This window comes from Artemia sp. Qi Xiang Cuo, chromosome 16 (genome assembly GCF_049724085.1).
Source record: "Artemia sp. Qi Xiang Cuo chromosome 16, ASM4972408v1, whole genome shotgun sequence".
Classification (NCBI taxonomy): domain Eukaryota; kingdom Metazoa; phylum Arthropoda; class Branchiopoda; order Anostraca; family Artemiidae; genus Artemia; species Artemia sp. Qi Xiang Cuo.
The window spans coordinates 37,107,979-37,180,067 of NC_142809.1; the positions used below are offsets into that span (position 1 = coordinate 37,107,979).

The 72,089-nt window shown below is 36.9% G+C and overlaps 1 protein-coding gene and 1 pseudogene across 1 annotated transcript; one reads left to right on the plus strand and one right to left on the minus strand.

Annotated features, from left to right (window-relative positions):
- Window positions 1-7,826: 7,826 nt before the first annotated feature.
- On the minus strand, window positions 7,827-9,656 carry LOC148942866 (uncharacterized; annotated as a pseudogene).
- Window positions 9,657-14,022: 4,366 nt separating this feature from the next.
- On the plus strand, window positions 14,023-42,808 carry LOC148942867 (uncharacterized). Its single transcript, XM_089102381.1, has 3 exons — window positions 14,023-14,208; window positions 23,080-23,268; window positions 42,587-42,808. Exons 1-3 carry the CDS (start codon window positions 14,023-14,025, stop codon window positions 42,758-42,760), a joined length of 549 nt encoding a protein of 182 aa, XP_088958507.1. The 3' UTR covers window positions 42,761-42,808.
- Window positions 42,809-72,089: the final 29,281 nt, after the last annotated feature.

Here is a 72,089-nt window from a genome sequence, read left to right on the forward strand (position 1 = left end):
TTTGGCTCACCGTCATTGAATAAGTAAACAAAATTTGCATAAAAATTTTACTTTTCTTTTGCTAAAGGGCTGTCTCTAAATTTGGTTCTGACGTAATTTACAAATTAACTTGCGTAACGAACTTCTATATTCGTGTATTTTTCTTCTGGCAAAAAATACGTTGCAGATATAGTTGCAGATTTTTGCAGATATGAGCTTGAAACCTATGTAATAGGGTTTTCTGATATGCTGAATCTGACGGTGTGATTTTCGGTGTGATTTCACTTGTAGGGGATGTCCCCCCCCCCCGTTAAAAAATCAAATAAATTTTCTCAGGCTCGTAGCCTTTGATGAGGAATACCAAACTTAATAAAATTTATATATTTAGAATCAGCATTATAAGCCCATTCTTTTGATACATTTATTGACATCAAAATTCCGTTTTTAAAAGTTTCGATTACAATTGAGCCGTATCGCTTGTTTTTTTATTATATATATGTGATTACGTCTATGAGGGGGTTCTCCCCTTAGTCAATACCACGCTCTTTACGTTAAAAGTTAAAAAAAAATTTAATTCACAAACCCCTGAATAACAAAGACCGTTTAATTTGAATAGATAGCTCTTGTGAAAGCACTAAAAAAAAAACTGTAGCGTAAAGAGTGAAGTAATGACTTGCGGACGCCCCCCCTCATATACGTAATAATTTCTGTTCGTTTTAATGTCTAATGTTCCTTCTTACTTTCAGTCGATTTTTTTTTTTTAATTTAACTTCAGATCGTTTTTAAATAATGCTTGGAAATCCGTCCCCCCCCCTTCATAGAAATGTCCCTTACCCCAAAGAAACATCCTCCACGGAAAGATTCTCCCGAGTAACCCCCTCCTCCAGCCCTCCCCCCACCAGAAAATAATCCTTCCTGAAAATGTCTGTATACTTCCCAATAACCAATACAAAATGTAAACGAGGGGCAAAGTTCATAACTTGCAGCCCTTCCCCTGAGAACTGTGGAGGATTAAGTCATCCTAAAAGACTTATTTATTAGATTTTCGACTGCTGATCAAAATGGCTATCTCAAAATTTTAATTGGGTAACTGAGAAAAAATGAGCGTGGGAGGGGGCCTAGTTGCCCTCCATTTTTTTCGGTCACTTATAAAGGGCACTAGAACTTTTAATTTCCGTTCCAATGAGCCTTCCTATGATATTCTAGGACCACTGGGTCAATACGATTACCCCTGGAAAAAAAACAACAAATAAACACGCATCCGTGATCTTTCTTCTGGCAAAAAATGGAAAATTCCACATTTTTATAGATAGGATCTTGAAACCTCTACAGTAGGGTTCTCTGATACGCTGAATATGATGGTGTGATTTTCATTAAGGTTCTATAACTCTTAGGGGTCTTTCCCCCTTTTTTCGAAAATCAGCCAAATTTTCTCAGGCGCGTAACTTTTCATGAGTAAGATTAAACTTGATGAAACTTATATATTTGAAATCAGCATTAAAATCTGATTCTTTTGATGCATCTATTTGTATCAAAATTCCGTTTTTTAGAGTTTCGGTTACTATTGAGCCCGGTTGCTCCTTGCTTACATTTTATTACCACAAACCGTTTTGTATTCGTCTATTGAAACATGGTATCCTTCCGTTATAGTCGTTTACGGGTATTAAGTTGAAACACAAGAGTGAAATGTGCTTCCCCCTGTTGTACAAATTTATAGCCCAAATTATACATTTCTCGTGCATTTTGACATGTGACAATCTTTTGTTTCAACTTAATACTTATGCAACAGAAATTCTATAGCAAGCGATCTTTAGTAGCAGTAGAGATATAACGGAAAATGCCCAAAAAATGAAACTTTTGGATAACTCGAAAAATCGTGTATGGGTATTAATAATTAGACGCCGCAGATTGGTTGTAAAACAAAAGCAAGGGAAGAACTACTATTGGGCTTCGGGCCAAGATCATTAGGGAGCAATACAGCGTTTCCTCGAAAACATCAAATGAGCCCTCTTACGATATTCTAGGACTACTGGATCGATACGATCACCCCTGGAAAAAAAACAAATAAACACGCATCCATGATCTTTCTTCTGACAAAAAATACAAAATTCCACATTTTTGCAGATAGGAGCTTGAAACCTCTATAGTAAGGTTCTCTGATACCCTGAATATCATGGTGTGATTTTCATTAGAGTGTTACGACTTATAGGGGTTGTTTCCCCCTTTTTTATAAAATAAGTCAAATTTTATCAGACGCGTAACTTATGATATATATTTGAAATCAGTATAAAAATATGATTCTTCTGATGCATCTATTGGTATAAAAACTCAGCTTTTTAGAGTTTCGGTTACTATTGAGCTAGGTTACTCCTTACTTACAGTTTGTTACCACGAACTGTCTGACAATGGGTAAAGTTTATAACTTCCAGCCTTTCCCCCGGGAACTGTGTGGGATTAAGTCATCCTAAAAGACATATTTATTAGATTTTTGACTATGCTAAACAAAATTGCTATCTCAAAATTTTGATTGGGTGACTTTGAGAAAAAATGAGCGTGGGAGGGGGCCCAGTTGCCCTCCAATTTTTGGTCACTTAAAAAGGGCACTAGAAATTTTAATTTCCGAGCCCCATTGCTAATTTCTGCTAATACTTGATTGGAACGATAACCCATGGGGAAATAAAAAAAAAAAAAAAAAAAAAAAATAAACACTCATCCGCGACCTTTCTTCTGACAAAAATACAAAATTCTGCATTTTTGCAGATAGTAGCTTGAAACTTCTGCATTAGTGTTTTCTGATACGCTGAATCCGATGGTGTTATTTTCATTAAAGTTCTATGACTTTTTGGGGGTTTTCCATTTTTTTTTCGAAAATAAGACAAATTTCCTCAGGCGCGTAACTTTTGATGAATATAACTAAACTTAATAAAACTTATATATTTGAAATCAACATAAAAATTTGATTCTATTGATGTATCTATGGGCATCAAAATTCCAGTTTTTAGAGTTTTGGTTACTATTGAGCCGGGTTGATCCTTACTTACAGTTTGTTACCATGAAGTGTTTGATATCAAAAGAATCGGCTTATTATGCTGATTACAAATATAAAGTTTTATTAAGTTTTGTGTTACCTACCAAAGGTTACAAGCCTGAGAAAAATTGCCTGATTTTCGAAAAGGAGGGAAAATACCCCCTAAAAGCCAAAGAACCCTATTGAAAATCACATCACCAGATTCAGCGTATTAGAGGATCCTACTGTAAAGATTTCAAGCAGGGTGCTACCACTTCGAATAACCGTCATAAGCATCAAAAGTCATAACATCCAAAAGCAAAATCCGTCAGAACCACCAACCGTCACAACATCCAAAAAAATTTATAAGTTTATATAAGAGCAATAAGTATATAATAGTTTAGAAACAAATTTCGGCTATATATTTGCACATCCGGGGGTGGGGGTAAAGCATAGCATATATTAAATACTTAACCTAACCTAGGTATCTTTTCCCCCTTAAACCCCCAAAAAGTTTGTTTTTAATTTTTGGATGTTGTGACGGTTGGTGGTTCTGACGGAGTATTTTGTCGATGTTATGATGGATTTTGTGGATGTTATGGCGTTGGATGTCCTGACGGTTGGATGTTATTACGCCTTCCCGTTTCAAACTCCTATCTGAAAAAATGTGGAATTTCGTATTTTTTTTGCCAGAAGAATGATCACTGATGCCTGTTGTTTTTTTTTTCAGGGGTGATCTTATCGACCCAGTGATTCTAGAATGTCGGGAGAGAGGTCACTCGAACAGAAATTAAAAGTTCTAGTGCCCTTTTTAAGTTACCAAGAAGATTGGAGAGCAACTAGACCCCTCCCACGCCCCTTTTCTTCTAAAACCGGTGATTCAATATTTGAGAGCGCCATTTTGTTCAGCATAGTTGAAAGGCCCAATAAATATCCTTTGCAGTTAACATAACCCCCGCAGCCCCTGGGGAAAGGTCTTTAAGTTAAAAATTTTGCCCATTGTTTACGTATAGTATTTGTTACTGGGAAGTATGCATACATTTTTAGGATGGGGGAGGGGAGAATTTTCTGCTGGGATGACTTTCCAAGGGTAGAATTTTCCATGTGGAAGGAAGTTCGGGGGGGGGGGGGGTGAACTTTAAAGGGGAAGTTTTATTATGGGGGACTCTCCCGTAATTAATGTACGAAATTATTTTTATAAGTCTTGTTTTAGCTTTACCGACACAATTTTACCCACGGAGATGTTGAGGGTAATTGTCCTGGTTAAATTTTCACCGGGATTTAACTGTCTATAGGATATTTTCGTGGGGAGGGGATTTTTCCGTTTAGATTTAGCCAGATTTTCTGGCATTATTTAAAAAATGATCAGAAATTAAGTAAAAAAATAAATGCTCATTTATTTATCTGTTTATGCATGTATTTATTTTTAAATTTTTTCCCCACAACGGCTCCATGCTTTTATTTTAAAATTGGCGCCCTGTGATATTTTGCCTGAAAAAAAAACCCATCTACTTTGGTCACAATTTTTAGAAATGTTTTAAGATACATAATTTCAAAAAATAATTAATATTAGTAAAGTCATATATATTAAAATATTTAAAAAGCACAATTACGTCATTTCCGCACCAGGGGCTGTTCTTTCATTTTTACTATCTATGGCTCATGTAAAAATACACAAAAACATGGATAAGTATAAAATATCAAATGTAATGATTCTATTTACAAAAGATATTTCCAGCAGTTTGATAATATCTCAAGGACATAAACATAAATTAACTATTGCTCAAAATGAACAAACTAGAGCATCAAATGAGACAAGATCAAGAGGACGACCTTAAAAAACGTAAATCCGCAATCGGTGAAAATGAACATTCTAGACCATCAAATGTGACATGACTAATCCAAGCAGCTAAGGCAAAGGGTATTGAAAAAAATATCTGATGATAAAGAAAATGAATAAAAAAAATATGTCGTTAGAATACTGGCGAAAAAGACAATTATGAGTCGAAAACGAAATCAAACAGTTCGTGGTAACGAACTGTAAGTAAGGAGCGACCCGGCTCAATAGTAACCGAAACTCTAAAAAACGGGATTTTGATACCAATAGATGCATCAAAAGAATAAGATTTTAATTCTGATTTCAAATATATAAGTTTCATTAAGTTTAAGTTTACCCATCAAAAGTAAAGGGCCTGAAAAACTTTGGTTTATTTTCGAAACAAGGGAGACAAACCCCTTAACAGCTATAAAATCTTAATTAAAGTTCGATCAGCAGATTGAGCGTATCAAAGACCCCTATTTTAGAGGTTTCAAGCTCCTATCTACAAAAATGAGGAATTTTCCATTTTTGCCAGAAGAAAGATCACGAATGTGTGTTTATTTGTTTGTTTTGTTTTTTGTTTTTTTTTTCCCAGGGGTCATTGTATCAATCCAGTGGTCCTACAATGTCGCGGGGGGGTTCATTGGAGCGAAAACTAAAAGTTTTAGGGCGCTTTTTAAGGGACCAAAAAAATGGAGGGCAACTAGGCCCCCTCCCACGTTCATTTTTTTCCAAAGTTACCCGATCAAAATTTTAAGATAGCTATTTTGTTCAGCATGGTCGAAAATATGATAAAAATGTCTTTTAGGATGACTTGATCCCCCAAAGTCCCCGGGGGGAGGGCTGGAAGTTATGAACTTTACTCAATGTTAACATATAGTATTGGTTATTGGGAAGTATTTAGACTTTTTCAGAGGAGATTTTTTGTGGTAGGTGGGGGACGGTGTGGGACGGGGGCTATATGGAAGGATCTTTCCATGAAGGAAGTTTTCATGGGGGAAGGGACATTGCTATGAAGGGGGCGCCGGATTTCCCAGCATTATTAAAGAAAAAGATCAGGAATTAAATAAAAAAAAACAAGTTTTTCAACTGATCAACTGATTGTGATTAAGAGGTCATTTTTAAAGAACTGGAAAACAAATTCGAACTATAGTTTAAAGAGCAGGGTATTGACTAGGGGGCGAACCCCCTAATATACGTGTTAAAAATTTATGAATATAGAAGTTCGTTACGTAAGTTAATTCTAAGTTACGTATATATATTACTAATAAAAACGTTCGTAAATAAAATTAAACAAGTTTCGAGAAAGCCATTTAACCAAATATAATATGCAAATTTTGTTTTAATTATTCATGTACGGTGAGCCAAAATCAAAACCTGCATTAATTCAAAAACGTTCAAAAATTAAATAAAAAAAACAAGTTTTTTAACTGAAAGTAAGGAACGACGTTAAAACTTAAAACGAACAGAAATTATTCTGTATATGAAGGGGCTGTCCCCTCCTCAACGCCTCGCTCTTTACGCTAAAGTTTGACTTTCTCACAACTCTATTTTTTTAAACAATAAAAAAACTTTAGCGTAAAGAGCGAGGCGTTGAGGAGGGGACAGCCCCCTTCATATACAGAATAATTTCTGTTCGTTTTAAGTTTTAACGTCGTTCCTTACTTTCAGTTAAAAAAACTTTTTTTTTTTATTTAATTTAATAAAAATGAAATAAGTGTTATTTTTAAACGGCAAGCGAAATTAACCACTACTCAAAAACGAAACTGAAATATAAAGAAATGCGTGGTTAAAAGATAAGCAGCAGTGGAAATTGCAACGAGTCAAAAACGAAAGTGATGCGGTCACTTTAAAAAAATTGTAAAGTAAAGATGAACGAAATTGAAGGACAATGACATATGAGATTAAAAGATAAGCGGCAGCGAGACTTACAGCAAGGGGAAAAAAAGAAGTACAAAAAATGCGGTTACAAGACACACTACAATGGAAATCAGGACGAATCAAAAATTAAAGTGAAGAACAAAGAAATATGTGGCTAAAAGATAAGTAACAGTGGAGATATTGGAAGAAATATTGCGAGACACAAAAAACTATGCCAAAGGTTACATGAAAATGTCCAGGATAATGTAAATCAGCCTGCTGCTTCACTGGAGCAACAGCCTTGGATACGAGACAAGTGACAATGAAAATCGATATATATAAAAGCCTGTCTATCACATCACAAATAAAAAATTGTTAAACACATGCAAAAAGTCAAGGATGATGTAAATCAACCTCCTGCTTCACTGTAGCAACAGCATCGGATATGAGACAAGTGACGATGAAAATGGTGGAAAGAAAAAGATGGAATATCGAGTGGCTTTCCACTCTCTGAAATCATATACACCAGGCAGTGCTTACCAAGCGTGGTGGGAGTGTGCAAAGAACGGCGGACCTGTGAGAGCTATACCAAGAGTGTTGGAACTATGCCAAGCACGGTGGATATGGGACAAGCCTGGTAAAAGGACGCGACTTTGATCATCACAGCAAGCTGGGAATGTACATTACACACTTACTAATTAAAATTAAAGAGCTGTAATAATCAAATCACTGTCACATCACATCAAAAATACATGTACATCAAAATGCATCACATAAAATACATCAAACACAAAGATTCATTTATTCCAAATCAAACCAAAATATTTCTTCAAAACCGCTGTTTTCATGCGCTGAATGACTGGTGGATTCTTCGTTGTCTCCCGATCCCTTCTGTGTATTTTTCTTGTTGTCCACGTCAACTAGACTTGACCTTCTTTTCTTCCCTCTTTTGGTTTCTTGAGACGAGCTTGGCTCTCTGATGTTCATATCCTCTGAAACCATAGGCTCTCTGATTCCATATTCCTTACCAACCGCGATTCTTAAATTTCAGGTAGTAAGGATTCATTCCAGAAAGCTACAAGCTTTGAAAATACTTTCGCCCAGTATTCTTTTGACAGGTGAACTGTAATTGTTTCCAGTCATCAATGGAGTTAAAAACTATTAAGGGGCACCTAATTCCATATAGTATCTCGAGTTGGCCTTGTATCTGGGAAAAATACCAACGATTTTTTTTTAACTGAAGACCTCCTCTGGATAATTCAATAAAACATCCTTTGAATAGATTTTTGGACTGAGCAGCATAATAAATGGTTTTGAATTCTGGTATATTATGCACGGTTTTTATCTCTAAAGGTGTGCCATCAGAGAGCAATCCATCTACAGATGCACCAAGATATTGATGCTGTGGATGCACACTAAGTCCTATTTCATCTCCCTTTATGACATTTAAGTTGAATTTCTTTTCATACGCTTCTAGAGCAACTACTTCGAAATCCAAACCCTTTTTCATAAGGGCAGAGCAGAATCTAGGTCCCAAATTTCGAATTTGCTTAACAATTGGGGCAACTCTAATGCTATTTTTTCTAGTTGCAATTCTATGAAAATAACTGCTCGTTATTCTCCTAGATTTCTCTTCAACCCAGTTCTCATTTTTTGATTGCCCCTTGGTATTATAAAACAAACGGCTAATACTGGCCCTATCCAATTTTAAATGCTGCTTAGTATATTTTTGTCTGGCTGAGCTTATTTCATCAGAAGTCATATCTGGCTTATTGCAGTTTGGTCCATAGTCCCGATCGCCAAAGTTGTTATTTCTGTTTTTTAACTTAGCAAAATGTTTTCCTCCAAGAGAACTATAATAACTGGTCAAATTACGTTTAGATCTTAAGCGATGTTCTGCTGTTTTTTGCAATACTTTTTCGTCAAGCAAGAAGGACTGGACCTAAAAATATTTTTCCAAGCTAATTGATGCCATTTTGGACCTGAATTATAAGCAAGGCTGGCTCCATTTACTCTTGCATGGTATGAACCTCCCTTAGACCGGCTTATTTGCTTTCCCCCGATGAACTTTGCAACAACTGGCATGTAGCTTTCAGCTAAGTTTGTAGTTGCGTCATTTCGGAGCTGCTCTGATTTTCTACACACAACCTCAACCCCTGTCATAACATCCTCAAACACGTGCATGGGCAGAGTATTCCACCGACTTTCTATTTTGTCATTATTGTCATTATTGAATTTAGGGCAACCGGAATCGCATTTTGTGTGGTTTCCAAAAACATGGTACGAACCTCTTTTTAACAGGTTCTTCAATTCTTCCGCTGTTCCATTATTGTCGGAATTTATTTTGATCGAACCCCTTAAATTTTTGGTCAATTGCTGGATAATTCCTCTGGGAAGAAATTTGGTCTACAAACCTTTCTTATTTTTGCACAAGTTATATAGATGCGTTGTATAGTTCTTTGTGACGTGATTGGCACATTCATCTTTCCGTATGTTTGAACCGTAAGAGACACACTGTTTTAGCTTATAAAAAACACTTGAATCACTGTCACCAATAAGCTCTAAAAACTGTAATCCATGCATCTTTTCACTGGAACGAAAGCCTTCAACTAGAATGTCTGTTTCCATGCTCTTCGAATTTCCGTTATAGTTCAGAAAGCAGAAATGGTCTTCAGGACTTACTTTAGAGTTTGCAGAAGAAAAACATATATAACAATATTTATTTTTTATGCCAACATATAACAGTTTTTTCGTAAATGCATTTATGATAACCGCAACACAACCTTTGGCTGAATAATCATGCCCTTTGCTACGCTTATTCTACCCTCCATCACATATCACTTTTGTCAAGTATGAGTCCTCTTTATACCTATCTTCATGAATGGCTAATTGTAAGGCCTCTCGTCCATTTTCTCGCAAAATTTCCGACAAACTATTCATCCAAGCACTACCCAGCTGTCTTTCAATACGGGAATAAACTATTTGCGACATTGGTATAAAAAAAAGCCGAAGTAAAGCTTATTGCATATCATTATATACCAGAACTCCAGTGTCAAGGCCCTGGGATGTCTTCTTCATAGCTTCACAAGTCTGATAGCTGGAAACCAGGCGCTAGAAAGGCCCCCTACTCCCCCTCCTCGCCCAAGAAACAAAGCTAAAAAACTTTCAAGCAAGTTTGCTTCCTCTATTGGATATCCTGGAGGCAAGTAGTTAATCTTCCTCCAAATCATAAAACATCCTTTCACCTGAAACAGAAATTTTTATTGTGTGTGTAGAGCTGGTCAGATTTTTCTGCATCCTCCTCCATAAAATTACATTGTACGTGCCTGGGAAGCCTAATGTAAATTTGTCTCCTAACCATTGTACATATAAAAAAAAAAGTTTTTTTCCATAAATTTTAGATTGAACGGGATTTAAACCCAGAACCCATCGGAAGCAATTTTAAAAGCTTCTGGACTGGATGGAATGAACATTAGTATATGTAATATTTACTTACCGGTATTTTAAATTCAGCCACCTTCTGTTTACATTTTTCTTCCTCATGGCTCAAAGTAGTGTTGGGCGATATTCAGTATCGATATTGATATATCGATATATCGGAGCAAATATCGATATCGAATATCGAAACGAAAATATCGATATCGAAAACGATATTTGAACATATTTGACTGTTTTTGGAATTTTATGCTACTGGTAAACGTCCTGCAGAAAAGATCCAACATAGAAATTTGTTTGGGAAGGCGAGAAGAAGAACAATGATGTATTTAATCCATTGACTCATACATGCTGATACACAGCATACTTACCTGTATTCATAAGTTGGTATAGCCTGTTCTCAAACTCAAAATACGTTTAGTCAGGAGGACTTCCAAATGTTGCTGAGAACCTCCAAAAGGCCTTGGCTGTATTAATGCCGTCTAAGCTGATAGGCCTTGCTCATATAAAAGAGAGTTGGCTTTCTATGCTGAATCCAAATATATAGGATTCATTCAGTTTAGTGTTCCCATCAAAAGATACGAGCCTGAGAAAATTTGGGTGATTTTTGGGAAAGGGGAGAAACCCCCCAAAAAGTCAAAGAATCTTAAAGAAAAACGTACCATCAGATTCAGCAAATCATAGAACCCTACTCGTAAAGATTTTAAACTCCGTCAGCGTAAATGTAGAATATTGTATTTTTTTTCAGAATAAAAATCACGGATGCATGTTTATTTATTCCTCTTTCTTTCGCCAGCGTGATTGCATCAATTCAAAGGCCCAAGAATGTTGGGAAAGTGCTCGTTCGAAACAAAATAACAGTTCTAGTTCCCTTTTAAAGTGACCCGAGATATTGGAGAGCCAATAGCCCCTCTCCCACGCCCCTTTTCCCTGAAAACACCCGATCCCAATTTTGAGATATTCATTTTGTTCACCATAGTTGAAAGATCGAAAAAATGTTCCTCCAGAGATAACCTGACTCCCCGCAACCTGAGGAAAGGGCTTTAAGTTATGAATTTGCCTATTGTTTACGTATAGTATTTTTTATTTGTAAGTAAACAGGCCTTTTTAGGGGAGGGGGAATTTTCTGTGGGGGGATTTTCCACAGGTAGAATTTCCAATGGGCAGCGAAGTTTCCGGGGCTAAACTAACAAGGGGAAATTTTACACCGGAGAACTTGTCATAACGCCTATACGAAATTCATCATAATGTTTCTCTGCCGATTCAATTTTTGATGTAGAGATGTTCCGAGGAAATTGTCATGATCCCCCCATGATGCCCGGGGGAAGGGCTATAAGTTATGAATTTTGTCTGTTGTTTACATTTAGTTTCTGTTATTTGTAAGTAAACAGCCGTTTTTAGGGAGGGAAATTTTGCGCAAGGGGATTTTCCGCGGGAAGAAATTTTCATGGGCAGGGACGTTTTCGAAGATGAACTTATAAGGAGAATATTACAGGGGAGGATTTGCCAGAACTCTTATATCAAATTTATTTTACTTTCTGTTTGCCGATTCAATTGAACATCTAGAGATGTTTTGGGGATATCATCCGGGGTAAATTTTCAGAGAGGTTAAAATTGCCTGGGATATTTTTTTGTGGGAGGGAGGGAGTTCCCACGGGGGAAATTTTCCATGGGAAAGTTTTCAGTTCTTCGTGGCGGAATTTTTCGCAGGAGATATTCTCCATGTGGAAATTTTTCGCGGGAGAAATTTTTCATCAGAGGATTTTCCGTGGAAGAAACTCTCCTTTCGGAGGATGGGATTTCAATGAAAAATTTCCTGTTGAAGGAGTTTTCCGGCATGATTTGAAAAAGATCAAAAATTAAATGAAAGGCAAGTCTTTTTTTCAAATGAAAATAGGCGTAAAAGAAATTTCTAGGTAAAATTGCCCACAATAAAATATCTGAATGGAATTTTCAGCAGGGACGGATTTGTAGTGATGATTTCCCGGTATTAAATGAAAACAGCCAAAAATTAAATAGAAATTTTTTTTTTCAACGGAAACTAGGGAGACATATTGAAACTTGAAACAAAAAGAAATCCTACCGTATGCGAGGGAGTTACCGCCTCCTTTAAAGAGTTCCAATTATTTAAAACAACTCCTGAAACACAAGGGCTATTTAATTAGAGTAAGAAGCTTGTTTTAAAAATACAAGAAAAAACATATATGAAGGGCATCCCTCTCATATACGAAATAATATCTGTTCTTTTTAAGTTTTAATGGTGAACCTTACTTTCAGTTGAAAAAACCTGTTTCCTTTTTTTTTATTTAATCACTGAAAGGTAGAACAAATGCTCAGGGAAAAAACATTGACATGTTGCTGAGTTTGAATAGCCAGAAGTAGTCAGTAGGTCATCTTTCTTTACCCTGAGCCCGAGTAATTTCAAGTCTAGATTTCTATGATATTCACTCTTGTAATCGAAGTTTGTTTTTATTGCTTGATTTTCTATTATTCAAAGTTTAAAAAAATTGTGCAAAATGCACTTTTATTATAATTGTTGGTACTTTTCTATCAGCCAGGAAACATTCGAGAATTTGGTTCTACAGGTACGGGGTAGAAACAACCACTATGCTTGTGAAATAGATAGGATATAATAATAATAATATAATAATATATATTGAATCTATAATATGCGTACCATTCAGAATCAGGGATAGCAGATGCGGATAAAGACTCATCGCTTTTAGAGGACAGAAAACGCCAAAGGAGAGAAGGATTAATTTTGGCCCGTGTAGATTCGATATCAATCATATTTTTTCATATGTAAAAAAAATTATCATAAAAAATCATCAATCATATATATAATTTGGGCTGTATATTTGCACACTAGGGGGATGGTGGGGTGGGGGTTAAGTATAGCGGGGCTGCACGCAATAAGTAACCTAACCTAAATAAACCAAAATGCCAACTAAATATTTATTAAAACATAGCTACAATGTAGTTTTCCACTGAATCGAAGGTAATTGTCTCCGTATACAAACAGCACTCAACCGGTTATTGTATGATTTTATAGATTCAGATTCTCGAGTGTGTAGTGGCTAACAGGTAAGTACCCAATTTTTTTTTAACTTTGCAAAGCCAAGAGTTAATCTGAATAAAACTGATCAGAAATATCGAAATCGATATATCGATTATCGAATATCGAAAGTAAAAATATCGATATTTCGATATATCGTTTGATCAAGTTATCGCCCAACACTAGCTCAAAGGTCTTTTTGACAGTTTCTATCCCAAAGTCATAATGATATACAGAACAGAGTCCAATCAAAATTGCGGGCTTTCTTCCTATTGGCTGACGAAATAACGCTACCAAGCGGGAAACAGTGGGAAAATAAAGTAAAAATCGAGCAATTTTTTTATTTGTATTTTTTTGCTTTTGTATTTAATTTAAATTGTGATAGACATCAGACACTTGCTGTAATAGTTGTAGATTATAGAATTTGCATACTGTCCAAAATTCTAGCCTTTGGAGCAGATTTCATGCCTTGTATCAAAAAATACCGAAAACTAAAAATAATTTTTTACACCAAAAAAAAATAAAAATTAATAATTCTGTAAACAACATTTTTTTTTAAATACCAGTAGATTCAACTGAAAAAATATCTACTTTCATTTCTCATCTACTAAATTTTTATTCAACAAACTAAAATAACTTGTTTTCTTTTTTTCGACAAAAGTAAACAAATATATAGAAAAAGTGAAACCAACATTATTTTACTTTTTAACTCGGGAGTCGTCAAAAAAAAATCAGCGCAAAATCACTTATATCGCAGCAGTTATTCCAGATTTCCTAGCATAGGGAAAATAGCATTAGCCACTAATAAAGACGATTAGCCTTAAGGTTTTGGCAGAAGTCCAATTCGCTTTTCGCTCCAGTTTAGTCATGCCTTTTTTCTTTTACTGCAGATCTGATCTCATACCTTACTACTGGTTGTTGCTGGGAAAGAAATTTGGACTCACATTGAAGGATCTGTATCATGTACCTCTTCGCTTTTTAAATTTATTTATGAACCCGGAGTCACAATTATGCACCCACATCGACACGGCCAAAGTGAGGTTCTCATGTAGAGTAAGTTTTCAATCGTTAATTTCATTCTTTCTGTACAAGTATATACTTGAGGCTGGGACTGTGCCCTTCTCTAATATCGACATTTTTGTGGTTAATATTCAAGTTTGTTCTTTTTTCACATGCCTTGTCTATTCTTTTTTGCTCCCGAAATTCTTGTATACGAGCCTGATCGTTACATTTGTTATTTTGGAATTGTTTTTTGTGCTTATCTGATAAGTAAGTTCTCGATTTTTTTTTTACTTCATTCGATGATAAACATAACACGCTATGCATCTTTTAACGCTAATTCGAACTACAAAAATTGATAGGCTTGTAAATACCCCCCCCCCCCTTTATGGGGCAAGATATAGCCCTAGGCTGTATAGAGCTTTTCTTTTTTTCAAAATAGACCTTATTTGGCATTGTTGTTCAAAATTGTCTATAGGTCAAATAGATAAACCTCTCACTATAAAAATTGAAAGGCTTGTAAATAGCCCCCCCCCTTTATGGGGCAAGATATAGCCCTAGGCTGTATAGAGCATTACTTTTTTTCAAAATAAACCTTATTTGGCACTGTTGTTCAAAATTGTCAATAGGTCAAATAGATAAACCTCTGGGGACGGCAAGCTCCCCTCCCCCTCACAGTGCATGCTGGTTGTCAAAAAGGCGCATCAGTAAAATCTAAGGGACATCTGCTGGCATTAAGTCGAAACTTTCAGGGTATATTCAGGCGATGTTCAGGCGAAGGCGACTTTGGTTTCTGTAGGAAGCAAATTACTTAGTATGATGGTACTTTTTAGACTTAGAGATTCTGTAAATGAAGTTTTAACAGAAGAACAATGTGTTTTAGGAAGGGGAGAGGACGCGTCGACCAAATTTTCACCCTTAGATTAATATTTGAGAAGTGCCTGTGTCATCAGACCCCTTTAGTTCTCAGATTTATTGATTACGATTCAGTATTTCAGCAGATAGAAGAGCTTTGATGAAGGTCCTATCCTTGTATGGTATACCAGATAAATACATTAAAGTGACCAGTAAATTGATGTTAGTTGCTGGTTTTGTGTTGAATCTGGAGTTAAGCGGGGTTACGTTCTATCCCCATTTATAGGGATCACTTTGATGGACTTTATCCTAAGCAACACGGCCAAGGCTATGAGAGAGCATGGGATCAAATGGACAAGTAAAACATTCCTAGACTGTGATTGGTCTGATAATCTGAGTGTCCTAGATGAAGATGTTAGCAAAATCAAATAATATTTTGGAGGTTTTGAAAGTTCAGGGCGCCAGAATAGGTTTGAAAATTAATGTTAAGAAGGCTAAGTCGCTTAGACAGGATATAAGTGAAGACGAAGAAATGATGGTTGGGAAGATCAATCAAGTGGATAGCTTCACCTACTTAGGTAGTATTATTTCGTAAAGATGGTGGATGCAGTTGGGATGTTGAAAATAGAATAGCCAAGGCCCACGGTGTTTTTTCACAATTGAAAAATGTTTGGACCGCTAGGAAGATAAGTCAGTGAACTAAGATTATAATATTGGAAGTTGAAGTGATAATAGTGGTCAAGTATGGTTCTGAAACGTGGGTGCTCCGAACGACGGAGGACGATTTGTTTGATGTTTTCCAGAGGAATGGTCTACGGATTCTTTTGGGTACCCGTCTGACCGACTTCATTTCAAATAAACATACGAAGATGTAGTTTTATTCTGCTTTCTATGTCAATAATGCGAGAAAGGTTGAGATGACTGAGACATGTTCTGCGGATAGAGGTAACAGATTACCAAAGATAGTCCTTTTCGGCCAACCATCAAGGGCCAAACGAAAAGCGTGCGAAAAATGGTCTTGAATGGGGTTGCGAGGAGGTATAAAGGAATCATTTAAGGAAAATTTACGCTTCTTGGGATGGAGTAAAGGGGATGTTTTAAAATGATTGGAATAGAGAAGCGTTCATAGCTGTGTTGGCATCAGTCGGTTTGGTGTTGCAGTGAGATGTTAGTAGTAGTAGATTGGACATTTGGACGGCAACCAGCCGCCTCTATCTCCTTGTCATTTTTGGATTACCCCTAAATACGTACCTAAATTTAGATATATCCTTATTTTCAGAATAATCCAAAGGTCAATTAAATCTACCTCTGGGGATCACATGCCCCCTCCCTCCCCCTACGGCTCTCGGAGCGAGCGTTGTAAATTACGCAATTTGCCCATTTGTATACATCTAGGATTTAATTTTGGGAGGGGGGGGGGAATTTTATCTTCTTTAGGGTCGAAGCTTAGGGTTTTAAGGCGAAACTGTGGGTAATGTTGAGGGTAATGTCAAATTAAATCAAAAGACACTATGTGCATCCAGGTTATCAAAAGAGTGTATCTAGACATTTTAGAAACGGCTAAGGGTATTAACTTCAAACTTTCAGAGGTGCTAGTAATAATGCGACTGAAACTGGAACTGCGCCTTTGATTACGACTACTTGCAACTGCTACTAAGACTACGACAAATTTTAAAACTGCTAGTGTGACTACTTTCAACAGCTAGTACTAGCGAGTGCGACTACAACTATTGGTAACTATGATTACGATTAGTTAAAACAGCAAATATGACGACTTACGACTGCGACTTTAAATGCATGTGACTGCGACTACTTCCAACTGTGTCTGCGACTACGACTACTTCAAGACTTTTAAACGCGACTACTTGCGACTATCACTAATTTTGACTGCGATGGGGACTAATTAATACTGTGACTTCTAGTGACTGTGACTGCAACTACTTGCGATTGTGACTTACTGCTACTGCAAATAATAATAATATTGAATTAAATCAAAAAGGATGTATATATAGTAACCCAAAAACAGCTAAGAGCATGAAGTTGAAACTTTCAGAGAATCGGACACCATATGCATCCAGGTTGTCAAAATGGCATGTCGGCAAATATTTCAGGAGCATTTAAGCGGAATAAGTTGCAACTGTTTGAGAATGTTGAGGTGATAATGAAATTAATCAAAAGACATTATATGCATCCCAATTGGCAAAGGGGCTTATCTGCAATATCTAATGAACGGCTAATGGTACTTAGTTGAAATTGTCAAGACATGACATGAAACTTTCAGAATGACAACTTTGCCACACCACACTCAGCAAACGCTCACTTGAAAGTCAAATACAAGAGTTATAAGAGTCAGAAATAAAGACATCTAAGTGATGTGTCTGTTATATATTTATTCTTTCCTTCTATTTTTATTCTTATATAATCTTTGAACATTCCCCCCCCCCAGGAGAATTGTCTCGGGTGTATAATCTGTAAATTACAGTTGAATCAAAATCTTAGTTCAAGAACCGTTCCAAACCTTGATTTTAAATTGAATAAAGCTTATGCATAAATTTATATCTATTGAAATTAGTGGTAACGCTGAAATCACCCAATGCAATTTAGGAATTTAAATTAGAATCCGACATTTTAATTCTTAAGCCAAAAAATCTAAAAACTCGAGAAATATTCGTTGTATTAACCCCTAATAAAACTTGGGCAATCAAAAACGAACAGAAATTAATTTTAATAAATCTCTTAAAAAGAAGTTTTTGAAAGAAACGGACGCAGCAATATTAAAAATTAAGATGAGCAGAAATACTTCAAACTTAAAACGACCAGGAATCATTGTCAAAGAATAATTGAAATCCAAAACGAACAGCATAAATAGGTGCAGATGTAGATGTATAATTGAATCTTAAAACGAGTAAAATTTAAAATTAATACTTTGGCCAAGCTTAAAACAAGCAGGAATTACTAAGTCTTTAAGTTTTAATTATTACAGAACTTTATTTCTGCACGTGTTTAGTTTTAAAACGGCTCTTTAATTTTCTTTGAAAAATTATTTTTTCGGAAAGTTTTTTAAATTAACAAGAAATAACCACAAATGTAATGGAAAACAACAAAAAACAACAAAATTGTGCATATAGCCTAGGTCCATATCTGTCTCCCGTGGGGAGTGGTGAGTATTTGCGAGAGAATCAATTAGAATCAAGGAGGCACACTTGTGCCTCTATAAAGAAGCGACCCACCACAATGTTAAGCGATTTCCGGTCCTAGCGGTCGCAGAGAGACAGCGGTAATCGTATTTTGTAGCCCAAGCTCCAACTAAGAAACGTGCAAAATTTTAGCCCCCTCCGACTTTATCTTCATGGGTAAAAGGGGGCCGGAAGTTTCGACCCTCCGACCACAGCCCCCCCCCCTTTAACGTTGTCCGATTGGGTTGAAATTTAGAGGTTAAGCTTTCCTAGGGCCCGGGAGATTATCTTCGAAATTTCAGCTCAATCCGATCACTCCTTCCCTGTTTTCCAAAAACCAAATATAGCCACTTAAAGTTCAAAATTTTTTTTTTTTTTGTTATCCACGCCTACAGGCCACAGTTGGCAACTGATCCGGGTGAATGAGGACTAATTCGAAGCAGAATTCGACCATTTAGGGCCTTTTGATTTTTTCAGACCGAAAAAATTATCCCCCGAATTTAAATTTACAAAAAACCTCGTTTTCCTATAAGAGCCCATGTTAATTTTTCCCACCACAGCCCCCCTTTAACGTTGTCTGATCGGGCTGAAATTTAGAGGATAAGCTTTCCTGTGGCCTGGGAGCTTATCCTCGAAATCTCAGCTCAATCTGATAACTCCTTCCCTGTTTTCAAAAAACAAATACCAAGTTTTGTGGGGATTTACTTGCGTCAAAAATAGATTCCAGTTACTAAAAAACGATTACAATTGTGTCTCTTTAGTACAGCGGTCGATACTCCTGACTGTCAGGCGGAGGACCTGGGTTCGATTCCCCGTCAGAGAAAATTTTTTATATACTGAATTTAAAGTTTAAAAAGAAACTCAGTTTCTTTTCTAAATTATTTGAAAAAAAAATTACGTTTTCTAAAGAGTTAAAGAGGCTGAGTTACAAGGTCGACCCTTAAAACACCCTGTCGAGAAAGAAAAGAATAATACACAATCATCTAACAGTTAGTCAAGCAATAATAAGTAATAAACTTTACAACACTGATAATAAATGATGTGAAAAAAACTACGTTTACGAAACATTTAAAGATGGCTGAGTCAAACTTTTGAACCTTAAACCATACAGGGATTACGAGGCACAGTTGGGGGGCTGCCGCCCCCCAAACCCCTCGCTTTCGCACACTTTAAATAAAAAAAAAAATTTTTAACTGAAATTAAGGAGCGACATTGAATCTTAAAACAAACAGAAATTATTCCGTATATGAAATGGGCTGTGCCCTCCTCAACGCCTCGCTCTTTACGCTAAAGTTTGACTTTCTCACAACTCTTTTTTTTAAACATTAAAAAAAATTACTTTATCTGAAATCTGTAATCAAAAAATTCGTGGTAACGAACTGTAAGTAAGGAGCGACCCGGCTAAATAGTAACCCAAACTCTAAAAAACGGAATTTTGATAGCAATTGCTACATCAAAAGAATCGAATTTTTATGCTAATTTCAATTATAGAAGTTTCATCAAGCTTAGTCATACCCACTTAAAGTTACGAGCTTGAGAAAAATTGTCTGATTTTTGAAAATAGGGGAAAACACTCCTAAGGTTCATATTTTTTCCAGGGGTGACCGTATCAACCCAGTGGTTTTAGAATACTGAGAGAGGGCTCATTATAACGGAAAATTAAAATTTCTAGTGCCCTTTTTAAGTGGCCGAAAAATTGGAGGGCAATTAAACCCCCTCCCACGCTCATTTTTTTCCCAAAGTCACCTGATAAAAATTTTGAGATAGCCATTTTGTTCAGCATAGTCGAAAAATCTAATAACTATGTCTTTGAGGATGACTTAATCCCCCACAGTCCCGGGAGGAAGAGCTGTAAGTTATGAACCTTGCCCATTGTTTACATATAGCATTGAGTATTGGTAAGTATAGATACGTGTTCAAGGGATTTTTTTTCTGGTGGGGTTGGCGGGAGGGGGGGGAGGGGTTAACGGGGGAGAATCTTTCCCTAGAGGAATTTTTTCATGGGGGAAAAGAATTTTCATGAAGGGGGCGCCACATTTCCCAGCATTATTTAAAAATCGATCAGAAATTAAATATAAAAAAAACAAGTTTTTTCAACTGAAAGTAAGGAACAGGATTAAAACTTAAAAAGAACAGAAATTATTGCGTATATGAGAGGGTTCGCCCCCTCGTCAATAGATCCCTCTATTCAATATATGCTATGCTTTACCCCTCCTTCTCCCAATGTGCAAATATATAGCCCAAGTTTGTTTCCAAACTACTAGTTTGTTTTCATTTCATTAGCATTAAGCAAACTTTACTTCTTTCGTGCGTAAGATATAATACATAAGTACCTAATATATTTATTGCAGGAATTTTAATATCTACATTCGTACAAATTGGGTTAGATAATATCCTATCTTAGATTAATCTGGAGTAGGGAAGAAAATTGGCAAGGGTAATAGGCTGACAAAATTGTGTAGGTACTCTGATCTTGTTAGAAAAAAAAAAATTAGAATAGCCTAATTGAATAATTATTAACAATCTAATTAAATGAATATTAAATATAAAATCACTAAGAAATAATAATTAATAGCCTAATTAAATAAATTTTAACAGTCCAATTAAATGACGAATAGATGATAATAATATATCTTTAGTAATTAAAATTATGCTTAATGAGTCAGGATTTGCCTCTGTTGAAGATACTTTTGTTTTGTTTACTGTACATTCCTGATAGGCGAACACCCGAGAAAACAACAATAAGAGTTTCTACATGGTATTCAGTAATAAAAATAGATGTTGTTAACTTGTTTGTTTTTTTTCAACTCACTCACTTTTTCGTTTGTTACATAAATTTGGGAGCCATTTTTAGACCATTTCATAACGTTCGATTACTTCCAAATTTTACCAATATATGGACTTTTGATGACAGTGCATTAATAATACATTAAAATCCCCCTGTTGTATACTCCCTTCCCAGCCCGTAATATTTTTCACAAATTAAAATTGTGAGCTATATTTTCGACCACGTCAAAGTGTTCAATTACTTCTATATAGGTGACTATATATAGTATGGTTCTAGACGTTTACCCTCTCTCTCTGGTGATTGCCCCCGCGGAAAATCCCCCCCCCCGGGAAAATACCGTCCCGCGGAAAATACCCCCCCCCCTCCCCGTGTAAAATAATGCTTTCCAAATTTTAGAATTTTATTTGAGTTGTTTTTTTAAATTTCCGTAGGGGGAAGGAATTTTGGTACTTGTGTATTATGCGCCACTCACTCAAGTTTACGTTGTGTAAAACTTCTGAACAAACCGGCTTCTTCATTAATTTCTTTCAGCTTAGCCCGAGACAAGCGACATAATATATGGGAAATACATAATTTGGGCTATATATTTGTACATAAGTGGGGGGGGGGGGGTGGAGTATTTGGAAAGTTTGGAGTCAGAAAACAATTCTTACTTCATAATATGCAGAACAATTGTACCTGACACATTTTGCATGCAGAACCGCTATACTTTGCCCCTCCCAATGTTCAAATTCATAGCCCAAAGTTGTTTCTAAAGTAACGAAGAAACTAACAAAAAAATGGTTTGTTCTTTTACACAGCGTAGACTTGAGTGAGTGGCGCATAATACACAAGTACCAAAATTCCTTCCCCTGCGGAAATAAAAAAAAAACATCTCAAATAAAATTCTCAAAATTTGGAAAGCCTTATTTTCCAAGGGGGTTATTTACCGGGGGGGGGGTAAACGCCGGCCACCGTATACTATATATATTCTGATGACAGTGTAATAGAAGATAATTTCTTAAGCCACATGGGCCTGCCATAGCATAAAGAAAGAATACGATCTAACATGGGGTTTTTAAAGGTCAAACGAAAATATTGAAGAAACACACAAAGCGAATACTTCGAGAGAACAGCCGCCTCTCTTTTTCGGCGCTAACAAAACAATATAAACAATGAAAATACTTAAGAAAAAAAAAACAAAAAAACAAACGCAAGTCAACAAAACCAATAAAAAAAAATCAGCCAAAAAATTAAAACGATAAATGAACTTCAATAAAAGACCAAAAATTATAAGAAATAAAATCAAATACCTAACAACCATAAAGTGAGTCGTTCGCCAATATCTACATCATATTGGAATATTGGATTTTGTGCGAATCGCAGATATTGGCGAATGACTCATTTTATGGTTGTTAGGTGTTTGATTTTAATTCTTATAATTTTTGGTCTTTTATTTAATCTTATTTAGCTTTTAGTTTTTTGGCTGTTTTTTTATTGGTTTTGTTGACTTGTTTTTTTTGTTGACTTGCGTTGTTTTTTGTTTTTTTCTTCGGCATTTTCCTTGATTATATTATTTTGTTCGCAATGAAGAAGAGAGGCGGTTGTTCTCTCGAAATGTTCGCTTCGTATATTTCTTCAGTATTTTCGTTTGGCCTTAAAAACTGCATTTTTGATCGTTTACTTTCTTTATGACAGTGTAATAATTTTTAAGTTTTGTTTTTTCAAAACTTAATACTGATAGTTGAAGAACCTCGTTTTCCGAAAGGGTGAAAAAGTATGTTTGTGTGCATTTTTAAAAAACTCACCTGTGTATTCTTTGCTAACCTTGACTAACTGTTATATAATCAATAAAGAACTAGCTAAAAACAAAACATTCTTCGAACTCTTGGAACATTGGAGGCTGGGTAAATTTAAACTTATACGTTTGGCTGAAATCTAATTTTTACAGTGAAGCTCGCTGGCAGTTTTTTAGTTCTACTGATTAACGCTGTACTGCCAATGACATCAGTAGATTTTTAATTCCTGCTAAATCTGTATTAGTATGTTAAATATTACCCTATTATCTGTTTCTCACATTCTTGCACATTTATTAGTTGTTAATATCATTAACAAATTTCTTATTAGAGATGTAGAAATGGTTGGACATCAATGTTTGGAAACATAATATTTTGGTTCCCAAAATACGGCAACCATTGCAGAGTATTCTACCATGCGCTGGGCCAAAAATGTGCGAAGTGTCTTAAGAGTGACAGGACTCTGGAAAATATACTTAAAATAGAAGAGCCTTCCTGGTATCCTTCGGAAACCGAAAGGGTATGTACTTTTTTTTTCCTGGTTCTTTTTATTCCTGGAATGGTTTGGGTTTATAACGTTGAAAGTAAAAACAGATTTAAAAATGAAGGTTTAATGAAATTTGAGGGTTTATTAAGGAAGAACTTGAATGTACCCGAAGTTAGACTGTAACAAAGGATTTGTAAACTGGGTTGCACCCATATAAACAGTATCCAGCATATCCTTTTCATTATTTTTTAGTGTATATAAAACTTTCCGGTGTTATCTAATTCCATGACGAACGGAAATAGGTCACACAAGTCCAGGGGCGAATCTCCAGGATTTTTATTAGGGGGGCAAGAGGAGTCCATATCTGAATAATAAAAGGGCATGGGATGTATAATATTTTTTTTCACATTATTGGGGGGGGGACAACTGCCCCCTTTCATGGTACTCTGCAGGTATGCTTCATAGGCAATGATTGCTGGAACACTGTACGGGGTATTGGCACCAGACTCTTGATCTTTGCTGTCGAGAGGGAAAAACTATTATCACTGAGAGTTAAGCTGAAGCTTTTTCATAAGAGTAGCAGTTATCAGGTTTGACATTAAGCTCTTCTGTTGTTCAGATTGAAGATTTGTTTGGTTACGTAAATCTGCTAGTATAGGAAAAACATCAAGATCTTTACTCAGGGATAGATATGCGCAATGTCTTAAGGATAAACCTGTGGAAAAATAGTCCGGCACAGTTGTAAGGGATGATAGGAAATTCCAAATTGACATATAGCGTTTTCAACATCCCTAAAACTAAAAATTTAGGTTTAAGAAAACCAAAATTTGGAGTTTTATAAGCATAATAAATTCTTAGTAGTTGGGTGCTTGGGTGACCCAAAGTCAGAGTGTCACTGATCTGGTGTGCGTGTAACTGAACCCCCGTGTAACTGACCCCCCTTATAACCGAACCACCGTGCACCTGAACCCCCGTGCAACTGAACCCTCATGAAACTGAACCCCCTTTAACTGAACCCTCGTGCAACTCAACCCAATTTAACTAAACCCCCGTGTAACAGTAGAAAGGCCTCAGGAGATCGTGACGGGCACCCCTGCTGCCATCTACAATCGAGTCTAACGGTACCTAATCGCATAGACAAGGTTATTGATCCGCTAACGGAACGGGGTCAATGACCTAAATTTCCAAAGGTCGATTTATTTCTGGACCACGTGTGACAGATGATGTCATGATTGATTGATTTGTCACGAAAGGGGAATTAATTTGTTGTTTCTAAGGGGAATTATTGATTCACGAAAGGGGAATTAATTTATTGTTTCCAAGGAGAATTGTCTCCTGGACGAAGTTTATTAATATCTTTGGAGTTCGACCAGAATTGTTTCCGGGGCAAAGTTTATAAATAACTGACAGGTGATTGCAAGGTTAATTGTAACTCCGGCGAATGTTTTGATCTTAGAGTTTAACGCGGGAAAATGTTTCTTAGTAATTTCAAATGTGACAGCGCAGAGATGCCAAAAACAAAGGGAACACGATGAAATTACGTTTAGAGATTATTTGGGCGAAACCGTTTTAGACATTTTAGGGAATTATTTCGGCAAAACACTTAGAGACATTTTAAAAGATGATTTTAGAAGATGTTTTAGAAGAGGTTTTGAGTGTGGTCGTTATAATACACAAGTTCTATTTAAACAGTGCCGTGAGGTCCCCTACCCCAACCCCAAAGAGCCCCCATCCCTATACCCCCACCCAAACGGCTCCGATCCCCCTAACCCCAACCCGCAGGCAGCCCCCCGCCCACCAACGTAACCCCCGGCACCCAAAGGGTCCCCCCGGTCCCCCCAAGGGCCCCCGGCGCCCCAAAGGCCCCTGAGCCCTCATTTTTAAATACTTTTTTAAGGCTTTACTATATCTTTTCAGAACAATTTCCTTTCTTAATGTCCCTCCTAAACCTATTTTCCAAGTTGAAGTACTTATCTTTTTCATCCCACAACTATACTTTACAGCTTTTTGGATACCTCAACACCAAGAAATACTTTTCAAAGACCATTTCAGAGCGACTTAACTTTCTAATATCCATCCTAACCCCATTCTCAGACTTTAAGTGCTGATCTTTTACAAACGAAAAATTGATATACAGCCTTTAGGATACATCAAAAACAAGAAATACTTTTAAAAGACAATTTCAGAGCAACTTACTTTCTTAATGTCTCTCCTAAATCCATTTTTCAACTTGAAGTACTTATCCTTTTCATAAACAACTCTTCTTGACCTATTTTTGGATAAATAAAACAAATTGAATTCTTCTCAATGTTCATTTGAGATCAGGATGCTTCTTTAATGTCCCATCTAAAACCATTTTTCAAGTGAACGTACTTATATTTATCATCCAAAATAATACTTTAAAGCTTTTTGGTTACATCAACACAAAGAAATACTTTTCAAAGACCATTTCAGGGCAAGTTACTTTTTTAATGTCCCTCCTAAACCCATTTTTCAACTTGAAGTACTTATCTTTTTCATCCACAACTATACTTTACAGCTTTTTGGTTACCGCAACACCAAGAAATACTTTTCAAAGACCATTTCAGAGCAAGTTACTTTCTTAATGTCCCTCCTAAACCCATGTTCCAACATGAAGTACTTATCTTTTTCAACCACAACTATACTTTACAGCTTTTTGGATACCTCAACACCAAGAAATACTTTTCAAAGACCATTTCAGAGCAATTTACTTTCTTAATGTCACTCCTAATTTTCACCCACAACTATACTTTACAGCTTTTTGAATACCTCAACACCAAGAAATACTTTTAAAAGACCATTTCAGAGCAAGTTATTTTCTTAATGTCACTCCTAAAACCATTTTCAAACTTGAAGTACTTATCTCTTTCATCCACAACTATACTTTACAGCTTTTTGGTTACCTCAACACCAAGAAATACTTTTCAAAGACCATTTCAGAGCAATTACTTTCTTAATTTCCCTACTAAACCCAATTTCCAACATGAAGTACTTATCTTTTTCACCCACAACTATACTTTACAGCTTTTTGGATACCTCAACACCAAGAAATACTTTTCAAAGACCATTTCAGAGCAAGTTATTTTCTTAATGCCCCTCCTAAACCCATTTTTCAACTTGAAGTACTTATCTTTTTCATTCACAACTATACTTTAGAGCTTTTTGGACGCCGCAACACCAAGAAATACTTTTCAAAGATAATTTCAGAGCACGTTACTTTCTTAATGTCCCTCCTAAAACCATTTTTCCACTTGAAGTACTTATCTTTTGCACCCACACCTATACTTTACAGCTTTTTGGTTACCTCAACATAAAGAAATACTATTCAAAGACCATTTCAGAGCAAGCTCCTTTCTTAATGTCCCTCCTAAAACCATTTTTAAACTTGAACTACTTAACTTTTTCACAACAACAATACTTTACAGCTTTTTGGATACATCAACACCAAGAAATACTTTTCAAAGACCATTTCAGAGCAATTTACTTTCTTTATATCCCTCCTAAACCCTTTTTTCAACTTGAAGTACTTATCTTTTTCACCACAACTATACTTTACAGCTTTTTGGATACCTCAACACCAAGAAATAAAATTCAAAGACCATATAAGACCAAGTTACTTTCTTAATGTCCCTCCTAAACAAATTTTCCAACTTGAAGTACTTATCTTTTTCACCCAAAACTATACTTTACAGCTTTTTGGTTACCTCAACACCCAGAAATACTTTTCAAAGACCATTTATCCTAAACCCAGTTTCCAACTTGAAGTACTTATCTTTTTCACCCACAACTATAGTTTACAGCTTTTTGGATACCTCAACACCAAGAAATACTTTTCAAAGACCATTTCAGAGCAAGTTACTTTCTTAATGTCCCATCTAAACCCATTTTTCAACTTGAAGTACTTATATTTTTCACCCACAACTATACAGCTTTTTGGATACCTCAACACCAAGAAATACTTTTCAAAGACCATTTCAGAGCAAGTTACTTTCTTAATGTCCCTTCTAAACCCATTTTGCAACTTGAAGTACTTATCTTTTTCCCCCTCAACTATACTTTACAGCTTTTTGGTTACCTCAACACCAAGAAATACTTTTCAAAGACCATTTCAAAGCAAGTTACTTTCTTAATGTCCATCCTAAGCCCATTTTTCAACTTGAAGTACTTATCTTTTTCACCCACAACTTTACTTTAGAGTTTCTTGGATAACTCCACACCTAGAAATACCTTTCAAAGACCGATTCAGAGCAAGTGAATTTCTCAATGTCCCTCCTAAAACCATTTTCCAACTTAAAGTACCTATCTTTTTCACCCACAACTATACTTCATATATATGTTGATGCATTTACCACTAGTAACACTTTTCAATTTCCACGTCTTAGCAAGTTCAATTATATTTGTACCATATCAAACAATTTTCCAACTGGAATTACTTATCTACCTTTCTAACCACAATACATGAATTCAGTTTTTATACCTCAAAACAAATAAAAACTTATAAATGAAAAGTAAAGAGCAATTACATTATTAAGATCACTCTTGCAATCTATGTCCAAGTAGATGTTAATATATATGTCCCACAAATCTATATATTACCGCAGATCGGCAACAACTAAACCCTGGCATGAATATCAAACACAAAATCTGAAAACGTTGCATTCTTAAAATAAAACATAAAATACTATAACAACATGAAATACATAACATTTAAACCCCAACTATACTTTACAGCTTTTTGGATACATCAACACCAAGATATACTTTTGAAAGACCATTTCAGAGCAATTTAGTTTCTTTATATCCCTCCTAACCCCTTTTTTCAAGTTGATGAAGTTATCTTTTTCACCACAGCTATACTTTACAGCTTTTTGGATACCTCAACACCAAGAAATACTTTTCAAGAGACCATTTCAGAGCAAGTTCCTTTCTTAATGTCCTTCCTAAACCAATTTTACAACTTTAATTACTTACCTTTTTAACCCACAACTATATTTTACAGCTTTTTGGTTACCTCAACACCCAGAAATACTTTTCAAAGACCATTTATCCTAAGCCCATTTTCCAACTTGAAGTACTTATCTTTTTCACCCACAACCATAGTTTACAGCTTTTTGGTTACCTCAACACCAAGACATACTTTTCAAAGACCTTTTCAGAGCAAGTTACTTTCTTAATGTCCCATCTAAACCCATTTTCCAACTTGAAGTACTTATATTTTTCACCCACAACTATACAGCTTTTTGGATACCTCAACACCAAGAAATACTTTTCAAAGACCATTCCAGAGCAAGTTACTTTCTTAATGTCCCTCCTAAACCCATTTTCCAACTTGAAGTACTTATCTTTTGCACCCACAACTATACTTTACAGCTTTTTGGTTACCTCAACACCAAGAAATACTTTTCAAAGACCTTTTCAGAGCAAGTTACTTTCTTAATGTCCCTCCTAAACCCTTTTTTCAACTTGAAGTACTTATCTTTTTCACCCACAACTTTACTTTACAGTTTCTTGTATACCTCAACACCAAGAAATACTTTTCAAAGACCATTTCACAGCAAGTGACTTTCTCAATGTCCCTCCTAAACCAATTTTCCAACTTGAAGTACTTATATTTTTCACCAGAACTATACTTTACAGCTTTTTGGATACCTCAACACCAAGAAATACATTTCAAAGACCATTTCAGAGCAAGTTACTTTCTTAAAGACGATCCTAAACACATTTTCCAACTTGAAGATCTTATATGTTTCACCCAAAACTAAAATTTACACATATTTGGATACATCAACACCAAGAAATACATTTCAATGACCATTTCTGAGCAAGTTCCTTTCTTAATGTCCCTCCTAAACACATTTTACAACTTGAAGTACTTATCTTTTAACCCACAACTATACTTTACATCTTTTTGAATACCTCAACACCAAGAAATACTTTTCAAAAGACCATTTCAGAGCAAGTTCCTTTCTAAATGTCTCTCCTACCACCATTTTTATGCTTGATGTACTTATCATATTCACACACGACTATAGTGTACAGCATTTTGGATACCTCAACACCAAGAAATACTTTTCAAAAGACTATTTCAGAGAAAGTTAATTTCTTAATGTCCCTACTAAACCCATTTTCCAACTTGAAGTACTTATCTTTTTCACCCACAACTCTACTTTACAGCTTTTTGGATACCTCAACACCAAGAAATACTTTTCAAAGACCATTTCAGAGCAAGTTACTTTCTTAATGTCCCTTTTAAACCCATTTTCCAACTTGAAGTACTTATCTTTTTCATCCACAACTATACTTTACAGCCTTTTGGATACCTCAACACCAAGAAATACTTTTCAAAGACCATTTCAGAGCAAGTTACTTTCTTAATGTCCCTTCTAAACCTATTTTACAACTTGAAGTACATATCTTTTTCATTCACAACTATACTTTACAGCTATTTGGTTACATCAACACCAAGAAATACTTTTCAAAGACCATTTCAGAGCAAGTTACTTTCTTAATGTCCCTCATAAACCCATTTTACAAGTTGAAGTAGTTATCTTTTTCACCCAAAACTATACTTTACAGCTATTTGATACCTCAACACCAAGAAATACTTTTCAAGGACCATTTAAGAGCAAGTCACTTTCTTATTGACCATTCTAAGCCCATTTTTCAACTTCAAGGACTTATGTTTTTCACCAGCAACTATACTTTACAGCTTTTTGGATACCTCAACACCAAGAAATACTTTTCCCGGAAGAAGAAAAGGCCCAAGACATAAAAAATTTAAAGTTCACTTCTAAATTTTTCCGTAGAAGATAGGAAAAGTTATACCATGATTGTGATTATTTTCTATGAAGATAAAAAGTTTCACTTTAATTCTTAATTTTCTTAAATTCAGTTCCAACCTTTCTCAAAGAGATGAAAAAATTTAAAGTTCAGTTCCAAATATTTCCCCGGAAGAAGAAAAGTTCAACTTCGATTCTGAATTTTCTCAATGAAAATGAAATAAGTTATTGATCAATTCTATTTTCTCAAAATGTTATAAAATTTTCCACTTCAATTCAGATTTTTCTCAGAGATGAAAAAATTTAAAATATTGTTCCAAATTTTTCTTAGAAGAGAGAAGTTCAAGTTCTCTTCTGAATTTTACCAAAGAACACAATTCAATTCTAATTTCACCAGAGAAAATAAAAAGCTTCCACTTCAGCTTTAAGTTCACCAAGATATAAAAAATTTAAAGTTCAGTTCTAAATTTTTCCGTAGAAGATAGGAAAAGTTATACCATGATTGTGATTATTTTCTATGAAGATAAAAAAGTTTCACTTTAATTCTAAATTTTCTTAAATTCAATTCTGGCTTTTCTCAAATAGATTAAAAAAATTAAAGTTCTGTTCCAAATATTTTCCCGGAAGAAGAAAAGCTCAACTTCGATTCTTCATTTTCTTAATGAAAATGAAATAAGTTATTGATCATTTCTATTTTTCCAAATAATATAAAAAGTTTCCACTTCAGTTCAGATTTTTCTCAAAGAGATGAAAAAATTTGAAATACTGTTCCAAATTTTTCGTAGTAGATAGAAAAGTTCAAGTTCTCTTCTGAATTTTACCAAAGAACACAGTTCAATTCTAATTTCATCAGAGAATATAAAAAGCTTCCACTTCAGTTTTAAGTTCACCAAGACATAAAAAATTTAAAGTTCAGTTCTAAATTTTTCCGTAGAAGATAGGAAAAGTTATACCATGATTGTGATTATTTTCTATGAAGATAAAAAATTTCACCTGAATTCTAAATTTTCTTAAATTCAGTTCCGATCTTTCTCAAAGAGATGAAAAAATTTAAAGTTATGTTCCAAATATTTCCCCGGAAGAAGAAAAGTTCAACTTCGATTCTGAATTTTCTTAATGAAAATGAAATAAGTTATTGATCAATTCTATTTTCCAAAAATAATATAAAAATTTTCCACTTCAGTTCAGATTTTTCTCAAAGAGATGAAAAATTTAAAATACTTCCAAATTTTTCATAGAAGATAGAAAAGTTCAAGTTCTCTTCTGAATTTTACCAACGAACACAATTTAATTCTAATTTCTCCAGAGAAAATAAAAAGCGTCCATTTCACATTTAATTTCACAAAGACATAAAACACTTAAAGTTCACTTCTAAATTTTTCCATAAACGATAGGAAAAGTTATACCATGATTGTGATTATTTTCCATGAAGATAAAAAGTTTCAATTTAATTCAAATTTTCTTAAATTCAATTCCAATTTTTCACATAAAGATGAAAAAAATTTAAAGTTCTGTTCCAAATTTTTCATAGAAGATTGGAAAAGTTATACTTTGATCGTGAATATTCAAGTTCTCGTCTGATTTTTACCAAAGAACACAATTCAATTCTAATTTCTCCAGAGAAAATAAAAAGCTTCCACTTAGTCTACAGACGCGTGCGTACGTAGGCTAACCTAACTTAACCTGACCTAACTTAATCTAACCTAACCTAACCTAATTTAATCTTTTTACCATGTTTAAGTTAGGTTAGGTTAGCTTATCATGAGCGCTTGTGATAAGTTAACCTAACCTAACCTAACTTAAACATTGAGAAATGTTTCTCATTATTTATTAATATTTATTTATACCTACCCTAACCCATTGTTTTTTGTGGTTAGATGAATGAACTGAATCTAAGAAAAATTAGAAATAGAGTAAAACTTTTTATCTTCATGGTAAATAATCATAATCATAGTATAGTCATTCCTATCTTCTATGGAAAAATTTAGAATTGAACTTTAAATTTTTATGTCTTTGAGAAATTATGATCTGAAATGGAAGCTTTTTCATTTTCATTGGTTAATTTAAGAATTGAGTTAACTTTTTTTCTCCTCTCTAAGAAAATTCAGAAGAGTCCTTGTACATTTTGCACTTCATCTAGAAAACTTAGAATTAAAGTGGAGTTCCATATCTTCATGAAGAATAATCACAATCAAAGTATAACTTTTTCTATCTTCTATGAAAAATTTGGAACTATTTTAAATTTTGTCATCTCTTTGAGAAAAATCTGAATTGAAGTGGAAAATTTTATATTATTTTAGGAAAATAGAATTGATCAATAACTTATTTCATTTTCATTGAGAAAATTCAGAATCGAAGTTGAACTTTTCTTTTCCGGGAAAATATTTGGAAAAGAACTTTAAATTTTTTCATCTCTTTGAGAAAGGTCATAATTGAATTTAAGAAAATTTAGAATTAAAATGAAACTTTTTATCTTCATGGAAAATAATCACAATCATAGTATAGCTTTTCCTATCTTCTATGGAAAAATTTAGAACTGAACTTTAAATTTTTTATGTCTTGGTGAACTTAAAACTGATGTGGAAGCTTTTTATTTTCTCTGGAGAAATTAGAATTGAATTATGTTCTTTGGTAAAATTCAGAAGAGAACTTGAACTTTTCTATCTTCTATGGAAAATTTGGAACAGTATTTTAAATTTTGTCATCTGTTTGAGAAAATTCTGAACTGAAGTAGAAAATTTTTATATTATTTTGGGAAAATAGAAATGATCAATAACTTATTTCATTTTCATTGAGAAAATTCAGAATCGAAGTTGAACTTTTCTTCACTTCTTTGAGAAAAATTAAAAATTGAAGTGAAACTTTTAATCTTCATAGGAAATAATCAAAATCATGGTATAACTTTTCCTATCTTCTATGTAAAAATTTAGAACTGAACTTTAAATTTTTTATGTCGTGGTGAACTTAAAACTGAAGTGGAAGCTTTTTATTTTCTCTGGAGAAATTAGAATTGAATTGTGTTCTTTGGTAAAATTCAGAAGAGAACTTGAATATTCACGATCAAAGTATAACTTTTCCAATCTTCTATGAAAAATTTGGAACATAACTTTAAATTTTTTTTCATCTCTGTGAAAAGTCGGAACTGAATTTAAGAAAATTTGAATTAAAGTGAAACTTTTTATCTTCATGGAAAATAATCACAATCATAGTATAACTTTTCCTATCTTCTATGGAAAAATTTAGAACAGAACTTTAAATTTTTTATGTCTTGGTGAACTTAAAACTGAAGTGGAAGCTTTTTATTTTCTCTGGAGAAATTAGAATTGAATTGTGTTTGTTGGTAAAATTCAGAAGAGAACTTGAAATTTTCTACCTTGTCTGAAATATTTGGAAGTATGTTAAATTTTTCATCTCGTTGAGAAAAGTCTGAACTGAAGTGGAAAATTTTGATATTATTTTGTAAAATTATAATTAATCAATAACTTATTTCATTTTCATTAAGAAAATTCAGAATCGAAGTAGAACTTTTCTTCTTCCGGGAAAATATTTGGAACAGAACTTTAAATTTTTTCATCTCTTTGAGAAAGGTCGGAACTGAATTTAAGAAAATTTAGAATTAAGGTGAAACTTTTTATCTTCATAGAAAATAATCATAATAATGGTATAACTTTTCCTATCTTCTACGGACAAATTTAGAACTGAACTTTAAATTTTTTACGTCTTGGTGAACTTAAAACTGAAGTGGAAGCTTTTTATTTTCTCTGGAGAAATTAGAATTGAATTTTGTTCTTTGATAAAATGCAGAAGATAACTTGAACTTTTCTATCTTCTACGAAAAATTTGGAACAGTATTTTAAATTTTTTCATCTCTTTGAGAAAAATCTGAACTGAAGTGAAAACTTTTTATATTATTTGGAAAAATAGAAATGATCAATAACTTATTTCATTTTCATTAAGAAAATTCAGAATCGAAGTTGAACTTTTCTTCTTCCGGGAAAATATTTGGAACAGAACTAAATTTTTTCATCTCTTTGAGAAAGGCCGGAATTGAATTTAAGATAATTTAGAATTAAAGTGAATTTTTTATCTTCATAGAAAATAATCACAATCATAGTATAACTTTTCCTATCTTCTACGGAAAAATTTAGAACTGAACTTTAAATTTTTTATGTCTTGGTGAACTTAAAGCTGAAGTGGAAGCTTTATTTTCTCTGGTGAAATTAGAATTGAATTGTGTTCTTTGGTAAAATTCAGAAGAGAACTTGAACTTTTCTATCTTCTAAGAAAAATTTGGAACAGAACTTTAAATTTTTTCATCTCTATGTGAAAAGTCGGAACTGAATATAAGAAAATTGAGAATTAAAGTGAAACTTTTTATCTTCATGGAAAATAATCATAATCATAGTATAACTTTTCCTATCTTCTATGTAAAAATTTAGAACTGAACTTTAAATTTTTTATGTCTTGGTGAACTTAAAACTGAAGGGGAAGCTTTTTATTCTCTCTGGAGAAATTAGAATTGAATTATGTTCTTTGGTAAAATTCAGATTAGAACTTGAACTTTTCTATCTTCTAAGAAAAATTTGGAACAATATTTTAAATTTTTTCATCTCTTTGAGAAAAATCTGAATTGAAGTGGAAAATTTTATAATATTTTGAGAAAATAGAATTGATCAATAACTTCATTTTCATTGAGAAAATTCAGAATCGAAGTTGAACTTTTCTTCTTCCGGGGAAATATTTGGAACAGAACTTTAAATTTTTTCATCTCTTTGAGAAAGGTTGGAACTGAATTTAAGAAAATTTAGAATTAAAGTGAAACTTTTTATCTTCATAGAAAATAATCACAATCATGGTATAACTTCCCATCTTCTACGTAAAAATTTAGAAGTAAACTTTAAATTTTTTATGTCTTGGGCCTTTTCTTCTTCCGGGAAAAGTATTTCTTGGTGTTTATGTATCCAAAAAGATGTACAGGAACTTGGAGAGTGACAAACATAAGGCCTTCAAGTTGGAAAATGGGTTTAGGAGGGACATAAAGAAAGTAAATTGCTCTGAAATGGTCTTTGAAAAGAATTTCTTGGTGTTGAGGTATCCAAAAAGCTGTAAAGTATAGTTTTGGGTGAAAAGGATAAGTACTTCAACTTGTAAAATGGGTTTAGGAGGGACATTAAGAAAGTAACTTGCTCTGAAATGGTCATTGAAAAGTATTTCTTGGTGTTGAGGTATCCAAAAAGCTGTAAAGTATAGTTGTGGATGAAAAAGCTAAGTACTTCAAGTTTGAAAATGGGTTTAGGAGTGACATTAAAAGTAACTTGCTCTGAAAGTGTCTTTGAAAAATATTTCTTGGTGTTGAGGTATCCAAAAATCTGTAAAGTATAGTTGTGGATGAAAAAGATAAGTACTTCAAGCTGGAAAATGGGTTTATGAGGGACATTAACAAAGTAACTTGCTCTGAAACGGTCTTTGAAAAGTATTTCTTGGTGTTGAGGTAACCAAAAAGCTGTAAAGTATAGTTTTGGGTGAAAAAGATAAGTACTTCAATTTGTAAAATGGGTTTAGGAGGGACATAAAGAAAGTAACTTGCTCTGAAATGGTATTTGAAAAGTATTTTTTTGTGTTGAGATATCCAAAAGCTGTAAATTATAGTTGTGGGTGAAAAAGAGAAGTACTTCAAGTTGGAAAATGGGTTTAGGAGGGACATTAAGAAAGTAACTTGCTCTGAAATGGTCTTTGAAAAGTATTTCTTGGTTCTCAAGTATCCCAAAAGCTGTAGAGTATAGTTGTATGTGAAAAATATAAGTACTTCGAGATTGAAAATGTGTTTAGAAGGGACATTCAGAAAGGAACTTGCTCTGAAATGTCTTCGAAAAGTATTTCTTGGTGTTGAGGTATCCAAAAAGCTGTTATGTATAGGTGGAGATAAAGAAAATAAGTACTTCAAGTTTGAAATTTAGTTTAGAAGGGAAAAAAAGAAAGGAACTTGCTCTGAAATGGTCATTGAAAAGTATTTCTTGGTGTTGAGGTATCCAAAAAATTGTAAATGATAGTTGTGGGAGAAAAATATAAGTACTTCGAGTTGGAAAATGGGTTTAGAAGGGACATTAAGAAAGCAACTTGCTCTGAAATGGTCTTTGAAGAGTATTTCTTGGTGTTGAGGTATCAAAAAAGCTGTAACTTATGGTTGTGGTGAAAAAGATAAGTACTTCAAGTTGAAAAAGAGGTTTAGGAGGGATATTAAGAAAGTAACTTACTCTCAATTGTTCTTTGAAAATTATGGCTTTGGTGTTGATATGTAAAGAAAGCTGTAAAGTATAGTTGTGTGTAAAAAAGGTAAGTACTTCAAGTAGAAAAAAGTGCTTAGTATGGACTTAAATAAGGTAACTTTCTTTGAAAATTTCTTGGAAAAGTATTTCTTTGTGTTGAGGTAACAAGAAAGCTGTTAAGTATAGTTGTGGGTGAAAAAGATAAGTGCTTCAAGTTGGAAAATGGGTTTATTAGGGACATTAAGAAAGTAACTTGCTCTGGAATGGTCTTTGAAAAGTATTTCTTGGTGTTATGGTATCCAAAAAGCTGTAAAGTATAGTTGTGGGTGAAAAAGATAAGTACTTCAAGTTGAAAAATGGGTTTAGAAGGGACATTAAGAAAGTAACTTGGTCTGAAATGGTCTTTGAAATGTATTTCTTGGTGTTAAGGGATTATAAAAGCTGTTAAGTCTAGTTGTGGGTGAAAAACATATGTACTTCGAGTTTGAAAATGGGTTTAGGAGTGACATAAAGAAAGTAGCTTGTTCTGAAATGGTCTTTGAATAGTATTAATTGGTTTTGTGGTATACAAAAAGCTGTAAAGTATAGTTGTGGGTGAAAAAGATAAGTACTTCAAGTTGGAAAATGGGTTTAGAAGGGACATTAAGAAAGGAACTTGCTCTGAAATTGTCTTTGAGAAAGTACTTCAAGTTGGAAAATGGCTTTAGAAGTGAAATTAAGAAAGTAACTTTCAATGAAATGGTATTTGAATATCTTTTATTTTTTTTTTTTGAACAATATGCAATAGAATTTTTGTTGTGGGTTACATTGATTATTAATACACCATGTAAAATGGGTTTTGAAGTAAAAGTAAGAACGGAACTTGCTATGAAATTGGCGTTGAAAAGTATTTCTGGGTGTTGAGGTATCCAAAAAGCTGTAAAGTATAGTTGTGAATGAAAAAGATAAGTACTTCATGTTGGAAAATGGGTTTATGAGGGAGATTAAGAATGTAACTCGCTCTTAAATGGTCTTTGAAAAGTATTTCTTGGTTTTGAGGTAAACAAAAAGCTGTAACGTAGAGTTGCGGTAGAAAAAGATAATTACTTCAGGTTGGAAAATGGGTTTAGGAGTGAGATTAAGGAAATAACTTTCTCTGAAAAGGTCTTTGAAAAGTATTTCTTGGTGTTGAGGTATCCAAAAAGCTGTAAAGTATAGTTGTGGGTGAAAAAGATAAGTACTTCAACTTGTAAAATAGGTTTTGTAGGGACATTAAGAAAGTAACTTGCTCTTAAATGGTATTTGAAAAGTATTTCTTGGTGTTGATGTATCAAAAATGCTTTAATGTGTACTGGTGGGTGAAAAAGTTAAGTACTTCATGTTGTACAATGAGGGTAGGAGGGAATTTAAGAAAGTAACTTGCTCTGAAATGGTCTTTGAGAAGTATTTCTTGGTGTTGAGGTAACCAAAAAGCTGTAAAGTATAGTTGTGGATGAAAAAGATAAGTATTTCAAGTTGGAAAATTTTTTTATGAGGGTAATTAATTATGTCACGTTATAATATATGGTGTATTTTATTTTGTTCTTGATGTTTATTAATACACATATATTTGAATTTTATTTGTTTTTGAAATAGATAATTAATTCTAGCATTAATAAGGTTTTAAGATAGAGATTAAGAAAGTAACTTAATCTGAAGTGGTCCTAAAAATGTATTTCTTGGTTTTGAGGTATCCAAAAAGCTGTAAAGTATAGCTGTGGGTGAAAAAGATAAGTACTTCAACTTGTAAAATAGGTTTAGAAGGAACATTAAGAAAGTAACTTGCTCTGAAATGGTCTTTGAAAAGTATTTCTTGGTGTTGAGGTATCCAAAAAGCTGTAAAGTATAGTTGTGGGTGAAAAAGATAAGTACTTCATGTTGAAAATGGGTTTAGGAGGGACATTAAGAAAGTAACTTGCTCTGAAATGGTCTTTGAAAAGTATTTCTTGGTTCTGAGGTAACCAAAAAGCTGTAAAGTATAGTTGTGGCTGAAAAAGATAAGTACTTCAAGTTTGAAAATGGGTTTAGGAGGGACATTAAGAAAGTAACTTGCTCTGAAATGGTCTTTGAAAAGTATTTCTTGGTGTTGAGGTATCCAAAAAGCTGTAAAGTATAGTTGTGGGTGAAAAAGATAAGTACTTCAACTTGGAAAATGGGTTTAGGAGGGACATTAAGAAAGTAACTTGCTCTGAAATGGTCTTTGAAAAGTATTTCTTGGTGTTGAGGTATCCAAAAAAGCCTTATAGTATAGTTGTGGATGAAAAATATAAGTACTTTAAGTTGTAAAATGGATTTAGGAGGGACATTAAGAAAGTAAATTGCTCTGAAATGATCTTTGAAAGATATTTCTTGGTGTTGAGGTATCCAAAAAGATGTAAAGAATAATTGTGGGTGAAAAAGATAAGTACTTCATGTTGGAAAATGTGTTTAGGAGGGATATTAAGAAAGTAACTTGCTCTGAAATGGTCTTTGAAAAGTATTTCTTGGTGTTGAGGTATCCAAAAAAGCCTTATAGTATAGTTGTGGATGAAAAAGATAAGTACTTTAACTTGTAAAATGGGTTTAGGAAGGACATTAAGAAAGTAACTTGCTCTGAAATGATCTTTGAAAAGTATTTCTTGGTGTTGAGGTATCCTAAAAGCTGTAAAGAATAGTTGTGGGTGAAAAAGATAAGTACTTCATGTTGAAAAATGGGTTTAGGAGGGACATTAAGAAAGGGACTTTCTCTGAAATGGTCTTTGAAAAGTATTTTTTGGCGTTGAGGTATCCGAAAGGCTGTAAAGTGTAGTTGTGGGTGAAAAACTTAATCCCTTCATGTTTTAAAATGGGTGTAGATGGGTCAATAAGTAATGAAGATGCTCTGAAGTGGTCTATGAAATGCATTTCTTGGTGTTGAATTATCCATAATGCTGTAGAGTATAGTTGTGGGTGAAAAAGATAAGTACTTCAAGTTGTAAAATAGGTTTAGGAGGGACATTAAGAAAGGAAATTGTTCTGAAAAGATATAGTAAAGCCTTAAAAAAGTATTAAAAAATGAGGGCTCAGGGGCCCGGGGGACCCTTTGGGAGCCTGGGGGCACATTTGTGGGCGGGGGGCTTCTTTTGGGGTTGGGGTAGGGGGATAGGTGCCCTTTGGGTGGGGGTAGGGGGATCAGGGCGCTTTGGGGTTTGGGTAGGTGACCTCACGGCACTGTTTAAATAGAACTTGTGTATTATAACGACCACACTCAAAACCTCTTCTAAAACATCTTCTAAAATCATATTTTAAAATGTCTCCAACTGTTTCGCCGAAATAATTCCCTAAAATGTCTAAAACGGTTTCGCCCAAATAATCTCTAAACGTAGTTTCATCGTGTTCCCTTTGTTTTTGGCATCCCTGCGCTGTCACATTTGAAATCACTAAGAAATCTTTTCCCGCGTTAATCCCTAAGATCAAAACATTCGCCAGAGTTACAATTAACCTTTCCATCACCTGTCACTTATTTATAAACTTTGCCCCGGAAACAATTCTGGTTGAACTCCAAAGATATTATTAAACTTCGTCCAGGAGACAATTCTCCTTGGAAACAATAAATTAATTCCCCTTTCGTGAATCAATAATTCCCCTTAGAAACAACAAATTAATTCCCCTTTCGTGACAAATCAATCAATCATGACATCATCTGTCACACGTGGCCCTTCGATCACTTTTAACTCTGAAAAAGTGCACTGGAAATTATGATTTCCAATCGAATGAGCCCCCCCCCCCAAAAATCATGCAAAATTTTTTCTACAAAAACCTTATTTGTTAGCAATGAGCAACTAGCTTAACTTACAGCCCTTGCCCCAGATGCTGCTGGTGGGGTTGTTAACCCCAAAGGCATGGTTATTTGATCTTCAGACTATTTTGAACAATATGTTTATTTTTCTTTTGATCGGATGTATTGGGGGGGGGGGTGTCAGTTAAGAGGGCCAGGCGGATGGTCCTGTGAGGACATTTTAGTCTTCGAAATTGAAATTGAACTGTCAATGTCAAATAGCATGAGACACCTTCAAAGTTTTTAAGATCATCACTTCTATAAAAACATTAAATTTTAACAATTTGTAAGTTGTAATAACATACAGATTGCTGATACAGGTGTATCGGCAATTTTTTTTGGAACAGCTTAGCGTATCAACATGAAACTTCTGGGGCATCTACCTGCTACTGCTGCTATTAATACTGCTACTACTACTACTAATTCAACACTTATTACTTCTACTGTTCCTACTACGACCTGTGCTACTATTAAACTAGCACTATTAAGGCTACGCATATCAAATTGAAAATTTGACAGAATGAGGTATTTGAGGTGGAACTTGAACTAAATGAAAAGACTCTATGTGCATGCAGATTATCAAAAGGGCATGTTTCAAGAATGGGTTTGTGTATTAAGTTGAAACTTTCAGAGAGTGCTTAAAGGGAAAGTCAATTCACCAAAAGGAAATCTGTGCACGCTCAGGCCTGGATTTACCAATAGGTCCCTAGGCCCGGACCTAGAAGCACATAATGCTAGCGGGAGCTATAAATTATCACTGAGTAATTTTTTCCTGACAAAAACAGGACTGATGTGATTTATCGTCGCCAGGTACACTCTGCCGCCACGCTGCCTATTCAAAGAAAAGTGACTTTAAAACAACACAGGAATTCCATGGTCACTTATAAAGTGTCAGATGTCTCCCAAGAATGGTAGCTGAGAGTTCGGTATTACCCGTCTCTTCATTACTTTTCGCTCATCAGTTGTGTTCTGTTAACACACAGTCACATGGTTACACACAGTTACAGTTACATGGGGGTTCAGTTACACGGGGGTTTATTTAAATGGGGTTGAGTTGCACGGGGTTGAGTTGCACGAGGTTTCAGTAGCATGAGGGTTCAGTAGCACGAGGGTTCAGATGCACGGGGTTTCAGTTTTACGGGGGTTCAGTTGCACGGGGGTTCGGTTATACGGGGTTCAGTTGCACGGGGGTTCGGTTATACGGGGGTTCAGTTACAATGGAACCCACTGATCTAAATCAAGGAATAAGAAAATATAACTGGACCATTGAAAGTCAAAGAAGAAAAATATGTTGTGAATGTTGTGCAGGTATAAACAAAAATGTGTCTTCGTAACGCAAGAAGAAAAAAACCTCATAACACAAGAAGAAAAAAATCTAAATGAAATTGCTGATGCGTAAAGTTAACGTTATATTTTTACAACGGCACATTTTACCACGATATTTACAAGCTATAAACATACTAACGCAAGAGGAAAAAAATCTAACTGAAATTACTGATGCGTACAGTTAACGTTACATTTTTACCAATGCATTTTATTTGACTGCAAAAAAATGTTAAGAAGACATGGAGATGTGTTTAAGAGGGGACACGACCATTGGTAATACCTGTAACTATTCTCAATGCTCTTGAAACGGGTGATAAGTTGATATCGAAGAAAGACCTCGTTTGGCATCAGCTGACCAAATTTTTGCTTAGGTGGTACAATAATACAACGGTGGCAAACCTCCTTCTATTGCTTATTCATGGAAGCAATTCCCGGGACCTCCGTCTTCTAAATAAATGACTACTTATCCAGTGATGAAGCAGTGATAGACGGGAACAGTTTTATCCTTTAATCTCATCTTGTTTGCCTCTTTCGACTAAATCCCTGCTAAAATTATCGGACATATTTTTCTGTCGATTTTAAAATCATCATGTCTTTTGGTTGATCAGTAGCGCTATCTAGGAATTTCAGAGGAGGGGATCGTGAGGATCTAGGGAACCATAGGCCGATTTCTCTTCTGTTGAAGGCATAACTTCCGAAAAGGCAATTCCAGAGCATCTTTTGTGTCATTTTGATACTTACTATTTCTTTCGCCAATATCAATCTGGATTCCATGGGCAGCATCCAGCAGAGCATGGGTGCATTAAAACTTAAAAAAAAAACTTTTGCATGCTGACCAATGGTCTGCGTTGCGCAGGTACCGATCTCGTGATTCGATGTCTTTGACCGGGAGTGCAATGCGTGGTTAGGAGCAAATTATCTGACGCTTCCTGTGTTTTCCCCTCAGATTTCTCCGGGTACCCATTTAGAGCTGGGTTGACTCTGGTTGAGCTTACAGTCACACCATTGACCCGCGTTAAACAAGAACCTAGTTTCTGTTTCTTTTTTTTTTACAATTCCTTTTTTCCTGAGTTCTTTTTTGGTTATATAAGGCTTTAAATTTTTCAAATGCCTTTGACCATAAATAACTTTTCATTTATTTATAGGTTATTAACAATTTGTTCATGGTGATTAATCACAAACTGTACTCTGGACCTCTTCCAAATTTGATGCTAAAATCAAGAAAGTCAGGGCGACCTGTGGCCCCACACGTCAAAGAAACTTGTTCGGCTTGCATGATTGGAATTTGCAAAATGCGACCTGTTCCAATAGTGATGTGATAATTTTTGTTTTGTTTGTGTTATCACTTTTATATTTTTACATTTGGATTTTATTCATGATGACGAATTTAGTACTATAGTTTTTAATAAAGCGTACATTTTTGCGCACTCATTTCGTTTGACGTTATTATTCTACTTGACCTAGTATTTGGTAATCCTTACTATTACTATACTCCTGCTTCACTCTATCATTACTCATTGATTCCATCATATCCAAATCACGATAAGCTTATTAGTGTAATTAAACCACAATACCAAAGCTTTATAGTTTTAATCCAAAATGATAGTAAAATATCTACAAAATAAATGATAAGTTATTATTATGTTTACACTCATGCCAGGTTCTCAGAGGAGACGAGTTTCACTTCGGCCATCGTATTTTCGGTTTCCGGTCGAAGAAGTTCTTTGTTGTTTTTTCTGGACAATATTTTGATAAAAATAAATAGTGAGTCCCTGTTCGTAGGGTATGCAGAATAAATAGAATTTGCTAACAGTATTCTGTTTAGATGGGCATTATTTTCTAGAAAGTTTATTTGAAGATCATGGAGAATTTTGCTTTCAATAAGACATACAAATTAGTGTTCGAATCTTGGAGTCACTGGGTTGTTTTCCCTTTGAAAATTACCGTGTTCAGATAGAATTTAGTTTCTTTCACAAGAAAGAATTTAGGAATTTGAAAAGAAGCGAGAATCCCGTGGTTTACCACTGTGTAATAGGAACTAACAATACTAGCACCACTGACATTGCGAAGTTACGCAGAAGAACTAGAATAACTCAAAACAAGCTAAAAATAAATTAAATTTGACTGAAAGAGTTGCTTTGACAAAACGCAAGTTTCATTGTATCAACTTGAGTTGTTTCACATATGAAATAATGAAGCTGTTTTCATAACTATGAATATTAAGGCTAAAATCAAGGGCCAGACCGTGAGGAATATAGATTTTACTCTCCATCTTCCCACTCCTACCCCTTTCACCCCTCAATTCAATATCAGTATTGAAGAATACGCATTTTATAATTCGATTCTTTGAAATCTAGACTGATCCACGAACAAGAGTCTAGCTAGTGCACTTCATAGGTAATAACATTTGAAAATTTTAAATTTTACATCCTGTTTCCTTTAGATATAATTTATTTCGTCATTTCCTAAGTCTTTAAGGTCTAATTATTACATATGGTCACTATTTCATCTACGAATTTAAAAATAGCTTAAAAAATATAAAGGGTATTGAATTTTTTAAAGCCTTGTTTGCCTCTCATTCCAAGCAATCTAATGGTCTTATGTCAATTTTAAATTCTTGGTCAACCTACCTGAGACTCGAGGCAGGCGTGCCTTTCCAAAAACTAACACACACAAGTACTTGTCCAATAAGAGAGTCATACTTACTCCCACCACTTATTCCTGTGAATTATACATTTTGACCTCTCAATTGCTCAAACTATACGTCTTGTCTTTTTTCTACCCTTTGCCATATGCTAATGCTATCTCCCAAATGCCTGATTGTCAATTCGTAATCACTGAATCCGTTTATTTTAAATTGAAAATCAAGTATTTTGTAGTAGGCATCAAGACATGGCTAATTGTAAAAAAAGAAGCAAAGACAGATAGTCCGAGTAATTGAGAGGCAAAAATATTTTGTCTTCTCTCTTCATCATCTTTTCACTTTTCTGTCTAAACCAGACAATTCATTTCTCGATCGACTGGTGTGTTATGAGAGCTATTGGCAGCAATGCCTTTGTCCCAATCCTTTTTTTAGCCAAACGATTTTTCTCTATCAGCTTTCCACTCACCGGTCTAAATGAGAGGCAGTCGACTTCTCCATCGCCCATTGCGTTGCAAGAACTGTTTTCCATCTTCGGCAACGATGCCTTTGTTGGTACGCTGAAACCCGAATGTTTTCATTCATTGGCCTTCAGGACTGTGATTTGGTAACATCGAAAGTACTGGTGGTTTTAAATATGAAATCTAAGAACATTATTGGCAAATTTTACGGTTCACTAATATCGATGTTTTAAGTTAAATCTTTTTAGATAATTATTTATAGTTTATTAATAAAAAATAGAACTTGAAAAAAGCATATATATATATATATATATATATATATATATATATATTTATATAATACATGAAAAAACAGTCTTTCAACTAAATCTTCTAGCCTGCCCATGAACTTGCTAAGGCAAGTTGTTCTAGGGGCGTACCAGGAATAGAAAAAAGAGAAAATTTTAGTACTAGTTTATAGCGCAAATTAAGTTTACCGGAAATACTGATAATGTAAAAAAAAAATATGTATATGTGTATAAATAAAAATACATAATTCCTTGCTGAGTTGCTATTGGAGTCCCAGTAACGACAGAAAAACAAAAAAAAAAAACTCCAAATAATCTACTATACTCCTTCACATACCACAAACAATAAAAGAACAAGAAAAAAAAGAAATACGAATAATAGCTTAGGACTCATTAATAGGATACATTTTTTCCTTGACTTTATATCTAAATTTTTTCAAACCATTTTATATCATTAATTATCATTTTATTACTAGTCCATAAATTTATGAATAAAATACAAATAAAAATGACATATAATAATCTAAAATTCATAATTAGAATAGCATACATTTTTTCCTTAACTTTATTTCTAAATTCTTCAAGCCTTGTTGCGTCATTAATTGTCTTATCATTATTATTCCATAATATTATTCCTCGATAAATAAAGGAGAACTTAGACCTTGTAGTAATATCAATTGGAGCAGACAGTGCCTTTCTTATTTGAGTATTATAAATATGGCAATCAGATATAATCAGAAAAATTCCCGAGAAGCATAAACGTAAATTATTATTATTATACTTGAACGTAGATAACTGGTCATAAAAATCTCGTAAGCAAGAAGCTGGTATAATTTTTTGTCTTCCATACTCCAATCTCACAGAATCACTATAAGATTTATTACGAAGTAAACGGATCGCATTATTTTGGAGAATTCGAATTGGATTAACTAGCGACGGAAATTTCCCTAACCATACCAAAGAACAATATAAAATATATGGATGTATTATCGAGAAATACAACAACCTTAAAATGCTATGCGGGACAAAGTGTGCGAGTTTTCTAAGAATTCCGACGTTCCGTGATAAAATCGCTGACGTAAAAACACAGTGATTACGAAAGCGGACAAGGGAAACACTCTTGTAATTATGAATTCTGCAGATTATGAATTAAAAGTTAACGTTCTTATAATGGATAGAAATATTTACAAAGAAAATAAATTTGATCCCATTGATAAATATACACAGAAATTTAGAAAAGAACTAGGAATTTTAAAAGATACTACACTGATTACCCCTCAAATGTACAAAAAATTTTATCCAAAAGGTTGTTCAGCCTCTAAGTTTTATGGTCTGCCTAAAATCCATAAGAATGATATTCTGTTACATCCAATTGTAGCATGTTATAGTTCTCCAGCTACGGGTATAGGAAGCTTCTTAGCCACCATTTTTAAGCACACAGAAATCCTATATTAAAAACTCCATAGATCTTGTTGAGAAGTTAAAAAATCAAAGTACAACCGTTTTAAATCAAAGAAAATACCGTCTTATCAGTAGAGAGCTATCTTATACTCCGGACAGGAGTCCATATATGGGCATAGAGTCCGTAGGGAGAATGATTGCGTAATGGGGTCAATGACCTCTTTCTCCAGGTGTGTTTTTGGCACGCCCTCAGCGAATGTCAATGTTGTTGTTATTGTTTCCGAGGCAAAATGCCAAGGTCAATGTTGTTGTTGTTTTGAACAGAGTCATTAGAGAGAACACGTGGTTAATGGGGTCAATGTTCTTGTCGTTCGAAGCAAAGTTAATGACAACTTTTTTACATAGTTTAATGAGGACAGGGTCAATGACCTCTTTCTCCATGACCTCTTTCTCCAGGTGTGATTTTGGCACGCCCTCAGCGAATGTCAATGTTGTTATTGATTCCGAGGCAAAATGCCAAGGTCAATGTTGTTGTTGTTTTGAACAGAGTCATTAGGGAGAACACGTGGTTAATGGGGTCAATGTTATTGCCGTTCGAAGCAAAGTTAATGACACTTCCTTCCTGTTCGAGGCAGATGTTATGATCCGGAAATAGTATTTGTTATTGTTATTCGAGCCAAATGTTGTTGTCTTTCGAAGAAAAGTTAATTACACTTCCTTCCTGTTCGAGGCAGATGTTATGATCCGGAAATAGTATTTGTTATTGTTATTCGAGCCAGATGTTATGAGGTTCCCGGAAACAGTTAATTAATGTCTGACAGATGACGTCAAGTTAATTAATGTCCTTGCATTTCCAAAGAGAATTGTCACCGAGAAACAGTTAGATCACACATGATGTCATGATTGATTGATTGGCACAAAAGGGGAATTAATTTGTTGTTCTATAGAGAATTGATTCACGAAAGGGAAATTAATTTGTTGTTTCTAACAAGAGAATCGTTTCCGAGCAGACGTATTGATCTTAGCGCGCGAAAAGGTTTCCAAATAATTTGAAATGCATTGGCACAGAGATGCCAAACAAAAGGAACATGCCGAAATTCCGTTTAGGGTTAATTTTGGTTAAACCGTTTTAGCTATTTTATGGAACTATTTCGGCGAAACAGCTAGAGACATTTTAAAAGGTGATTTTTGAAGAGATTTTGGAAGAGGTTTTGAGTGTGGTCGTTATAATACACAAGTTGTATTTTAACAGTGATGTGAGGTCCTCTACCCCAACCCCAAAGGCGTCTCATACCCCCCCCCCACCCCCAAGGAAGCCCCCGGTCCTCAAAGGCCCACCCAGACCCCCAAAGGCCATCCCCGGGTCCCCCAAAGGCCCATCGAGCTCCCGAAGGACCAAGGGGATCCCAAAGGCCCTCCACCGGTCCCCAAATGTCCCCAAGGCTCTCAACTGCCCTCCCTGTGCCCCGAAGGAAGCCCCCCGGTCCTCAAAGGCCCCCCAAGCTCTCAAAGGGCCACCAGAGCCCCCAAAGGCCCACCCAGACCCCCAAAGGTCATCCCCAGGTCTCCCAAAGGCCCATCGAGCTCCCGAAGGACCAACGGGATCCCAAAGGCCCTCCACCGGTCCCCAAATGTCCCCCAGGCCCTCCACGGCACTCCCTGGGCCCTCACGGCCGCCCCCCCGGTCCTCACAGGCCCTCCAACCGCTCACAGGGCCACCGGCGCCCCCAAAGGCCCCCCCCGCCCCCCCCAGGCCCACCCCCGGCCCCCCAAAGGCCCATAGAGCTCCCGAAGGACCAACGGGATCCCACCGGCCCTTCACCGGTCCCCAAATGTCCCCAGGCCCTCCACTGCCCACCCTGTGCTCCAAAGGCCCTCCCAGTGCCCCAAAGGCCCCCTCTGTGCCCCCAAGGCCCTCCCCCGGTCCACCCCAGGCCCCCCCAGGTCTCAAAGGGCCTCCGGAGCCCCCAAAGGCCCACCCAGACCCCCAAAGGCAAACCCCCGGCCCCCCAAAGGCCCACCCCACGCATCCAAAGGCCCACCCACGGTCCCCAAAGGTCCCCCAGGCGCCCAACAGGCCCCCCCGCCCCCCAAAGCCCTCCCCCGGCACCCAAAGGTCCACCGGACTCCCAAAGGACCAACGGGGTCCCAAAGGGCCCCCAGACCCCAAAAAGGCCATACCCGAGCCCCAAAGGCCCTCCCCGGTCCCCAAAGGTCCACCAGACCCCCCAAAGCCCACCCAGTGCCACAAAGGCCCACCCCGGGCCCCCCAAAGCCCCATCGAGCTCCCAAAGGACCAACGGGGTCCCAAAAGCCCTTCACTGGTCCCCAAATGTCCCCCCGGCCCCCAACTGCCCCCCGGACCTCCAAAGGCCCACAGGGCTCCCAAAAGACCACCGGGCTCCCAAGGGCCCTCCCCGGTCCACAAAGGTCCCCCGGGCTCCCAAAAGACCACTCAATCCTCAAGGGCCTCCGGATCGCCAAACGCCCTCCCTGGGCCCCAAAGGTCCTCCCCCGGTCACCATACATGCACACAAAAACTTACACACACACAAAAACTTACACACACACACAAAAACTCACACACACACACGAAAACTTACACACACATGAAAACTTACACACACACGCCAAAACTTACACACACGAAAACTTACATGCACACAAAAACTTAAATGCACACAAAAACTTACACACACACACACACACACAAAAATAACACACACAAACACTAACAAAAATACAAACACACACGCCACAAATAAAACAAACAAAAAAACTAATACACAAACACACACACACACAAAAACTTACACATGAACACAAAAAAACTCACACACACACGCACAAAAACTTACACACACACACACACACAAACAACATAAACAAAAAAACACACACCAACAAAAACACACACACCCAAAAACAAACAAACAAAAACAAACACACACACACACACACAAAAAAAATAACACAATCACACGAAAAATAACATGCACACAAAAACTTACATTAACACAAAAAATTACACACACACACACACACACACACACAAACAAAACTAACACACAAACACACACCAAAACTCACACACACACACCAAAAATAACACACACACAAAAAATTACACACACACACACAAAAACATACACATGAAAACAAAAAAAACTCACACACACACTCAAAAAAAATTACACACACACACACACACTCACAAAACTTACACACACACACACACACACGAAAACTTACACACACACGCCAAAACTTACACACACACACAAAAACTTACACACTTACTATATCACAGTTACATTGTCTTAATTTTTCAAATTTCATTTGAATTTCTGTCGTGAAATGCAAGAGTTGGAATATTTCAGTAGTGACTTGTTGTGCTTTACCTTCTCACAGTTACATTCTCTTGATTTTTCGAAGTTCATGAAATGCAAGAGTTGGAAAATTGGAGTCTTAGTCCACCAGCCTGAATGGTGGAAATTCACTAGCTCAGAATTTGGGTCTTAGTCCACCAGCCTGAATGGTGGAAATCCACTAGCTCAATATTGGGGTCTCAGTCCACCAGCCTGAATGGTGGAAATTCACTGTTTAAGTTAGGTTAGGTTAACTTATCATGTGCGCTCATGATAAGTTAACCTAACCTTTTCCGGCAGTATGGTTAGGTTAGGCTAGATTAAGTTAGGTTAGGTTAAGTTAGGTTAGGTTAGCCCATGTACGCTTCACTTAGGTTATCTTAGGTTAGGTGAGAGACAGGCAAAAAGTTAGGTGTATGATTAGGTTAGGTTAGATTAAGTTAGGTTAGGTTAAGTTAGGTTAGGCTAGGTTAGCCTACGTTCGCGAGCGTACGTAGGCTAACCTAGCCTAACCTAACTTAACCTAACCTAATTTAATCTAACCTAACCTAACCTAATCATACACCTAACTTTTTGCCTGTCTCTCACCTAACCTAAGCTAACCTAAGTGAAGCGTACATGGGCTAACCTAACCTAACTTAACCTAACCTAACTTAATCTAGCCTAACCTAACCATACTCGCCGGAAAAGGTTAGGTTAACTTATCATGAGCGCACATGATAAGTTAACCTAACTTAACTTAAACAGTGAATTTCCACCATTCAGACTGGTAGACTGAGACCCCAATATTGAGCTAGTGGATTTCCACCATTCAGGCTGGTGGACTAGGACCCAAATTCTGAGCTAGTGAATTTCCACCGTTCAGGCTGGTGGACTAAGACTCCAATTTTCCAACTCTTGCATTTCATGAACTTCGAAAAATCAAGAGAATGTAACTGTGAGAAGGTAAAGCACAACAAGTCACTACTGAAATATTCCAACTCTTGCATTTCACGACAGCAATTCACATGAAATTTGAAAAAATAAGACAATGTAACTGTGATATGGTAAGTGTGTAAGTTTGTGTGTGTTGGTGTAAGTTTTGGCGTGTGTGTGTAAGTTTTCGTGTGTGTGCGTTAGTGTTCGTGTGTGTGTGTGTTTAAGTTTTTGTGTGTGTTTGTAAGTTTTTGTGAGTGTATGAAATTTTTTCTGTTTTTAATTTTTTGTGTGCATTTAAGATTTTGTGTGCATGTAAGTTTTTTCTTTTGTGTTTAATAGTTTGTGTTTGTTTTTTTGTTTATTGTTGTTTGTGTATTATATTTTGTGTGTGTAAGTATTGTAGTGTGTTTGTAAGTTTTCATGTGTGTGTGTGTGTGTGTGTAATTTTTTGTGTTAATGTAAGTTTTTGTGTGATTGTGTTTGTTTTTGTTTGTGTGTGTGTGTGTGTGTGTGTGTGTGTAAGTTTTTGTGTGTGTGTAAGTTTTTGTGTGTGTGTTTAAGTTTTTGTGTGTGTGTGTTAGTTTTTGTGTGTGTGTAAGTTTTTGTGTGCATGTAAGTTTTTGTGTGCATGTAAGTTTTTGAGTGTGTGTGTAAGTTTTTGTGTGTTTGTGTAAGTTTTGTGTGTCTAATCTTTTGTGTGTGGGTGTAAGTTTTTGTGTGTGTTTGTTAGTTTGTGTGTTTTTGTGTGTGTGTGTGTAAGTTTTTGTGTCTGTGTGTGTAAGTTTGTGTGTGTGTGTGTGTGTGTATGTGTGTAAGTTTTTTTGTGTGTTATTTTTGGAGTTTGTGTGTGTGTTTTAGTGAGTGTGTGTGTTAGTTTTGTTTGTGCATGTGTGTTTGTTAGTTTTTGTGTGTGTGTGTGTAAGTTTTTGTGTGTCTAAGCTTTTTTGTGTGGATGTCAGTTTTGTGTGTGCTTGTGTTAGTTTTTGTGTGTGTGTGTATTTTTGTGTGTGTTTGTTTGTGTGTGTTTGTGTGTAAGTTTTGTTTGTGTGTGTGTGTTAGTTTTTTTGTGTTTCTTTAAGTTTTTTTGTGCATTTAATTTTTTTTGTTAATTTTAGTATTTTATTGTGTGTTTTATTTGTTTTTTTTTCTTTTTTTATTTTTTTTTTCTTTTATGTTTGTTTTTTTTTTAATTGTTTTGTTTTTTGTTTTTTTATTGTTTGTGTTTTTTTGTGTGTGTTTTTTTGTTTTTGTTTGTGTTAGTTTTGTGTGTGTGTGTGTGTGTGTCAGTTTGTGTGTGTGTGTGTCTGTGTAAGTTTTTGTGTGCATCTAAGTTTTGAAGTGTGTGTGTTAGTTTTGTGTGTGTGTGTGTGTGTGTATTTTTTTGTGTGTCTTAGATTGTGTGTGTGTTAGTTTTGACGTGTGTGTTAGTTTTAGTGTGTGTGTGTAAGTTTGTGTGTGAATGTGTGTTTTAATGTGCTTGTGTAAGTTTGTGTGTGTGTGTGTGTGTGTGTGTATTTTTTTGTTTTTGCTTAATTTTTTGTGTGTGTGTTTGTAATTGTGTGTGTGTGTGTGTGTGTAATTTTTTTTGAGTTTGTGTAATTTTTTGTGTGAATGTAAGTTTTTGTGTGAATGTAAGTTTTTGCGTGTGGGTGTAAGTTTTTGTGTGTGCGTTTAAGTTTTTGTGTGTCTAAGCCTTTGTGTGTGTGTGTAAGTTTTTGTGTGTCTAAGTTTTTGTGTGTGGATGTAAGGTTTTGTGTGTGTGTGTGTGTGTGAGTTTGTGTGTGGTTGTAAGTTTTTTTGTGAATGTAAGTTTTTGTGTGCATGTTAGTTTTTGCGTGTGGGTGTTAGTTTTTGTGTGTGTGTGTTAGTTTGTGTGTTTGTTTATGTTGGCTTGTGTGTGTAAATTTGTGTGTGTGTGTGTGTGTGTGTGTTTGTGTGTGTGTGTGTGTGTGTGTGTGTGTGTTTGTGTGTGTGTGTGTGTGTGTGTGTGTGTGTGTGTCTTATTGTTTGTGTGTGTAAGTTGGTTCGTTTGTGTGTTAGTGTTCGTTTGTTTGTTTATTTATTTTAGTGTGTGTTAAAATGTGTGTGTTTTTTTGTGTTAATTTTTTTTTGTGTTTGTATGTGTGTGTGTGTATTATTTTGTGTGTGTGTGTATTTGGTGGAGTTTGGGTGTGTTTGGTAGTGTGTGTGTGTGTGTGTTTTTATTTTTTTTTTTTTTTTTTGTGTTTTTAAGTTTTTGTGTGGATGTATGTTTTTGTGTGCATGTAATTTTTCGTGTGCATGTGTAATTTTTTGTGTGTGTGTGTGTGTGTGTGTGTGTGTGTGTGTGTGTTTGTGTGTGTGTGTGTAAGTTTTGGCGTGTGTGTGTAAGTTTTCGTGTGTGTGTGTGTAAGTTTTAGTGTGCATGTGTAAGTTTTTGTGTGTGTTTGTTTTGTCGTGTGTGTGTTTGTTTTCGTGTGTGTGTGTGTGTGTGTTATTTTTGTGTGTGTGTGTGTGTGTGTTTGTGTGTAAGTTTTTGTGCGTGTGTGTGTGTGTTTTTTTGTGTTATTGTGTAAGTTTTTGTGTGTGTGTGTGTGTAAGTTTTTGTGTGTGTTTATGTTTTGGCGTGTGTGTGTAATTTTTTGTGTGTTTGTGTGTGTAAGTTTTTGTGTGTGTGTGTGTGTGTGTGTGTAAGTTTTTTTGTTCTTGTTAGTTTTTGTGTGCATGTAAGTTTTCGTGTGCTTGTGTAAGCTTTTGTGTGTGTGTGTGTGTGTGTGTCAGTTTTTGTGTGTGTTATTTTTTGCGTGTGTTTGTTAGTTTTAGTGTGTGTGTGTGTTTGTAAGTTTTGTGTGTGTGTGTGTGTGTGTGCAAGTTTTTGTGCGTGTGTGTTTGAGTTTTTTGTGTTCATGTGTAAGTTTGTGTGTGTGTGTGTGTTTAAGTTTGTTTTTGTTTTTTAGTTTTTGCGTGTGTGTGTGTAAGTTTTTGTGTGTTTGTGTGTGTATGTTTTGTGTGTGTGTGTGTGTGTGTATGTTTTTGTGTGGTTGTAAGTTTTTGTGTGTTTGTATGTTTTCATGTGTGTAAGTTTTGGCGTGTGTTTGTATGTTTTCTTGTGTGTGTAAGTTTTCGTGTGTGTGTGTGTGAGTTTTTGTGTGTGTGTGTAAGTTTTTGTGTGTGTATAAGTTTTTGTTTGAATGTATGGTGACCGGTGGAGGACCTTTGGGGCCCAGGGAGGGCGTTTGGGGATCCGGAGGCCCTTGAGGATTGAGTGGTCTTTTGGGAGCCCGGGGGACCTTTGTGGACCAGGGGAGGGCCCTTGGGAGCCCGGTGGTCTTTTGGGAGCCCTGTGGGCCTTTGGAGGTCCGGGGGCAGTTGGGGGCCGGGGGGACATTTGGGGACCGGTGAAGGGCCTTTGGGACCCCGTGGGTCCTTGGGGCGCGCGAGGGGGCTTGGGGGGGCCCGGGGATGGCCTTTGTGGCACAGGGAGGGCTTTTGGGGGTCTGGTGGACCTTTGGGGACCGGGGAGGGCCTTTGGGGCTCGGGTCTGGCGTTTTTGGGGTGTGGGGGCCCTTTGGGACCCCGTTGGTCCTTTGGGAGTCCGGTGGACCTTTGGGTGCCGGGGGGAGGCCTTTGGGGGTCCGGGGGGCCAGTTGGGAGCCTGGGGGACCTTTGCGGACTGAGGGAGGGCCTTTGGAAGCCTGGGGAGGGCCTTTGGGTGGCCCGGGGATTGCCTTTGGGGGTCTGGGTGGGCCTTTGGGGGCTCCGGAGGCCCTTTGAGACCTTGGGGGCCTTTGGGGGGCCGGGGGAGGCCCTTGGGGGCCCCGGGAGGGCCGGGGGGGCCCCGGGCGGGCCTGGGGGGCACCGGGCGGGCAGTTGCGGGCTTGGGGGACATGTGGGGACCGGTGGAGGGCGTTTGGGATCCCGTTGGTCCTTCGGGAGCTCGCTGGGCCTTTGGGGGGCCCGGGGTTGGCCTTGGGGGGTCGGGGTGGGCCTTTGGGGGCTCCGGTGGCCCTTTGAGAGCTTGGGGGCCTTTGAGGACCGGGGGGCTTCCTTCGGGGCACAGGGAGGGCAGTTGAGGGCCTGGGGGACATTTGGGGACCGGTGGAGGGCCTTTGGGATCCCGTTGGTCCTTCGGGAGCTCGATGGGCCTTTGGGGGACCTGGGGATGGTCTTTGGGGGTCTGTGTGGGCCTTTGGGGGCTCCGGTGGCCCTTTGCGAGCTTGGGGGGCCTTTGAGGACCGGGGGGGGCTTCCTTCGGGGCACAGGGAGGGCAGTTGCGGGCCTGGGGGACATTGGGGGACCGGTGGCGGGCCTTTGGGATCCCGTTGGTCCTTCGGGCGCTCGATGGGCCTTTGGGGGACCCGGGGTTGGCCTTTGGGGGTCTGGGGGGGCCTTTGAGGACCGGGGGCTTCCTTCGGGGTTGGGGGGGGGTATGAGACGCCTTTGGGGTTGGGGTAGAGGACCTCACATCACTGTTAAAATACAACTTGTGTATTATAACGACCACACTCAAAACCTCTTCCAAAATCTCTTCAAAAATCACCTTTTAAAATGTCTCTAGCTGTTTCGCCGAAATAGTTCCATAAAATAGCTAAAACGGTTTAACCAAAATTAACCCTAAACGGAATTTCGGCATGTTCCTTTTGTTTGGCATCTCTGCGCCAATGCATTTCAAATTATTTGGAAACCTTTTCGCGCGCTAAGATCAATACGTCTGCTCGGAAACGATTCTCTTGTTAGAAACAACAAATTAATTTCCCTTTCGTGAATCAATTCTCTATAGAACAACAAATTAATTCCCCTTTTGTGCCAATAAATCAATCATGACATCATGTGTGATCTAACTGTTTCTCGGTGACAATTCTCTTTGGAAATGCAAGGACATTAATTAACTTGACGTCATCTGTCAGACATTAATTAACTGTTTCCGGGAACCTCATAACATCTGGCTCGAATAACAATAACAAATACTATTTCCGGAACCTCATAACATCTGCCTCGAACAGGAAGGAAGTGTCATTAACTTTGCTTCGAACGACAACAACATTTGGCTCGAATAACAATAACAAATACTATTTCCGGGTCATAACATCTGCCTCGAACAGGAAGGAAGTGTCATTAACTTTGCTTCGAACGGCAATAACATTGACCCCATTAACCACGTGTTCTCCCTAATGACTCTGTTCAAAACAACAACAACATTGACCTTGGCATTTTGCCTCGGAAACAATAACAACATTGACATTCGCTGAGGGCGTGCCAAAATCACACCTGGAGAAAGAGGTCATGGAGAAAGAGGTCATTGACCCTGTCCTCATTAAACTATGTAAAAAATTTGTCATTAACTTTGCTTCGAAAGTCAACAACATTGACCCCATTAACCACGTGTTCTCTCTAATTACTCTGTTCAAAACAACAACAACATTGACCTTGGCATTTTGCCTCGGAAACAATAACAACATTGACATTCGCTGAGGGCGTGCCAAAAACACACCTGGAGAAAGAGGTCATTGACCCCATTACGCAATCATTCTCCCTAATGACTCTATGCCCATATATGGACTCCTGTCCGGAGTATAAGATAGCTCTCTACTCTTATCTAGCTTTGATGCAGTTTCTAAGTAGAATTCATGCGATGTCTATAAATTCGAGCATGTCTTACAAAGAAAACTGGAGGATAGTTTGGGTCAGTTGAATTATAAAATTTTGGAAATTGATACGATTATGACCCTTTTTCGCTTTTGTAATAGGTTTTCCTTGTTTTTTTAATTCCAAAACAAATTTTCAAACAGTTCGTGGTAACGAACTGTAAGTAAGGAGCAACCCGGCTCAATGGTAACCGAAACTCTAGAAAACGGGTTTTTGATACCAATAGATATATCAATAGAATCGGATTTCAATACTGATTTCAAATATATAACTTTCATCAAGTTTATTGCTACCCATCAAAAGTTACGCGCCTAAGAAAATTTGACTGATTTTCAAAAAAAGGGAGAAAGACCCCCTAAAAGTTATAGAACCTTAATGAAAATCACACCATCATATTTAGCGTATCGGATAACCCTACAGTATAGGTTTCAAGTTCCTATCTACAAAAATATGGAATTTTTCGTATTTTGCCAGAAGAAAGATCACGGATGCGGGTTTATTTGTTTTTTTTTTTTTCCCAGAGGTAATCGCACCGACCCAGAGATCCTAGAATATCTTGAGAAGGTTCATCCGAACGGAAATTAAAAGTTCTAGTGCCCTATTTAAGTGACCAAAAAAAGTGGAGGGCAGCTAGGCTCCCTCCCACGCTCATTTTTTTCCCAAAGTCACCCTAAAAAAATTTTGAGATGGCCATTTTGTTCAGCATGGTCGAAAATATGATAAATATGTCTTTTAGGAAGACTTAATCCCCCGAAGTTCCCAGAAGGAGGGCTAAAAGTTATGAACTTTACCCAATGTTAACATATAGTATTGGTTATTGGGAAGTATACAGAAGTTTTCAGGAGGTTTTTTTCTGGTTGGGGGAGGGAAGGGTGGGACGGTGGTTATGTTGGGGGATCTGTTCATGAAGGAAGTTTTCATGGGGGAAGGGAAATTGCCATGAAGGGGGCGCCGGACTTGCCAGCATTATTTATTGGTTCTTGGGAAGGATACAACCATTTTCAGGAAGGATTTGTTCTGGAGGGGGGCGGGCCTCGAGGAGGGGATGACTCTGGAGAATATTTCCGTGGAGGATGTTTCTTTGGGGTAAGGGACATTTCTATGAAGGGAGCGCCGGATTTCCAAGCATTATTTAAAAAACGATCAGAAATTAAAAAAAAAAAAACAAGTTTTTTCAACTGAAATGTAAGAAGGAATATTAGAACTTAAAACCAACAGAAATTATAACGTATTTGAGGGGGTTCTACCCCAAGTCAATGCCTCGGTCTTTACGCTAGTGTTTTTTAGTGCTTTCAAAAAAGCTGTCTATTCTAATTAAACGGCCTTTGTGATTCAGAGGTTTGTGAATCAATTTTTTTTAACTTTTAACGTAAAGAGCGTCGTATTGACTAAGGGGAGAGCCCCCTCATATACGTAATAACATATACGTAATAAAAAAAAACAATAAAAACAAGCGATACGGCTTAATATTAATCAAAACTTTTAAAAACGGAATTTTGATGTCAATAAATGTATACAAAGAATGTGTTTATAATGCTGATTAAAAATATAGAAATTTTATTAAGTTTAGTATTACTCATCAAAGGCTACGTGCCTGATACAATTTACCGATTTTTTAAGAGGGGGGAAACATCCCCTACAAGTGAAAGATTTTTAATGAAAATCACAACGTCAGATTCAGCGTATCAGAAAACCCTATTACATAGGTTTCAAGCTCATATCTGCAAAATCTGCAACTTTGTATTTTTTGCCAGAAGAAAAATATACGAATTTAGAAGTTAATTACGTAAGTTAATTTGTAAAGACATCCATTTAGCAAAAGAAAAGTAAAATTTTTATGCAAATAAAAGCTGCATTAAATAAAAAACGATCAGAAATTAAATAAAAAAAACAAGTTTTTTAAACTGAAAGTAAGGAGCGACATTAAAACTTAAAATGAACAGAATTTATTCCGTATATGAAAGGGGCTGTCCCCTCCTCAACGCCACGCTCTTTACGCTAAAGTTTGACTCTTTCTCACAACTCTATTTTTTAAAACAATAAGAAACTTTAGCGTAAAGAGCAGGGCGTTGAGGAGCGGACAGCCCCTTTCATATACGGAATAATTTCTGTTCGTTTTAAGTTTTAATGTCGCTCCTTACTTTCAGTTTAAAAAACTTGTTTTTTTTATTTAATTCCTTCAAATAATGGGCTTATCCATGGGCACTTTCTTATCTCCTTATTTGGCAAATTTTTACATGGATTTCATAGAACAGTCTGCTTTGAATAGTTTCCACTTAAAACACTTTATCTGGTTTCGTTTCGTTGATGATATCCTTTCTGTTTGGAAACATGGACAAGACTCTTTAAGTGATTTTTTGGTACATTTGAACTCTTTTGATTCAAATCTCCAGCTCAAAATGGAACTCGAAGATTCAGGTAAGCTGCCTTTCTCGGATGTTTTAATTATAAAATCTACTCCCAGCCTTGAGTTTTCTATGTATAGAAGTCCAACCCATAATGATCAATATCTACATTTCTCTTCACGTCAACCTCCTTCTGAGAAAAGAGGAGTAATAATCTCTTTAGTAGACGGAGTTTCTAAAATTTGGACCCATCATCATATTAATTCTGAATAAAATTATGTAATGGATATTCTTTCCTGCAATGGTTACCCAATCAAACTCATTGAAAATGCAATATATAAACGATTGAAAAAGATAAAACAAAAAAATACGGAGCTCGTCCCTCTTGATTCAGTTATAGCGACAATTGAGAAAAAAACTTTCATCACTTTACCATACATCCCGAAACTTGGCGATAAACTTGCAAAAATTTTGAGAAAACATAATCTCTCTGTTTCTTTCGAAACCGAACAAAAAGTTGAACATTTTTTCAGCTCAGGAAAGGATAAACCTGACCCTGTACTGGGTAGTGGTGTCTACAGAATCCCGTGTTCTTGTGGAAAATTTTACATTGGTAGGACCCATCAACAACTAGGTGAACGTTTGCATGAGCACAAAATTTCAATAGATAAGTCCCTGAGATTAAAAAATAACAATGACAACTTTTATTCGGCATTGGCTTCACATATTTTCGTAAATCCGAGCCATCTATTTCTCTTTGACAAGGCAACCTTAATATCAACTGTAAATGGTGTACCACAAACTTTTAAAGAGGTAATTGAAATAAAAATATATATGAACCAAAATTTTGCCATAAATAGAGATACTGGAGATATTTCATTAAGCCCAATTTACGACAGTTTAATCTTGAAGGACTCAATCAATATTTTCACCCGAAAAAACTTAAAAGAACCTATTTGCATATCTAATGAAAACCGAAATTGTAGACCAGCTAAAACTATTGCAAGACGAAATATCTTTGCCCAATCATCTCATCAAATTTATTTTAATTGATTCCTGTCTGATTTTTTTTCAGTGCCTTTTCAGTATTTTTATATAAAACTTCGAAAGGTTATATTTTCGTTTTTTTTTTTTTTTTTTTTGTTTAGCACTGAGGACGACTTGGCGGAGGTCCTTGTCGAAAGAAATTTTTGCTTATATTTTGTCATCTTCATGGTTCGCTGGCTGACAAAATCCTCGTTTTTTCACCCTTTTTGATTTTATTTTTCATTTTGTTACTTTCTCTCCTCTCTGAGTTTCATTTGTAATGTTTAGATCACCCACAAGAAAACAAGGGAGATTCCCAGTCAACTTCACGAGCTGCTCCTTCAAAAGATCAAAGAATTCATTGTGTGAGGAAGTCAGTGGGCGGTAGAGAACTATTAAATAGCAAGAGTAATCACCGAAACAAAGATGAAGTACGAGTGACTCAAACACCATCTCCCTATAAATAATTGAATCGCTCCGAATGGTCACTTTAATATCCAATCTAATATATACGGGAAGGCCCCCATGTTGACGTAATTGCCTATTTTGGTTCCATTGTAACTGAACCCCCGTGTAACTGAACCCCAAGCAACTGAACCCCTGTAATTGAACCCTCGTGCTACTGAACCCTCATGCAACTGAACCCTCGTGCAACTCAACCCCCCTGTAACTCAACCCCATTTAATTAACCCCCATGTAACTTAACCCCGTGCACCTGAACCCCCGTATAACCAAACCCCGTGCAACTGAACTCTCGTGCTACTGAACCCTCATGCAACTGAACCCTCTTCATCTAAGCCGCCGCACCACTCAATCCCTGTTAACCTCAGCCCCGTGCAACTCAATCCCCGTTCAACTAAGCCCCAATGTAACTGTAAATGTGTATAACCATGTAACCATGTGACTGCACGCCAAAAGAACACAACGGATGAGCGAAAATTGATTAAATAGAGGGGTAATACCGAACTCTCAGCTACCATTCTTAGGAGACATCTGACAGTTTATAAGTGACCATGGAATTCCTGTGTTGTTTTAAAGTTACTTTTCTGTGAATAGGCAGCGTCGCGGCAGCGTGCACCTGGCGACGATAAATCACATCAGTCCAGTTTTTGTCAGGAAAAAATTACTCAGTGATAATTTATTGCTCCCGCTAGCGTTATGCGCTTCTAGGTCCGGGGCTAGGGACCTAGTGGTAAATCCAGGCCTGAGCGTGCACATATTTCCTTTTGGTGAATTGACTTTCTCTTTAAGCACTCTCTGAAAGTTCCAACTTAATACACAAATCCCTTTTTGAGATATGCCATTTTGAAAATCTGCATACACATAGTGTCTTTTGATTTAGTTCAAGTTCCACCTCAAATACCTCATTCTGTAAAATTTTCAACTTGATATGCGTAGCCTTAATAGTACTAGTTTAATAGTAGCAGAGGTCGTTGTAGGAGTCGTAGAAGTAGTAATAGTGTTGAATTAGTAGTAGTAGTAGTAGCAGTATTAATAGCAGTAGTAGCAGGTGGATGCCCCAGAAGTTCCATCTTGATACGCTAAGTTGTTCCAAAAACAAATTGCTGATACACCTGTATCAGCAGTCTGTCTATTTTTGCTAGTTACCAATTTATTGTAAAAATTTAAGGTTTTTATAGAAGGGATGATCGTAAAAACTTTGAAGGAGGCTCATTCGATTGGAAATTGAAAGTTCAAGTTCAATTTCGAAGCATCAAAGGTAATCACAGGACAATCTTTAACTTTGCCAGGCACGAAAAGATGCACGCAAACAATATTCTGAAAAGAAAGTGTTTTCATTGGCTGCCAGTGACAGAAATTAGTTGTAATCGCTGCTCTGCCGGTTCTTTGTCTTTGGTACTAACTAGGTAAGCTTGCCCAAATGGGTAATATAAGTTAGAAGCTCCGAACGAGGCGAGAAGCATATTTTGAGCTTTTACGCAGAACTAGTTCAAACTTATTCTTAGGCCTTGGGTTGAGTTCTGTAAAACAAGGCTTAATTTAAATACGAATGAGTTACGTAAGGGTTAAGTCAAAAGATGGTTGATTTAAAAGGAGGTTAAGTTGAACGAGCATTAGTTTAACGGGGTTGAGAGTAGAAAGCTATCTTATACTCCGACCCCTCACCCCTGCTGCCACCTATAACTTTTTTTTAACATCATATATTGGCATAGAACCACGTGGTTTATGGTTTTCTCACTGAGAATGAAAAACAGGAATTTTCTCACTTGAAAAACCAGGAATTTTGTCTGTTTTATGGTTTTTGTCAGTGAGAATGAAAAAACAGGAACTTTCTCACTTTCATGGATGTCAACAGCAATTTATGTATGTTTCATGGTTTTTGTCAGTGAGAATGGAAAAACAGTATTTTTCTCACTTTGCTGTCAGTCATTAATCAAATTGTTTCCGGGCAAAGTTTAGTAATGTCTGACAGGTACTGCTCCAGGAATAGATCCAAATCATTAATGTCTTTGCCTCGGGAACAACTCTTTTGGTCGAACTCCAAAGGATATTAATAACCAAAGGCCATGGAAACAATTAGGCAAGAAACATCTTAGCGATGAATTGTTTTAGCGCGCGAAAAGGTTTCTTATCAATTTGAAATGCGTTAGCGCAGAGATGCCAATAACAAAGGAACACGCTGAATTTACGTTTAGGGATAATTTTGGCTAAAATTTTTTAGACAGGTTATGGAATTATTTCGGCGAAAGATTTTTGAAGAGATTTTGGAAGGGGATTTGAGGGTGAAACTCAGTGGTCGTTATAATACACAAGTTTCATTTGAACAGTGTTGTGAGGTCCTCTACCCCAACCCCAAAGGGTTCCGATCCCCCTACCCCAACCCCAAAGGAAGCCCCCTGTCCTCAAAGGTCCCCCAAGCTCCCAAAGCGCCACCGGCGCCCCCAAAGGCCCACCCCAGACCCCCAAAGACCCTCCCCGGGCCCCCCAAAGGCCCATCGAGCTCCCAAAAGACCAACGGGGTCCCAAAGGCCCTCCACCGGTCCCCAAATGTCCCCCAGGCTCCCAACTGGCCCCCGGACCCCCAAAGGCCCTCCCCCGGCCCCCAAAGGTCCACCGGGCTCCCAACTGGCCCCCGGACCCTCAAAGGCCCCCCAAGCTCCCAAAGGGCCACCGGTGCCCCTAAAGGCCCACCCAGACCCTCAACGGCCATCCCCGGGCCCCCCAAAGGCCCATCAAGCTCCCAAAGGACCAACAGGGTCCCAAAGGCCCTCCACCGGTCCCCAAATGTCCCCCAGGCCCCCCAACTGTCCCCCCGGACCCTCAGAGGCCCCCCAAGCTCCCAAAGGGCCACCGGCGCCCCCAAAGGCCCACTCAGACCCTCAACGGCCATCCCCGGGCCCCCCAAAGGCCCATCGAGCTCCCAAAGGACCAACGGGGTCCCAAAGGCCCTCCACCGGTCCCCAAATGTCCCCCCGGCCGCCACCGGTGCCCCCCGGCCCTCCACGGCCCGCCCTGGGCCCCAAGGCCCGCCCGGTGCCCCCTAAAGGCCCTCCCCCGGCCCCCAAAGGTCCCCCAGGCCAGAGAAGCGCCACCGGGATGCGCCGTGGGCCAGGAAAGCGCCGCAGGATGTGTCGCAGGCATGCGCCACGGGTCAGGAAAGTGCCGCAGGGGATGCGCCGCAGGGAGGCACCGCAGGAAAGCGCCGCAGGATGCGCCGCAGGGATGCGCCGCAAAAAAAGTAAACTAAAAAGTAAAAATTTCGAAATATTATCCCCCAACTGGCCCCCCGGACCCCCAAAGGCCCTCCCCCGGTCCCCAAAGGTCCTGGACCCTCAAACGCCCTCCCAGGGCCCCAAAGGCCCACCCTGTGCCCCAAAGGCCCTCCCCCGGTCCCCAAAGGTCCCCCGGGCCAGAGAAGCGCCGCCGGGATGCGCCGTGGGCCAGGAAAGCGCCGCAGGATGTGCCGCAGGGATGCGCCGCGGGTCAGGAAAGCGCCACGGGGGATGCGCCACAGGGAGGCACCACAGGAACGCGCCGCAGGATGCGCCGCAGGGATGCGCCGCAAAAAAAAAGTAAACTAAAAAGTAAAAATTTCGAAATGTTATCCCCCGAACGCCCTCCTCAGACCCCCCAAGGCCCTCCCCTGGTCCTCAAAGGTCCCTCGGGCTCCCCAAGGGGCAACCGGCCCCCCACGGGTCCCCCCAACACCCTCCCAGGGCCCCCCCAAGAGTCCCCACTCCATTTTTTTTTATACTTTTTTATGGCTTTATTATATCTTTTCTGAACAAGATCCACTCATAATGTCATTCCTAAACCCATTTTCCAATCTCAAAGAGTCCCCTCCCCAATTCGTAAATACTTTCTTGAATTTTTTAACATGGTATTTTTTAAACTTTTTTACGTATCTTAAAATGACATGAAATATGCTTACGGCTATACCAATCGTACTCTTTGCTTGTTCATGGACACGACGTGGCTTTCCCACTGGTACTCTATGGCAGGTTATCGGCACTACCTAGTTTATTGCATGCATTAAATCAGTATTTTTTACGCAGTGGAAGGATAAACACACATTTCATATCTGTAAAACAGTGAGGATGAATTATTCGACGAACGTATGTGAACATGAAAAAATTAGTGTCGTATTGAATACTGACAAGGAGAAATACCTGAGCTATGAAACGAATGCAAGCGGTAACACTATTGGAAATGTATGCATGCGTTGTCATGACAGCGAGAAGTTAGATTTCTTTGGAGTCCCCAAGAATTTCAATCGTGTAAACGGTTGATATGCAAGAGTATCATTACCAGAGAAATTAGTGCTCAAAGAGAATGCAAACTTAAAAATAATTGTCGATGATCGGGGACAACTCCTTGCTAGGGTTTCTGGTAACACATTACCTGTTGATAAATCCTATCATCATCTTTCCGGTATTAGCATTTTAAAGAGAACAAGAAGGAGAAGACAAGCATACTCCTGCAATAATGTCATTAATCATATCTTGTCAATATGCCAAAACTGGCATATTTGTAAAAAGAATGTGACAGTAGACAGTGAAATCACAGGCAGAATAAAAAGGACATTAGCAGACAATATCATCAATGAATATAAAGATGAATTGACGGAAAGTGACGCGCAAGTGTACTAATAATGTGTAATAATGTATTTAACGTATTTTTATATTAATATTCTACATGTCATTATTTCATTAAAAATATTTTATGCATTATTTTGTTAAGTGTTCATTATTTTAGGGTATGCTATAACGTCAAACGTTCAGAATATCTATTAAAAAGGTCAGAGATGAAAGAAAAAGAATTTTTAGAGATAAAGATACTACTAGCAGGCTCAATGTTTCATAGAAGATAGAAAAGCTCAAGATCTCTTCTGAATTTTATAAAACAACACAATTCACTTCTAATTTCACCAGAGAAAATAAGATGCTTCCACTTCAGTTTTAAGGTCACCGAGACATAAAAAATTTAAAGTTCCCTTCTAAATTTTTCTGTAGAAGATAGAACATGTTATGATATGATTATGATTATTTTCCATGGAGATAAAAAGTTTCACTATAATTCTAAATTTTCTTAAATTCAATTCCGACCTTTCTCAAAGAGTCAAATTTAAAGTTCTGTTCCAAATATTTTCCCGGAAGACGAAAAGTTCAACTTCGATTCTGAAATTTTATCAATGAAAATGAAATAAGCTATTGATCATTTCTATTTTCCCAAAATAATGAAAAAATTTTCCCCTTCACTTCAGATTTCTCTCAAACAAATGAAAAAATATAAAATACTGTTACAAATTTTTCATAGAAGATTGAAAAGTTCAAGTTCTCTTCTGAATTTTATCAATAAAAATGAAATAAGTTACTGATCAATTCTAATTTCACCAGAGAAAATAAAAAGCTTCCACGTCAGTTTTAAGTTCACCAAGACATAAAAAATTTTAAGTTCACTTCTAAATTTTTCCGTAGAAGATAGGAAAAGTTATCCTATGATTGTGTTTATTTTCCATGAAGATAAAAAGTTTCACTTTAATTCTAAATTTTCTTAAATTCAATTCCAACCTTTCTCAAAGAGTCAAATTTAAAGTTCTGTTCTAAATATTTCCCTGGGAGAAGAAAAGTTCAACTTCGCTTCTGAATTTTATCAATGAAAATGAAATGAGTTATTGATCATTTCTATTTTCCCAAAATAAATATAAAAATTTTCCACTTCAGTTCAGATTTTTCTCAAACAGATGAAACAATTTAAAATACTGTTCCAAATTTTTCATAGAAGTTAGAAAAGTTCAAGTTCTCTTCTGAATTTTACTAAAGAACACAATTCAATTTTAATTTCACCAGAGAAAATAAAAAGCTTCCACATCAGTTTTAAGTTCACCAAGACATAAAAAATTTTAAGTACAATTCTAAATTTTTCCGTAGAAGATAGGAAAAGCTATCCTCTGATCGTGATTATTTTCCATGAAGATAAAAATTTTCACTTTAATTCTAAATTATGTTCAATTCAGTTCCGTTCTTTCTCGAAGAGTCAAATTTAAAGTTCTGTTCTAAATATTTTTCTGGGAGAAGAAAAGTTCAACTTCGATTCTGAATTTTCTCAATGAAAATGAAATAAGTTATTGATCATTTCTATTTTCCCAAAATAAATATAAAAATTTTCCACTTCAGTTCAGATTTTTCTCAAACAGATGAAAAAATTTAAAATACTGTTCCAAATTTTTCATAAGTTAAAAAAGTTCAAGTTCTCTTCAGAATTTTACCAAAGAACACAATTCAATTCTAATTTCACCAGAGAAAACAAAAATCTTCCACGTCAGTTCTTTATTTCACAAAGACATAAAGAAATTTAAAGTTCAATTCTAAATTTTTCGGTGGAAGATAGGAAAAGTTATACTATGATTTTGTAATTATTTTCCATGAAGATGAAAAGTTTCACTTTAATTCTAATTTTCTTAAATCCTGAAAAGACATTAAATATGCTTACGGCTCTGCCAATCGTACTCTGTGCTTGTTCATGGACACGAAGCGGCTTTCCCACTGGTACTCTATGGCAGGTTATCGACACTACCTAGTTTATTGCATGCATTAAATCAGTATTTTTTACGCAGTGGAAGGATAAACACACAATTCATATCTGTACAAAAGTGAGGATGAATTATTCGACGAACGAATGTGCACATGATAAAATCATTGTCGTATTGAATGCTGACAAGGAGAAATACCTGAACTATGAAACGAGTGCAAGCGGTAACACTATTGGAAATGTATGCATGCGTTGTCATGAAGGCGAGAAGTTAGATTTCTTTGGACTATCGAAATCATTCAAAATTGCTCAAGGTGGATATGCGAGAGTGAGAGCACCAGAGATGATAGTGCTAAAGGAGAATGCCAACTTAAAAATAATTGTCGATGATCGGGGACAACTTCTTGCTTACAGTTCTGGTAGCACGATACCTATTGATAGATCCTATTCCCATCGTTCTGGTATTACTATTCAAATGAAAGCAAAGAAGAAAAGAAAGGCCTACTGCTGCACTAGTGTAAGAAATCATATCATGTCTACCTTCCAGAACTGCCATCTATGTAAAAATAATGTGAGAATAGACAGTGAAATCACAGGCAGAATAAAAAGGACATGAGCAGACAATATTACCAATGAATATAAAGATGAATTGATGGAAAGTGAAGCGCAAGTGTATTAGTAATGTGTAATAATGTATTTAACGTATTTATATATTAATATTCCACATCTCATTATTTCAGTAAAAATATTTTATGCATTATTTTGTTAAGTGTTCATTATTTTAGGGTATGCTAGAACGTCAAACGCTCAGAATATCTATTAAAAAGGTCAGAGATGAAAGAAAAAGAATTTTTAGAGATAAAGATACTACTATCAGGCTCAATGTTTCATAGAAGATAGAAAAGTTCAAGATTTCTTCTGAATTTTACCAAAGAACACAATTCAATTCTAATTTCACCAGAGAAAACAAAAATCTTACAATTAAGTTCATTATTTCACAAAGACATAAAGAAATTTAAAGTTCAATTCTAATTTTTCGGTAGAAGATAGTAAAAGTTATGCTATGATTATGATTATTTTCCATGGAGATAAAAAGTTTCACTTTAATTCTAAATTTTCTTAAATTCAATTCCGACCTTTCGCAAAGAGTCAAATTTAAAGTTCTGTTCCAAATATTTTCCCGGAAGAAGAAAATTTCAACTTCGATTCTGAATTTTACTAAAGAACACAATTCAATTCTAATTTCACCAGAGAAAATAAAAATCTTCCACTTAAGTTCTTTATTTAACAATGACATAAAAAAATTTAAAGTTCAATTCTAAATTTTTCGGTGGAAGATAGAAAAAGCAATACCATACTTGTGAATATTTTCCCGGAAAATAAAAATTTCTAGTTCAATTTAAAATTTTCTCAACGAAGTCAAGGAAAGTTCATGTTCTCTTCTGAATTTTCTCAATGAAAAAGAAATAAGTTATTGATCATTTCTATTCTCACAAAATAATATAAAAATTTCCACTTCAGTTCAGATTTTTCTCAAAGAGATGAAAAAATTTAAAGTTCTGTTCCAAATATTTTCCCGGGAGAAGAAAAGTTCAACTTCTATTCTAAATTTTCTCAATGAAAATGAAATAAGTTATTGATCAATTCTATTTTCCCAAATAATATAAAAATTTTCCACTTCAGTTCAGATTTTTCTAAAACAGATTAAAAAATTTAAAATACTGTTCCAAATTTTTCATAGAAGTTAAAAAAGTTCAAGTTTTCTTCTTAATTTTACCAAACAACACAATTAATTTCTAATTTCACCAGAGAAAATAAGAAGCTTCCATGTCAGTTTTAAGTTCACCAAGACATAAAAAATTTTAAGTTCACTTCTAAATTTTTCCATAGAAGATAGGAAAAGTTATCCTATGATTGTGATTATTTTCCATGAAGATAAAAAGTTTCACTTTAATTCTAAATTTTCTTAAATTCAATTCCGACCTTTCTCAAAGAGTTGAAAAAATTTAAAGATCTGTTCTAAATATTTTCCCGGGAGAAGAAAAGTTCAACTTCAATTCTGAATTTTCTCAATGAAAATAAAATAAGTTTTTGATCATTTCTATTTTCCCAAAATAAATATAAAAATTTTCCACTTCAGTCCAGATTTTTCTCAAAGAGATGAAGAAATACAAAATACTGTTCCAAATTTTTCATAGAAGTTAAAAAAGTTCAAGTTCTCTTCAGAATTTTACCAAAGAACACAATTCAATTATAATTTCACCAGAGAAAACAAAATCTCCCACTTCAGTTCTTTATATCACAATGACATAAAGAGATTTAAAGTTCAATTCTAAATTTTTCGGTGAGAGATAGAAAAATTAATACCATACTTCTGAATATTTTCAAAGAAGATAAATACCATACATGTGAATATTTTCCCGGAAGATAAAAAGTTCTAGTTCAATTTAAAATTTTCACAACGAAGTGAAGAAAAGTTCAAGTTCTCTTCTGAATTTTCTTAAAGAAGTGAAAAAAGTTAGCTCAATTCTGAATTTTACCAATGAAAATAAAAAGCTCCCGCTTCAGTTCTTAATTTCTCAAAGACATAAAACATTCAAAGTTCTCTTCTAATTTTTCCAAGAAAATAAAAAGGTTCCATTTCAGTTCAGGTTTTTTCTCAAAGAGATGAAAAATTTAAAGTTCTATTCTAATTTTAAATTAAATTTTAGCTCATTTGTCTTATGGATCTACCCCTCAAATTTCTAAATTAGAAAATGAGGGACTCGTTCTATTATTAAAGACAATCGTTCAAACTTGTTCATCTAACCTCCAAAACAATAGGTTAGGTTAGGTATAAATAAATATTAATAAATAAATAGAAACATTTCTACATGTTTAAGTTAGGTTAGGTTTACTTGTCATGAGCGCTCATGATAAGTTAACCTAACCTTTCCCGGCGAGTATGGTTAGGTTAGGTTAGGCTAGATTAAGTTAGGTTAGATTAGGTTAGGTTAGGTTAGCCCACGTACGCGTCACTTAGGTTAGCTTAGGTAAAACGTTAGGTATATGATTAGGTTAGGTTAGGTTAGATTAAGTTAGGTTAGGTTAAGTTAGGTTAGGTTAGGTTAGCCTACGTACGCGCGCGTACGTCTAACTTCTCGCTGTCATGACAACGCATGCATACATTTCCAATAGTGTTACCGCTTGCACTCGTTTCATAGCTCAGGTATTTCTCCTTGTCAGTATTCAATACGACAATGATTTTTTCATGTTCACATACGTTCGTCGAATAATTCATCCTCAATTTTTTACAGATATGAAATGTGTGTTTATCCTTCCACTGCGTAAAAATACTGATTTAATGCATGCAATAAACTAGGTAGCGCCGATAACCTGCCATAGAGTACCAGTGGGAAAGCCACGTCGTGTCCATGAACAAGCACAGAGTACGATTGGTAGAGCCGTAAGCATATTTAATGTCATTTCAAGATACATAAAAAGTTAAAAAAATACCATGTTAAAAAATTCAAGAAAGTATTTACGAATTGGGGAGGGGACTCTTTGAGGTTGGAAAATGGGTTTAGGAATGACATTATGAATGGAACTTGTTCAGAAAAGATATAATAAAGCCATAAAAAAGTATTTAAAAAAAATGGAGAGGGGACTCTTTGGGGGGCCCAGGGAGGGTGTTTGGGGGACCCTTGGGGGGCCGGTTGGCCCTTTGGGACTCCGAGGGACCTTTGCGGACCAGGGGAGGGCCTTTGGGGGTCTGAGGAGGGCGTTGGGGGGAGAACATTTCGAAAGTTGTACTTTTTAGTTTACTTTTTTTTTGCGGAGCATCCCTGCGGTGCATCCTGCGGCACATCCTGCGGCACTTTCCTGCGGTGACTCCCTGCGGCACATCCCCTATGGCGCGTTCCCGACCGACAGTGCATCTCTGTGGCCTATCCGGTGGCACGTTCCTGGCCCATGGCGCCTCGTTGCGGCGCTTCTCTGGCCCGGGGAACCGTTGGGGGCCGGGGGAGAGCCTTTGGGGCACAGTGGGGGCCTTTGGGGCCCAGGGAGGGCGTTTGAGGATCCAGGACCTTTGGGGACCGGGGGAGGGCCTTTGGGGGTCCGGGGGGCCAGTTGGGGGATAACCTTTTGAAAGGGTGTCGTGTGAGCGTACTTTTTTTTTGCGATACTTCCCTGAGATAGATCCTGCGGCGCTTTTCTGCAGTAAATCCCTGTGGCAAATCCCCTGCGGTACTTGTCTGACCTATAGTATCTCCCTGCGGCACATCCTTTAGTACTGTCCGGGCTCACGGTATCTGCCATCGGTGCTGCTCTGGCCCGGCGGCCCTTGGGGGGCCGGGGGAGGGCCTTGGGGGGGCCCCGGGAGGGCCTTTGGGCACCGGGCGGGCCTTGGCGGGGCCGGGGGGACAGTTGGGGGCCTGGGGGACATTTGGGGACCGGTGGAGGGCCTTTGGGACCCCGGTGGGCCTTTGGGAGCGCGAGGGTCCTTTGGGGGGCCCGGGGATGGCCGTTGCGGGTCTGGGTGGGCCTTTGGGGGAGCCGGTGGCCCTTGGGAAGCTTGGGGGGCCTTTGAGGGTCCGGGGGGACAGTTGGGGGGCCGGGGGGACATTTGGGGACCGGTGGAGGGCCTTTGGGACCCCGTTGGTCCTTTGGGAGCTTGATGGGCCTTTGGGGGGCCCGGGGATGGCCGTTGAGGGTCTGGGTGGGCCTTTGGGGGCGCCGGTGGCCCTTTGGGCGCTTGGGGGGCCTTTGAGGGTTCGGGGGCCAGTTGGGAGCCCGGTGGACCTTTGGGGGCCGGGGGAGGGCCTTTGGGGGGCCGGGGGGCCAGTGGGGAGCCGGGGGGACATTTGGGGACCGGTGGAGGGCCTTTGGGACCCCGTTGGTCTTTTGGGAGCTCGATGGGCCTTTGGGGGGCCCGGGGAGGGCCTTTGGGGGTCTGGGGTGGGCCTTTGGGGGCGCCGGTGGCCCTTTGGGAGCTTGGGGGACCTTTGAGGACAGGGGGCTTCCTTTGGGGTTGGGGTCGGGGGATCGGAACCCTTTGGGGTTGGGGTAGAGGACCTCACAACACTGTTCAAATGAAACTTGTGTATTATAACGACCACAGAGTTTCACCCTCAAATCCTCTTCCAAAATCTCTTCAAAAATCTTTCGCCGAAATAATTCCATAACCTGTCTAAAACAGTTTCGCCAAAATTATCCCTAAACGTAAATTCAGCGTGTTCCTTTGTTATTGACATCTCTGCGCTAATGTATTTCAAATTAATAAGAAACCTTTTCGCGCGCTAAAACAATTCATCGCTAAGGTGTTTCTTGCCTAATTGTTTCCATGGCCTTTGGTTATTAATATCTTTTGGAGTTCGACCAAAAGAGTTGTTTCCGAGGCAAAGACATTAATGATTTGGATCTATTCCTGGAGCAGTACCTGTCAGACATTACTAAACTTTGCCCGGAAACAATTTGATTAATGACTGACAGCAAAGTGAAAAAAATACTGTTTTTCCATTCTCACTGACAAAAACCATGAAACATACATAAATCGCTGTTGACATCCATGAAAGTGAGAAAGTTCCTGTTTTTTCATTCTCA

Coding starts and splice junctions, on each gene's coding strand:
- LOC148942867 (XM_089102381.1), top strand. CDS start 14,023: ATGCCTTTTTTCTTTTACTGCAGATCTGATCTCATACCTTACTACTGG. Junction 14,209..23,079: donor AAGTGAGGTTCTCATGTAGA/GTAAGTTTTCAA, acceptor ATTTCTTATTAG/AGATGTAGAAATGGTTGGAC. Junction 23,269..42,586: donor ATCCTTCGGAAACCGAAAGG/GTATGTACTTTT, acceptor ATTTATTTATAG/GTTATTAACAATTTGTTCAT.